At 38.2% G+C, this 72,089-nt stretch overlaps 2 protein-coding genes and 1 long non-coding RNA gene across 10 annotated transcripts; 2 read left to right on the plus strand and 1 right to left on the minus strand.

The window, feature by feature from the left end:
- Window positions 1-17,702: 17,702 nt before the first annotated feature.
- On the plus strand, window positions 17,703-18,600 carry LOC128133672 (uncharacterized). Its single transcript, XM_052771190.1, has 2 exons — window positions 17,703-18,218; window positions 18,469-18,600. Exons 1-2 carry the CDS (start codon window positions 17,703-17,705, stop codon window positions 18,598-18,600), a joined length of 648 nt encoding a protein of 215 aa, XP_052627150.1.
- Window positions 18,601-37,875: 19,275 nt separating this feature from the next.
- LOC111899161 (uncharacterized) lies at window positions 37,876-43,244 on the minus strand. Of its 8 annotated transcripts, none has more exons than XR_002852795.2 (7): window positions 43,108-43,244; window positions 42,690-42,875; window positions 42,249-42,612; window positions 40,201-41,774; window positions 40,028-40,119; window positions 39,605-39,739; window positions 37,876-39,479 (listed from the first exon to the last, which is right to left on the minus strand). It is a non-coding gene; the product is annotated as an uncharacterized LOC111899161 (long non-coding RNA). The 8 variants fall into 8 exon arrangements; XR_002852791.2 differs by lacking the exon at window positions 43,108-43,244 and having other exon boundaries at window positions 42,249-42,369; window positions 42,477-42,612; window positions 42,690-42,829; XR_002852792.2 differs by lacking the exon at window positions 43,108-43,244 and having other exon boundaries at window positions 40,201-41,352; window positions 41,640-41,774; window positions 42,690-42,829.
- Window positions 43,245-43,335: 91 nt separating this feature from the next.
- LOC111899160 (phenylcoumaran benzylic ether reductase Pyrc5) lies at window positions 43,336-44,910 on the plus strand. The gene is made up of 5 exons (XM_023895044.3): window positions 43,336-43,518; window positions 43,605-43,739; window positions 44,007-44,244; window positions 44,328-44,531; window positions 44,644-44,910. The coding sequence occupies exons 1-5, from the start codon at window positions 43,336-43,338 to the stop codon at window positions 44,808-44,810; spliced, it is 927 nt and encodes a 308-aa protein (XP_023750812.1). The 3' UTR covers window positions 44,811-44,910.
- The last annotated feature ends 27,179 nt before the right edge of the window (window positions 44,911-72,089 follow it).

A 72,089-nucleotide genomic window follows, 5' to 3' on the forward strand; every position in this document is an offset into this window, starting at 1 on the left:
AATCCACGCTTAGTCTTCGTGTGGGAGAAGACTTGGTTACTTTTGGAGTTGCTCAAGCCATGAAACATTCAAAGTTTAGTGATGACACGTCTTTTTCGGTGGATATCTTGGAAGAGTTATTAGAAGAATGGAAAGAGGACAAATCAAGTGAACATATTTTAGCTTCAAAACATGAGTTTGATGCTGAGAGAGACCTGAGGGAGCTAGAAAGATTACTTGGAGAATCCGAATACGAAGAACTAATCAAAAGTGCTGAGCAGAAAACTCGACGAGTTGTGACGAAAAATCGCGACCAGATGAAATTTTTGGCCTAAACTCGACGATTTTCTTCGCAGAACTCGACGTGTTTAGTGTACAAAGCACAAAATTAGAGTTGAAAACTTTTCCAGAACACTTGGAATACGCATTCCTCGAAGAAGGTGAACATAAGCCTGTCATCATTGCGTCCGATCTTACCTAACCCGAAAAAGACGCATTAGATAAAGTTTTCAAGAAAAGGAAGAATGCCATCGCATGGAAAATCACCAATATAAATGGAATAAGTCCTTCTTATTGTTCTCACAAAATCAATCTTGAAGAAGGAGCAAAGCCGGTAGTGCAACATCAAACGCGATTGAACCCGAACATGCAAGAAGTGGTCAAAAAGGAGGTAGTCAAGCTATTGGATGTTGGGATCATTTATTCAATTTCCGATAGTCCATGGGTTAGTCATGTTCAAGTAGTGTCAAACAAAGGAGGGATGACATTCGTGACGAACGATAAGAACGAGCTCATACCTACACGAACGGTAACCGGTTGGCAGGTGTGCATCAATTATCGAAAGCTAAACAACGCCACTTGCAAAGACCACTTCCCTCTACCTTTTATTGATCAAATGTTTGATAGATTATCTGGCCATTGTTATTATTGTTTTTTAGATGGATTTTCAAGTTATTTCCAAATCCCAATTGACCCAAATGATCAAGAGAAGACCACTTTCACTTGTCCAAGTGGAACATTTGCATATCGACGCTTGCTTTGTGTGTTATGCAATGCGCTTGCCACCTTTCAACGATGCATGATGGTGATATTCCATGATATGGTGGAGAGGTTTATGGAAATATTCATGGATGACTTCTCTATGTTTGGTTCTTCTTTTAATGATTGTCTTACTAACCTTGATTTGATGTTTGCTACGTGTGAAAAGACCAATTTAGTTTTGAATTGGGAAAAGTGTCACTTCATGTTAAAAGAAGGGATTGTGTTAGGCCATAAAGTGTCCAAAGTGGGGATTGAGGTGGATCGGGCAAAAATTGATACCATTGCTAAATTACCTCCACCAACCAATGTGAAGGGTTTTACGAGTTTTTTAGGTTATGCGGGTTTTTACCGTTGTTTTATAAAAGATTTTTCTAAAATAACACGACCTTTAACTCAACTACTTTTGAAAGATGCACCTTTTAATTTTTTGAAAGAATGTCTTAATGCTTTTGAATTATTGAAATAAAAATTAACGAACGTCCCGATCATTATCGCCCCGAATTGGAATTTACCATTTGAAATAATGTGTGATGCAAGCGACTTTGCCTTAGGTGTTGTGCTTAGTCAAAAGGTTGGTAAACATTTTCAACCAATTTATTATGCAAGCAAGACCTTAAATTCGTCCTAAGAAAACTATACCACAATAGGAAAAAAATTATTGGTGGTGGTCTATGCTTTTTATAAATTTCGTCCTTATCTTATATTATCTAAAACCACTGTTTTTACTGACCATTTTGCAATTAAATATTTGTTTGCTAAGCAGGACGCGAAGCCTAGGTTGATCCGGTGGGTGTTGTTACTTCAAGAATTTGTCATCGAGATCAAGAACAAGAAAGGAATGGAGAATGTACCAGCCGACCATCTTTCAATATTAGAGAATCCAGAAAGGGATGAAGCAGACAACAAGGGTATTGGGGATAGTTTTCCAAGAGAGTACTTAATGGTGATCATGGGGGAAGAACCATGGTATGCAGACAATGCTAACTTTTTGGCTGGAGACTTTCTTCCAAAAGGGCTAACTCACTAGCAGAAAAAGAAACTCTTTTCAGAAATTACATATTATTTCTGGGATGAGCCTTATCTTTTTAAGAGTTTTGCAAATGGGATCATTAGAAGGTGTGTGTTTGGCAAGGAGATCCATGATATTCTATAGCATTGCCACAATGGGCCTGCAGGAGGACATCATGAGGTGCAATACACTACTAAAAAGGTGTTTGATGCAGGATTTTATTGGCCCACAATTTTCAAGGATGCTACCACCTATGTGAGACAGTGTGATGCTTGCCAAAGATCAGGAAATATTTTTGCAAGGAATGAAATGCCTCATAGAAGCATCCAAGTGTGTGAAGTTTTTGATGTGTGGGTTATAGACTTCATATGGACATTTCCATCATATTAGGGGCACAAATACATACTTGTGGCGGTGGACTATGTATCAAAGTGGGCAGAAACACAAGCCTTGCCAACGAATGATGCAAGGATCATGGTAAAGTTTTTGAAGAAATTATTTTCTAGGTTTGGAGTGCCAAAAGCTTTGATAAGTGATAGGGGAACCCACTTTGCTAATGAACAACTAGCAAAGGTATTGCAAATATATGGTGTACGCCATAGATTTTCAACACCTTATCATCCACAAACGAATGGGCAAACTGAGATCACGAATAGAGAACTCAAAAGAATTCTAGAAAGGTCGGTGGGCAGTCATCGGAAAGATTGGGCAGATAAGTTAGATGATGCACTTTGGGCGTTCAGGACTGCATACAAGGCACCCATTGGAACCACACCTTATAGATTAGTTTATGGAAAATATTGTCATTTCCCAATAGAACTTGACCACAAGGCCTATTCGGCTTTGAAAACATGTAATTTCGAACCAAATGCGTTGCATGCCAATCGGATCTTGGTGGAATTAAGAAATGAGTCGTACACTAAATCGTTGATTTATAAGGACAAGACCAAAAAATGGCATGATGCAAGATTGAAGGGTAATAAGGAATTTGAAGAAGGACAAAAAGTTTTTTTATATAATTCAAGACTTGAGCTTTTTTCGGGCAAACTACGCACTCGTTGGACCAGACCCTTCACAATTAAGCATGTTTTTCCATATGGGTTAAGTTTCAAGGTCAATGGTCATAGGGTTAAGAAATATGAATAAGGCATGCCTAAGGAAGCAAAAATTGAAGAAGGACTAGATTTGGAGAAGACCGCTACAATGTAGGGCGGGAAGGAGTCCAGCTAAAGACTCCTCAAAAAGAAGCGCTTGCGGGAGGCAATCCGACACTTGAGTTTGCTTTCTTGTTTCTTTTGCTTTTTAGTCTTTTATTTTATTCCTTTTTGGTGTGTTTTATTAGGTTTTTTAGTCTTTATCTTCCTAATTCACTTAAAATATTGTTGGGAGGCCTAGCAAAGTTGAGTGTGGAGTGGTACTTAATTTTCACAATGAAGACAAAAAAATTTCAATCAGAGGAAAAAACTCGTCGAGTTTTAGGTCACTACTCGACGAATCCATTTCAAAAATCCCGACATTACGGTCAAACCCGTGTCAACTCGACGAGTTGTATTTTATTACCGAAAAAAATATTTTTTGTTGCTGTAAATTAGGGTTTTACTCTAAATAGGTAAACCCACTCACAACCATCACCCTCCCCCCATTCCAGTCAACCAAGAAAATCCTCCGAAGCAAAGTCTTCAAATTTTTGTGATTTCTCCTTCAAATCTCTTCAAAAGGTAAGATTTTTATGACCATTCTTGTTGAAGTTTCGATTTTTAGTAGTTGCATGGCCCCAATTTGTTTAAATAACCTGATTTTGAGTTTTCATATGAGCATTAGGGTTTAGATTTTGACTTAATTAGGATGTTTTTTTAGTTTTATCTATGGATTCTTGCCTATTTTACTCTCCTAGACAAACCCCTGGGTGAAATTTTATGTTAAATGGTTCTATATATCGAAAGCGAAAATTTTCTTTCGCACTTGTTACGGAACTCGCCGAGTTATGCATGAACTCAACGAGTTCATGTCGCTTTGTGGCAGTTTTTTTTTTTTAACATTTTATATGTTTGTTTGATTTGTTATGACTTGGGTTTTGCAGAATCATGTCAAGAAGCAGGAACCAAGGTTATCAAAGAGGCCAAAGGGGCTTTCCTTGGCATGATTTCCCTCAAATTGGCTCAAAGGCAACATTGGTGGCACGGAGGAAAAAGTTGGTAAAGCTAAAAAAGAAAGACTTTTGTTTTCCTAATGACTTGGATTGGTTATGTTTGGAACAATGGGGATTAGTGGGAGAATTTTGGGAGTTTTACTCTACTGTGACATTCCGTGGGGGTCATAATTACTTTGACACTAGCGTGCTTACTTTTATGCTTGGGGGCGAGTTTGGAGAGTGTAGTATAGTAGAATTAGTGTGGCGAATGGGCTTATATGAGCAAAACGTGGCTATGACATAAGATTTTGGGATATTTTTGGAAAATTGGCACAAGGATTTTCAAAATGGTGAAGATGCAGTAAGATGGGGGAAAACGATTGCCAATGGGGTTTATATTCCATCCGCGGCTCAAGAGGCAAGTATCGGTTCACCTATCCATCATATTATCCACCGCTTTATCTCAAGTTCAATAAACATGCGAAAGTATGATGATAAAGTACCAAGCCGAGATGTCTTCTTCCTATGGTGCATTCTTACACCCAACATAATTTGCAATATTCCATATTGCTTAGCAAAGTACTTGGCGGAAAGTGGGGTAAAGGATAGGACAAATTCAAGGATATATGGTGGAATGTTCCTAACTAGATTGGCAAGGTCATATGGAGTCCTTGGTGAGAGAGTTGGGAATCAATTGACAATGGTGCCACAACCCACTTTTAGTCCTCTTCTTTATAGGAGGACTAGAATTGTTGAAGATTATGGCGGGGGCAATTTTGGTATTCCCGGGGTAGATGAAATAGTAACACCCGAACAACTGGGAAGGCGGGTTCGTTCGAGACAAGGACACATGCAAGAAGATCCTCCCGTCATTCTGATAAATGATGAACTTCCCATGGACCCTTATAATGTTGAACTAAAGGCATTACAAGATGAATTGGCGCGAAGCATGAATTATGCTCATAGAAATTCTTTCTATGTGATGAATCATTTGAACATTCCAAGGATGGATGATGAGCCCAACTATCCATATGTGAGGAGCTGGAGCGAGAGATGGAATGCGCGACAAGGTGGAGCCGGAGGAAGTGGGCTAAGAGGAGAATAGAGTGAAAATGAAAATGAAGACTAACTATCCTTTCCTTTATCTTTTATTTTGTTAGGCTTGTTTAAACTATTTTTATTTGTTTGGTGTGTTTTTCATTTTATTTGTGGGGTTGATGTTTAAACTTTAAGTAATTTAGGTTTTTTATTGGTGTGTTTTCCTTTTGTTACTTGGTGTTTGTTTTTTTTGTTCTTTTCAGAATATAGGGTAAGGGATAGAATGAAAGAATAAAGCCTGAGGGATAAAACGTGAGATCGAGTCTAAAACGAGGAGAATGAGAGAATTGAGTCTATTTACAAGTTCGGTGATTAATCAGCTGAAAGGATGTGCTTTTACTGAAGAAAATCGAGGGGGAATATTGCTACAATCAATTCCTCAAAATCCAGAAACGAATCTGAAGTTGGAGTTATTTTTGTTCACTCATTGAAGAAAACTCGTCGAGTTCTCTCTATAAAATTGAGTTCCTGCGGAAAAACCCAACTGTGCCAACTTTACAACTCAACTCGGCGAGTTATCTATGAACTCGACAAGTTACACTTTCTCTTACCTTCAAGTTGGTGATTTGCTTACATTTGACAAAGGCAATTGGCTGTACTATTAAGGATTATTTTCCGAGCATTTCCAAGACCTTTTTCCTCTATATTTTGGAGTATAACCACACGAGATTTGACACCCAAGGCATGGATGAGTTATTCCCATGTCCAAAGTCAGCTGAAGATGGAGCTTAATAAGAAGAATATCAACCTCGCGACTACTATCCCATTGGATTTTGTTCTAATTCTCTCTTTACATTCAGTGAAAAAAAATTAGAATCCTTTGAATCCTTGGTTTGAAAAAAAAAATTGCTAGGGTTAATTTAGAAAATTTTGGTAAGCAATTACGGTTTCATGCTATTATTGTGTTTGATGATTCTATAAGGACCTAAATGTTTAGTTGAGCCAACATACGTTATAGTGCATTTGTGGCCCCCTTTATTCTAATGAAATCATGGGACAAAAACACAACCTTGCTTAGTTTGACGATTGCAACATGTTTAGCATGGTGTACCAGAAATGTATCCAGGAAAGCTCAAGTAGTCATTCCACGTAAGACTAATGCCTTTAACCAATAAATGATGAAGTTAAATTCCCTTGCTTAAGCATATGTTTTTCTAGGTTTTTAGTTTTGAGTGGAAAAAGTGAGTAAAAAAAAGTGATGAAATGTTTGAAAGAATCTACAAAGCTATTAAGACAAAGAAGGAATACATAGAAGAAAAGCTACTAAATATTGAAGATTCAAGGCAAAAAGTTATGAAGTTATTTATTTTTATTGTAATTTTCTTTTCTAGGTTATTTTATCATATGTATGCTTGGGGATTTAACGAAAAATGACTTGAGGTTAAGAAAGTTTTGATGGGGATGGATTCGGAAGGATGCATAAAATGAGCAATGTTCAAAAGAAGTGGGCGAGTGTTTATGAGGATTGTAAGTATTTAGAAATGAGGGGGGTCCTTAGGAAAAATTTTAGACACAAATGCATGAATTGCGGGTCTTGACATAGTGGTTGGGTTCGATTGGGATTGTCTTATATGATATTGGTGTGCTAAAATTCAGTTTTTCTTGGGGGCAAGCAAAAGACAAGTGTGGGATATTTTGATATGTGCTTATTTAGTTATAAAATTCATGCATTATCTTAATACATTTTGTTGTTTTTATATAATTTTATGGACAAAAGGTACTTAATTAGCTTAATATTTCAATTTCAGCAATAAAAGACATGCTCAGGTGAAAAACAAAGAGGATTAAGTGATTGGAATCTTGGAGATTGAAAGAAGGCTGAAATATGAAGAAACTCGATGAGTTGACCCTCAACTCGATGAGTTGGTTAGAATACTCTCGATTCAAGGATGCCTTGCCGTACACGTCGCATACACGGATTATCGAAAAAAGTCGTCGAGTTGGTTGAAAAAACTCAACGAGTTGGGTTGATTTTTTGAAACTATAAATAGATAACATCTCTACCCGAAACCCTAACACTCTTTGGAGGCTAGCAGCAATTATTGAAGATCAGAAGCGTTCTTGGAGCTTCAGTTTTCAATATTGCAACCTAAGAGACAATTTTGAAGAGAAACAAAGGCAAATAATCATTCTTCTTTTCTTAATCTTTGTTTTGAACCATGTTTGAATCATTAGATTTTGATTTTAGGTTATTACTTGCTGTAGATATGAGCTAAAAGCTTTTTACTTCTGTTTGGATGAGATAATCTTATGAACATGGTTTGATTAAGTGGTTGGATTAAAATTAATTTGGTTATTCATCTTGTTAAGCTTGTTAAAGATCCTCATGTATTGATGATAAATATTTTATGTTAATAAATAAGTTATTAAGTTGCATGAACATCTTCTTGATTACTTGAGTCATATAGTTTTGTGAATACAAGATTGTATGCCTAGGAATAATGAAAATGAAACTAGGGTTAACTAGAAAATATGTAAATCAATGTGTGAGCATGTGTGATGAACAACCACATATGAGTTGATCGAATTGAACAAATTTGATTAGCTATTATTACAAGTCTTACTTGATACAAACTGAACACTAGGAATCTTGTTTGTTTAATCACTTGATCACTTTTTGAATTAACTTGTCTACTAAAGGATTGGTAATAATGAACATGAACCCACTCACATTAGGAATCGGTAACCATTGACATATTGATCCATTGCACTTGCCACGAAATCAACCATAGGAATAAGTGGATCAAATCTGAACAAAAGTCTCTTTTATCATTGAATCTAGTTGTCCTTTCTAGTTCTTCTTAGTTGTTAATTGTCTTTGTTTGAGTGCTAATTGATTGCTTAAGTTTCTAGTTTTGCAAAACTAGATAAAACCCCATATTTTATTAATTGTTTTAATTAGATAATATTAGTATTTAATTTAATTGTTACCGTTCCCTGTGTTCGATACCCTACTTACTTGAATTATATTATTAGTTGATAGGTACATTGCCTTTCGTGTGTTTGTTTATGTTAGAAGTAATACGATTAAAACTAGTGCGTTTTACACACATCAACCACCCTCTTCGTTTCATAAAAATCAGCAGTTTTCCAAACCTCCCTTCACCCGAAACTTCAACTCACAAAAAAATCACTCTCGATACCCAGGAGATATACATCAACCTCCGCAACCACAAAACTCTCATCAACCCAAAGAGGCACCGCAGTCTCTTAAGTCAATAGATTCTGGTACTTCTACTAAAGACAAAATTGAAGCTATCATCTGTCACAAATGCAACAAAGAAAATCAATTTGCCAAAGACTGCAAGGAAAATGTAGTAAAGGCAACGTGTGACATCCTCATTTTCACGGCCAGAAAAGACCAGTTTTTTTATGTTTTGTTTAAAAATCATAGTAATATTTTAAATAAAAGTGTTGCGGAATTTGTTCCCAAAATAAAATATGATAAGATTTATCGAAGCATTTTCGTAGAAATGTATTTCATTAAAAACCTCGGGATGTCATGTTCGATACAGATCAAAAGCATAAACAATACAATACAAGCCTTACTACATTTACTTATATCTACAGGCTTATAATCCGTAATCCCTCATCCAAACAACATAACTATGTTTGGGTGCCACTACCTATAATACAAGAAACTAAGTGGGTCAGACTTTGGAGCCTGGTGAGCACATAGGGTTTTTAACCCACAATAAATAAGTTTATTAATTTCATTAACCAATAATAATCCAATTACCCGTTCCCGTTATCCTCACATTACGTCCTTAAAACACCAATCATAAGGGACCTAGCCTAAGGATCATCATCGGGATGGACACTACTGCTAAGGGGGTTCCTCAGCAATAAATGTCCTAAAGGCATCTGTGATGGGGATGGAGTACATCGGTGAACACATCGTTCACAAACACCAACTAGTTGCGAGCCTGCTAGCATTCCACTGGACAGCCTAGAAGAGTCTGTGGTCGTCACCCATACTCCGCTAGATGACATAATCAACAACAACATCATCGAGGTCTCTCATCATTTTATCACACATCATCTATGTCACACCGCCATAACTGAATTGGTAGAAACATTTGGGGGTGGAGGACGTCATGTATATTATCATAACAAGGCATAATAGTAAAACAAGCAACAACATCCATTGCATTAATAGAATAGTTAAATACATGTGTGTTCTTTTGTAAAGTTTAAATGACACCAAAAATGTATAATAAAAAAAATGATGAGCCTTGGATCCACTCCATCTTCTCAAAAGCGGTATGGGTGAAACTGTCTACTGATTCCCTAAGAATACAAGTTATTTTGAAAGAGAGTATCAGCATAAATGCTGGTGAGTTCATAATTATTTAATGTCATTTGTTTGTACCTGTGTTGTAAAGATGATTGTATCTATGTGTTAAAATGTTGTGTTTGTATCATGAAAATGTTTGTTTAGTTTCCCAGAAAATCCTATAGTTCCTGCTTTAATTGAAATGTAGCCTCCTACCCGAGGTCCGACTGTTTGTATGTTTGTCCTTATGTAAGAAAGTTATTGTTTGTACTTGCACTTGTAATAGTATGGAAAGTATAGTAGTACTTTATATATGTATAAAAGTATGTTTTCCATATAGTTACTATTAAATGTACTATACTCTACTAATAGTCATATTGCCTTGAAAACCGAGTTGGTCAATTCAAGTTAGAAATGTGATGTGGTTATAACCATATTTGATCGACCTAGTATAATACACGCCTCTATTCGGACGCCGAAGTGGTATGACATTTGATCACCCGTGGACCTGTAATTCCCATTTTAGCTAGCAGCGAGGTGTGGGATGGTCAATCCCGTTTAGATCTATACTCAAACACACGCTCTCCCTCCAGGAGATTCTTGTTACAAAACGTGGCACAATGATGAAAATCTCACAATCTAGTTATCGTATACATGTTATAGTATGTATGTTCCTTCTGTTCTCTTGTAAGTGAATATGTATATCTTCTTTCATGTTCTTTTATATGTTTATGTATATGCTCTTTCCTGTACTTGTATATGTATATGTTCTCTAAAGTATACGTATTATAGTTTACTAGTATGTTTGTGTTGTATCTGACTGGTACAAAAGACTCAATTGCTCAGCGTAGACAATTGAGTTAAATATAACTTGAAAATACGATTTAATATTCATGTATGTATTTAGTATGTATAATCATAAGTTAATCGACAGTCAGACTAGTGAATCTTACCCTAAGCCTACAAACAAACAAGGAACTGGAGTCAAGGTCATTAACAATAGTCCTAAGTCCATTAAAGTATACTTATACACTAATATATGCTTGAATATAGTTTTGAAAGTAAAAAGTTTGCAAAGAGATTTAGAGTAGTTTGAAAAGGGTTTTGAAATGAAGTTTCACAAGGTTTTGAAAGTAGTTTGACAATGGTTTGAAAATAGTTTGAACAAGGTATTTAACAGTGTTGGAAAGCTATACATTTCAATTGTTTGTAAGTTTTTATTTGTAACATGTAACACAATTCTATTGTGTTAAAATTGTATCCCCCCCCCCTAAAAAGCATTTAATACGGTGAAAAGGTTGATTATAGGGGTATGAACTCACTTGTAGTGAGTGATTCGAACGAAAGATCGATATAAGATGTTTGGTATGCCAAGTGAAGTCTCGAGCACAAACGGATCCTATTAAATATATAATCACACATATGTGTACAATTAGTGTATATAACAGCTAATCATGTAAAGGAACAACCTTAGGGACTAGGAAAATCTTGAAATGAAGTGTTACAATCACATGTGATTGTATGAATGGGTGTTCACGGCCACAATATAAGTGTTTACGGCCATAGGAGATTTTACGACCACACATGAAGTGTTGACGACCCTAGGCTTGATCCTTTGAAGGGTTTACGGTCCTAGCTTGCATCTAAGAAGGCTTTACGACCCTATCATGATCTTATGAAGGGTTCACGGCGGTGAACTCTTGAAGATCATGAAATTTAGTGCTTGTTTCATGTGTAGATTTAAGTGGTTCTAATGGATAACAAGATGATAGAAGAGATACTTACGTTTTGGAAGTCTTTAGGGAGTTTACGGCCCAAGTTCAAGTGTGTGTTCTTGGTGTTCTTGGTGAAAAGATGTTGATTTGAAGATCTAAACCAAAAGCATGGAATTCATGGATGAAATCAAAGAGCTTCTCGTGAATAAGAAGGATATCAAGTATATATGAAAGAATCACTTACGATTTTGAAGAGAAGGGAGAGTGTTATTGATAATACTTGAGAGAGTTTTGAGACTTCTTGACTTGAAGATGTGAGAAATAAAGAAAAATGAAGGAAATTTATACTACTAGAAAGGGGTTTACGGCCAAGCTTGGGTTTACGGCTATAAACCTACCTTGGGTCGTAAACATGCCTTGATGGATGATCTTGGCTCAATTTTAAAATCATAGATTCCTTACTCACAACACATAGCATTAAGTCATAAGTGTACAAGGATTTAAAACTCCTAGAATAACCCTTAGCAAGGATAAAAGGTAACAGATACAAGTCTGACTTTGGATTGCATTGATTGAATTTACAAGATAGAAATTTCGGGTTGTCACATCATCCCCCTATTAAAGGGAATTTTGTCTTGAAATTAAGAATAAATTACACATAGACTAAGGGAAAAGATGAGGATACTTAATTTTCGTTTGATCCTCCGGCTCCCAAGTGAATTTGGGTCCCCACTTCGCATTCCAGTGGACCTTCATTATCGGGATACGACTTTGCTTTGTTTGCTTGACTTCCCAATCCATGATCTCGACCGGTTTTTCCACGAAGTGTAAGTTTTCATTTAGTTCGATTTCGTCGAGAGGTATAACAAGCGTCTCATCGGACATAAACTTCTTTAGGTTTGACACATGAAATGTAGAGTGTACGTTACTAAGTTCTCGAGGTAGTTTGAGTTTGTAAGCTACAGGGCTGATTCTAGGGAGAATCTCAAAAGGAAAAATGTACCTTGGACTAAGTTTACCACGCTTACTGAAGCGTATCATACCCTTCCAGGGCGACTTTCAATAGCAAAAAGTCACCGACCTGGAATTCCAAAGGTTTTCGTCGTTTGTCTGTGTAGAATTTTTGTCGATCTCGCGAAGCTTTCTCTCGCTCGCGAATTTGAACAATCTTCTCTATAGTCTCTCGGATGATTTTCGGACCGGTGAGAGTTCTGTCGGGGACTTGTCCCTTGGCTAGTTGCATGTCGCCCACCTCATCCCAGCACAGAGGGGATCTACACTTTCGGCCATAAAAGGGTTCAAATGGAGCCTCCTTTATACTAGTATGATAACTATTATTGTATGATAATTCGATGAGGGGTAAATGTGTTTCCCATTCCTTTCCGAAGTCGATCACACATGCTCTCAACATATCTTCTAGTGATTGAATCGTCCTCTAACTCTGTCGATCGGTCTACAAATGATAGGCTGTACTCATGTCCAGCCTCGTTCCCAAAGACTTCTATAGGGACTACCAGAACCTCGAGGTGAACCTACTATCTCTATCATAGATAATGGATATAGGTACCCCGTGCAGTCGAACGATCTCTTTGATGTATGTTTTGGTCAACTTCTCCATCTTGTCAATTTCCTTGATCGGTAGGAAGTGTGCGGACTTGGTCAACCTGTCAACGATCACCCAAATGGTATCGTGACCACCCGCTGTCTTGGGTAATTTGGTTGTGAAGTCCATAGTAATCCGCTCCCACTTCCACTTATGTATCTCTGGTTGTTGAAGTAAACCTGAGGGTTTCTGGTATTCGACCTTAACCTTGGCGCAAGTAAGGCACTTGCCCACAAAGGTAGCGATCTCTGCTTTCATGTTAGGCCACCATTATAACTTCTTGAGATCTAGTTACAACTTATCTAAACCTAGATGAAAAGAGTATCGAGTGTTGTGAGCTTTCTTCATGACCACATCTCTGAAACCACCATTTCTCGGTGTCCGGATCTGGTCCATGAGATATAAAGCGCCATTACTCTTGACTTCTAGATTCTTGTCCTTTCCTCTTAGGGTTTCACCTGCCACATTTTCAGGTTTCAAGGCTTCCTGTTGAGTCTCCTTAATTTGTGTGGACATGTGCGAATGGATAGTCATAGTCAATCATTTGACTCTACGACTTAAGTGATCCTTCCAACTTAGGGCATCAACTACTACATTGGCTTTAACGGGATGATAACGAATTTCACATCCGTAGTCATTCAGTAGCTCGACCCACCATCGTTGCCTCATGTTGAGTTCCTTCTGGTTGAATATGTGTTGAAGGCTTTTGTGATCCGTACAGATAGTGCTCTTCGTTCTATACATATAGTGTCTCTAGATCTTCTGTGCAAATACGACTACTCCTAACTCAAGATCATGTGTAGTGTAGTTAACATTGTGTGTCTTCAGCTGTCTTGAGGCATAGGCGATGACCCTTCCCCGTTGCATCAGAACACAACCCAACCCTTGGTTGGATGCGTCACAGTACACTATAAAGTATTCTATCCCTTCTGGGAGAGATAGTATCGGTGCTCTGCAGAGGGCTTGTTTTAGCGTTTGGAAGACTTTCTCTTGTTTTTCTTCCCAGCTAAAAGTCACACCCTTCTGAGTTAGGGTGGTAAGAGGCTTAGCTATTCTCGAGAAGTTTTGAATGAATCTGCGGTAGTAGCCAACGAGGCCTAGAAATTGACGAATATCAGTAGGCTTTCTTGGCACTGACCAGTTCTTGATAGCCTTAATCTTGGAAGGATCAATGTGAATTCCTTCTTCGCTAACCACGTAACCCAGAAATTCGACTCTTCGAATCCAAAAATCGCATTTTGAAAAATGCGCATACAGTTTCTCTGTTCGTAGTGTTTCTAAAACTTGGCGTAGATGTTGACTATGCTCCTCCTTATTGCGCGAATAGACAAGTATATCATTCATGAATACATTTACAAACTTATCTAAGTACGGTCGACACGCTATTAAATCCATGAACACTGCGGGCGCGTTGGTTAATCCAAGGGCGTCACTACGAACTTGTAGTGTCCATAACGAGTTCGGAAGGCTGTTTTGGGCACATCTTCCTTTAACACTCATAAGTGGTGATAGTCGGATCTCAGATTAATCTTTGAGAAGTAGCTTGCTCCTTGGAGTTAGTCGAATAAGTCGTCGATGCGTGGTAGAGGGTATCGCTTCTTGACGGTTACCTTGTTGAGCTTGCGGCAATCGATGCACATACGGAATGATCCATCTTTCTTCTTCACGAAAAAGACCGACGCTCTCCATGGTGAGAAGCTTGGTCTAATAAATTGTTGGAATAGTGTCTAAGGCTGCAACTATATTAGGCAAGTATTTGACCCGGTTGTGCATGGTCCTTTTGGGTTGCCTTCACCATAGCAACTTGACAGGATGATTTATTATGAGAGAATAAATATTATTAATATATTATGAGAATAATATAAGGAATAATAATATTGTTATTTGATTAATATAAGTAGAGGAAGAGATGAGGGAGCACTATCCGGAGTTGTTCCAAGATTTAGCAGTAGTAGACTTCGAGGACGAAGTCTGAGACAAGTGGGAGAGAGTTGTAACGCCCTATTCCCGGTATGTATTTAAATAAGTGTTTCCATTTTTGAGGAGAACTCGGCGAGTCTGTTGCCCAACTCGCCGAGTAGAGGCGGGATGAACACGCATATTTAGTCGGCTACTCGGCGAGTCCATACGCTGGACTCGGCGATTTTGCCTGTCGGGAGGAAATCCTAATTTCAGGGTTTTGGACCTATTTAAACTTCCTTATGCACCTAACTCGTCCCTTTTCACCCCAGAGCATCTGATAGCAAAACCATAGCCGTTCTTAGTGTGTGTGTGTGTGTGTGTGTTCATTGCTTGTAAAGGCACCTTTGGAGTAAGAAGGAGAATGTGGAAGTTGGAGAGCCCAAGAAAGAGGAAGTAGATCCGAATTGTACACTCTATTGGTCATCTCTTCTGCTATTCAATTCTATACCTTGGCTTTTGAGCATATAGATCTATGTTGTCCCTAATTTGTGGGTTCTAAGCTCTAAAACCCCAAATTTTCTATGATTAGGCCTCAAGGCCGGGTTACACTTCAGATCTGGACACTTATGGCATGCTAGAAGTATAAAGTTTTGGTTGTGATTGTGTTTGAAGTCCCTATTGAGCCTAGAACCCCATTAAGAGCTTATTTTGGTCATATGAAGCCTTTAAAGGCATGCATGCACGTAAAGTTAGCAACTTTACGTGAAAAGCATACCCTAGAAGTTCAGATCCGTGATTGGAATCAGCTGCATGGCTCAGATCGGATCTGTATGGAAAAAGGACTGAAAGAACTCGGTGAGTCCCCAGGCCGACTCGGCGAGTTGCATGAAGATAGCCGTTGACTCGGCGAGTTGGAAGAACAACTCAGCGAGTCCGATGAAATTTGCCTTAGAACTCGAAGAGTTGCATGAACAACTCGGCGAGTTGGATGAGTATTCCCAAATAAAGTGTGTCAGAGATCAATGGCTTCATTCCTTCGTAGTTACACGTAAAGTTAGCAACTCTATGTGTTCCAATGAGTCCAAGGATTCAGATCTGCGAGTTGGGAACCATAGAATGGATTCAAAAGCAGTATATGGAGTCTGCATGTTAGAACTCGGCAAGTAGTTCGTCAGACTCGGCGAGTAGTTCGTCAAACTCGACGAGTAGTTCTTTGGACTCAGCGAGTCGAGTCGTGAGTCCTCATCTTTCTTTGAGTCGAGTGTTCGGAGTAAATCAGTGAGTGAAAGAGGGACTCGGTGAGTAGAAATTAGAGTCAGTAAAGGAAGGACTCGGCGAGTCCGGTCAACGGGAAGTTGACTTTGACCAGGAGGTTGACTTTGACCAGGAGGTTGACTTTGACCAGGGGTAAAATAGTCATTTTACCCTCAGTACAGTCATTATAAGTAATTAATTGAGTGTAATTATGGAAATTGTAGCCGGACAGATACCGGAGCTAGGGGTGGGGAAAACCGGATATCCGAACATTTTTACATAAGATTTTAGTATCCGAATCCGGATACGGATTCGGATACCAAAATCATATATCCGAATTTTTTGTCTAATCTATTAAACAGTCAAGAAACTCAGTAAAGTAAAGATTAATTAAAAAAACTAATAAGCTATGCAATGTTAATATTACAAACCACAACAAATATTAGTTTTTACTAGTTCTTACCAATAATTCAAAAGTTCAAACCGGATCAAAAATTTCAAACCACATAACTTAAATATTAAAAGTTCAAAACTATCATATTCTTAATAGAAAACCAACAAATAACGAAATAGCAGCATCAAAAAGTGCATTCTTTTATTCCTGATTAACCAGTAGCATTAGGGGCGCTTAAAAATATCCGTATCCGAAAAAACCGATCCAAAAACCGAAAACCCGATCCGAAAATATCCGGAAAACCGGATACCCGATTTTTCGGATATCCGAAATTCGGATATCCGGTTTTCCGGATACGGATTCGGATGTTGATATTGAGGATTTTCGGGTTTTCGGATAATCCGAAATCCGAAGTATATATACAAATTTAATATTTTAATTGTTTTAAATAGGGTCAATAATAATAAAGATTATCATAAAAAGTAATAATAAAACTCAAAAATTAAAAAGGGGTACTATGGTCAATGGGGTGATCCGGTTATGAAAGAAAGTTATCAACGTTTTAGGGTTTAGTCTCCACTCTCCAGCCTCCACTCTTCTAATATCAAGTTCTTTCACTTCTTAACTTTGAAGCTGCTCAATCGATTCAAGGCTCGAGCAACGGCTGCCGACATTCACCGAACTCCACCCAAGTCTAACAAGTAACAACCACCATTAAGGTCACCATTCACTCGCTCAAGATATCACGTCTTTGTTCCTAAGGATTTCACGTCATCGTTCCTAATTACCGTTGATTCCGAGTGCCGACCGGTAAACCTAAAGGTAATTACTAATAATTAATTAGTAAGTATGTTATTGTCTATTGGTCTCGATTACATCATCAAATGTTGTGATTTCAATTAGGTCCTTGGATTTTTGCCTTGTCGGAAATATAGAATGTGTATTGGAAAGAATCTTTATATAATATTATACTTGAGTGGGATAGAATGCGAATCTGTTTATCAGATTCATATGTATTACTTTCAATTACCACTTTGAATTTATGATTCTAGATGATATTACACTTAAATTTGTGATTCTCCACTTTCAATTCCCACAATATATTATTTATAGATACTTTCTAATAACCTATCAGGCTATCACAACATATTAACAATTTCACATGTATTACTTTCAACTATTAAACAACAGATTCCAAAAAGTCATAACAATTTTCATTTTTCAAAAGTTGCCATTTTAGACCATATTTAGTGTTTATGTTTTCAACTTCAATAACAAGTATTATTTCAGGTTTTTTGCAATGGAAATTGTTGATGAAGTTAGCTCAGAATGTGAATTTGTATCTGAAAACGAGGTGACGACTAATGACAAAGGGAAAAAGAAAAAGACCTCAAACCCGAAAAAGGTTAAAAAACCACCTCGTGCTCCTTCTGCAAGTGATTCCCCTTCTATACATGTGAGGAAAAGAAAATCTATTTGGTGGGGTCACTTTCAAGATACAGGCATTCCAGATCTTGCAGAGTGTATACATTGTCAACGTAGGATCGGTTGTGCAACTGTTTATGGTACTTCCCCTCTGAAAAATCATGTCTTGAGTTGCAAAAAATACCAACAAAATATTGATAAGAAACAAAAGCTTATTGATCTCGAGTCCAAAACACATGCAAGTGATGATGGTTCTGTTGAAACTGTAACAATACTTAAGCTGTGGGAGTTCAACCAAGACATAATTAGGAAAGCCTTAGTTAAAATGCTAATCGTTGATGAATTGCCATTTTCTTTTGTGGAACGTGAGGGTTTTCGTGAATTTATGAAGGTAGTTAATCCCCATTTTCTTATTCCTTCACGTTCGACCTCTACCAATGATTGCTACGCTTGTTTTATTGATGAAAGGAGAAAGTTAACAGATATTTTTAAAAATTTGTCTTCCAGAGTTTGCCTAACCACAGATACTTGGACTTTAGGGCAAAATTTATGTTATATGTGTTTGACCGCACATTTCATTGATCATGATTGGCGTTTACATAAAAGAATTATCAATTTTTGTCCAATCATTGGTCATACAGGTACTAATTGGCAGATCTGTTGAGCAATGCTTGATTAAATGGGGATTGAAAAACATCTTGACTGTAACGGTTGATAATGCTAGCTCAAATGATGTAGCAATTAACCATTTGAAAAAGGTGTTTAACCATTGAGAAAGTGATGTGTTGAAAGGATCTTTTCTACAAATGAGATGTGCTGCTCATGTATTAAATTTAGTTGTTAGGGACGGTTTAAGTGATATTAGTTCATCTATAAAGAAAATCCGTGCACTTGTGAAATATGTGAGGTCTTCTCCTTCAAGGCTGCAAAGATTTAAAAAGTGCATTCAAGAGGAAAAAATAGAAAGCAAGAGTTTGGTTTCCATGGATGTTGAAACACGGTGGAATTCGACTTACCTGATGCTTGAGAGCGCAATTAAATTTAGGAAAGCATTCTCAAACTTGCTTTTGAAAGATTCAAGTTGTGTCAAGGAACTAAGAAAGATTGATGGTGGGTTGATTGGCGACATGGATTGGATGAATGTGCAAAGTTTGTTGCCTTTTTTGAAGATATTTTTTGATGCTACATCAAGGTTCTCTGGTTCAAAGTATGTAACATCAAATGCTTATGTACATGAAATATTTGGTATTGGTAATGTGATTGATGGTTTCACGATGCATCCCGACAAGTCCATCATGGAAATGGCAAAAAAAATGAAATTGAAATACAAGAAGTATTGAGGGGACGTTACAAAGCTTAATCAATTTATGTTTATTGGTGTAGTTCTCGACCCAAGGCGTAAATGGCAATATATCCAGTGGGTTGTTAAAGAAAACTTCGAGACAGATAGTGCCAATCGTTTCATTTTCAACTTAGATTACAACATGCGCACTTTGTTTGATTTTTATTAGTCTTCTATGCCTCAAAAAGAGAAGGATGTCGAGGTGTCATCTACATACTCTACTTCTGATCCTAATTCAGCGTGGGGGGTGATATGGTAATGGATATTGAGGTTATCATGACAAAAAAAATTGAAATGGCAATGGGAAGTTCAGATATTACATCGAAGAAAATAGAATTAGATAAATATTTGGGGGAAGATCGTGAACCAATGGACACCAATTTCGACATCTTATTGTGGTGGAAAATTCAACAGTGTAGATACCCGATTCTTTCTAAGATGGCCCAAGATATTCTTGCTATCCCGGTTTCTACGGTTGCCTAGGAGTCGGCATTTAGCACCGGGGTCGAGTGCTTGATTCTTTCCGTACTTCCTTAACTCCAAGAATGGTGGAAGCCCTCGTTTGTGCACAAGATTGGTTACGTTCTTCGCGTAAGCCGATTGTGATCGATGATATCTTGCTTGAGATAGAGAAGCTGGAAGAGAATGGTTAGTTGTAACTTATGAATATTATTATTTAAATTCTAATTGTACATAGTTTTAATGTCGTAATTTTTGTGTCTAATAGGTTTGAAGGAATTAATTTTGGAGCAACCAATCATTATCATTGATGAAAGTGTGGATGAAAGTGATGTAACAGAGGAGTAAGTAAAGTATTAAAGTTGATTAAGGCTTATGGGTATGTTTCTTTTTTATGACATTTATATAATTATGTATATATTTATGTCGTTGTTTTTGTTTCATATGTGCTATATTTCAAAGCTCCTGGTGTGTTTGATTGTTATAAAGTTGTTATTAATAATTATCATTTCGAAATGCAGCCTACAAGTATTTGAATGGTGATTGATGAAGTGATGCTACTTAGGGGTGGGGAAAACCGGATATCCGAAAATTCGGATATCTGAATTTCGGATATCCGAACATTTTTACATAAGATTTTAGTATCCGGATAAGGATTCGGATACCAAAATCATATATCCGAATTTTTTGTCTAATCTATTAAACAGTCAAGAAACTCAGTAAAGTAAAGATTAATAAAAAAAACTAATAAGCTATGCAACGTTAATATTACAAACCACAACAAATATTAGTTTTTACTAGTTCTTACCAATAATTCAAAAGTTCAAACCGGATCAAAAATTACAAACCACATAACTTAAATATTAAAAGTTCAAAACTATCATATTCTTAATAGAAAACCAACAAATAACGAAATAGCAGCATCCAAAAGTGCATTCTTTTATTCCTGATTAACCAGTAGCATCACTTCATCAATCACCATTCAAATACTTGTAGGCTGCATTTCGAAATGATAATTATTAATAACAACTTTATAACAATCAAACACACCAGGAGCTTTGAAATATAGCACATATGAAACAAAAACAACGACATAAATATATACATAATTATATAAATGTCATAAAAAAGAAACATACCCATAAGCCTTAATCAACTTTAATACTTTACTTACTCCTCTGTTACATCACTTTCATCCACACTTTCATCAATGATAATGATTGGTTGCTCCAAAATTAATTCCTTCAAACCTATTAGACACAAAAATTACGACATTAAAACTATGTACAATTAGAATTTAAATAATAATATTCATAAGTTACAACTAACCATTCTCTTCCAGCTTCTCTATCTCAAGAAAGATATCATCGATCACAATCGGCTTACGCGAAGAACATAACCAATCTTGTGCACAAACGAGGGCTTCCACCATTCTTGGAGTTAAGGAAGTATGGAAAGAATCAAGCACTCGACCCCCGGTGCTAAATGCCGACTCCGAGGCAACCGTAGAAACCGGGATAGCAAGAATATCTCGGGCCATCTTAGAAAGAATCGGGTATCTACACTGTTGAATTTTCCACCACAACAAGATGTTGAAATTGGTGTCCATTGGTTCACGTTCTTCCCCCAAATATTTATCTAATTCTATTTTCTTCGATGTAATATCTGAACTTCCCATTGCCATTTCAAATTTTTTTGTCATGATAACCTCAATATCCATTACCATATCACCCCCCCCCCCCCCACGCTGAATTAGGATCAGAAGTAGAGTATGTAGATGACACCTCGACATCCTTCTCTTTTTGAGGCATAGAAGACTAATAAAAATCAAACAAAGTGCGCATGTTGTAATCTAAGTTGAAAATGAAACGATTGGCACTATCTGTCTCGAAGTTTTCTTTAACAACCCACTGGATATATTGCCATTTACGCCTTGGGTCGAGAACTACACCAATAAACATAAATTGATTAAGCTTTGTAACGTCCCCTCAATACTTCTTGTATTTCAATTTCATTTTTTTTGCCATTTCCATGATGGACTTGTCGGGATGCATCGTGAAACCATCAATCACATTACCAATACCAAATATTTCATGTACATAAGCATTTGATGTTACATACTTTGAACCAGAGAACCTTGATGTAGCATCAAAAAATATCTTCAAAAAAGGCAACAAACTTTGCACATTCATCCAATCCATGTCGCCAATCAACCCACCATCAATCTTTCTTAGTTCCTTGACACAACTTGAATCTTTCAAAAGCAAGTTTGAGAATGCTTTCCTAAATTTAATTGCGCTCTCAAGCATCAGGTAAGTCGAATTCCACCGTGTTTCAACATCCATGGAAACCAAACTCTTGCTTTCTATTTTTTTCCTCTTGAATGCACTTTTTAAATCTTTGCAGCCTTGAAGGAGAAGACCTCACATATTTCACAAGTGCACGGATTTTCTTTATAGATGAACTAATATCACTTAAACCGTCCCTAACAACTAAATTTAATACATGAGCAGCACATCTCATTTGTAGAAAAGATCCTTTCAACACATCACTTTCCCAATGGTTAAACACCTTTTTCAAATGGTTAATTGCTACATCATTTGAGCTAGCATTATCAACCGTTACAGTCAAGATGTTTTTCAATCCCCATTTAATCAAGCATTGCTCAACAGATCTGCCAATTAGTACCTGTATGACCAATGATTGGACAAAAATTGATAATTCTTTTATGTAAACGCCAATCATTATCAATGAAATGTGCGGTCAAACACATATAACATAAATTTTGCCCTGAAGTCCAAGTATCTGTGGTTAGGCAAACTCTGGAAGACAAATTTTTAAAAATATCTGTTAACTTTCTCCTTTCATCAATAAAACAAGCGTAGCAATCATTGGTAGAGGTCGAACGTGAAGGAATAAGAAAATGGGGATTAACTACCTTCATAAATTCACGAAAACCCTCACGTTCCACAAAAGAAAATGGCAATTCATCAACGATTAGCATTTTAACTAAGGCTTTCCTAATTATGTCTTGGTTGAACTCCCACAGCTTAAGTATTGTTACAGTTTCAACAGAACCATCATCACTTGCATGTGTTTTGGACTCGAGATCAATAAGCTTTTGTTTCTTATCAATATTTGGTTGGTATTTTTTGCAACTCAAGACATGATTTTTCAGAGGGGAAGTACCATAAACAGTTGCACAACCGATCCTACGTTGACAATGTATACACTCTGCAAGATCCGGAATGCCTGTATCTTGAAAGTGACCCCACCAAATAGATTTTCTTTTCCTCACATGTATAGAAGGGGAATCACTTGCAGAAGGAGCACGAGGTGGTTTTTTAACCTTTTTCGGGTTTGAGGTCTTTTTCTTTTTCCCTTTGTCATTAGTCGTCACCTCGTTTTCAGATACAAATTCACATTCTGAGCTAACTTCATCAACAATTTCCATTGCAAAAAACCTGAAATAATACTTGTTATTGAAGTTGAAAACATAAACACTAAATATGGTCTAAAATGGCAACTTTTGAAAAATGAAAATTGTTATGACTTTTTGGAATCTGTTGTTTAATAGTTGAAAGTAATACATGTGAAATTGTTAATATGTTGTGATAGCCTGATAGGTTATTAGAAAGTATCTATAAATAATATATTGTGGGAATTGAAAGTGGAGAATCACAAATTTAAGTGTAATATCATCTAGAATCATAAATTCAAAGTGGGAATTGAAAGTAATACATATGAATCTGATAAACAGATTCGCATTCTATCCCACTCAAGTATAATATTATATAAAGATTCTTTCCAATACACATTCTATATTTCCGACAAGGCACAAATCCAAGGACCTAATTGAAATCACAACATTTGATGATGTAATCGAGACCAATAGACAATAACATACTTACTAATTAATTATTAGTAATTACCTTTAGGTTTACCGGTCGGCACTCAGAATCAACGGTAATTAGGAACGATGACGTGAAATCCTTAGGAACAAAGACGTGATATCTTGAGCGAGTGAATGGTGACCTTAATGGTGGTTGTTACTTGTTAGACTTGGGTGGAGTTCGGTGAATGTCGGCAGCCGTTGCTCGAGCCTTGAATCGATTGAGCAGCTTCAAAGTTAAGAAGTGAAAGAACTTGATATTAGAAGAGTGGAGGCTGGAGAGTGGAGACTAAACCCTAAAACGTTGATAACTTTCTTTCATAACCGGATCACCCCATTGACCATAGTACCCCTTTTTAATTTTTGAGTTTTATTATTACTTTTTATGATAATCTTTATTATTATTGACCCTATTTAAAACAATTAAAATATTAAATTTGTATATATACTTCGGATTTCGGATTATCCGAAAACCCGAAAATCCTCAATATCAACATCCGAATCCGTATCCGGAAAACCGGATATCCGAATTTCGGATATCCGAAAAATCGGGTATCCGGTTTTCCGGATATTTTCGGATCGGGTTTTCGGTTTTTGGATCGGTTTTTTCGGATACGGATATTTTTAAGCGCCCCTAATGCTACTGGTTAATCAGGAATAAAAGAATGCACTTTTGGATGCTGCTATTTCGTTATTTGTTGGTTTTCTATTAAGAATATGATAGTTTTGAACTTTTAATATTTAAGTTATGTGGTTTGAAATTTTTGATCCGGTTTGAACTTTTGAATTATTGGTAAGAACTAGTAAAAACTAATATTTGTTGTGGTTTGTAATATTAACATTGCATAGCTTATTAGTTTTTTTAATTAATCTTTACTTTACTGAGTTTCTTGACTGTTTAATAGATTAGACAAAAAATTCGGATATATGATTTTGGTATCCGAATCCGTATCCGGATTCGGATACTAAAATCTTATGTAAAAATGTTCGGATATCCGGTTTTCCCCACCCCTAGCTCCGGTATCTGTCCGGCTACAATTTCCATAATTACACTCAATTAATTACTTATAATGACTGTACTGAGGGTAAAATGACTATTTTACCCCTGGTCAAAGTCAACCTCCTGGTCAAAGTCAACCTCCTGGTCAAAGTCAACTTCCCGTTGACCGGACTCGCCGAGTCCTTCCTTTACTGACTCTAATTTCTACTCACCGAGTCCCTCTTTCACTCACTGATTTACTCCGAACACTCGACTCAAAGAAAGATGAGGACTCACGACTCGACTCGCTGAGTCCAAAGAACTACTCGTCGAGTTTGACGAACTACTCGCCGAGTCTGACGAACTACTTGCCGAGTTCTAACATGCAGACTCCATATACTGCTTTTGAATCCATTCTATGGTTCCCAACTCGCAGATCTGAATCCTTGGACTCATTGGAACACATAGAGTTGCTAACTTTACGTGTAACTACGAAGGAATGAAGCCATTGATCTCTGACACACTTTATTTGGGAATACTCATCCAACTCGCCGAGTTGTTCATGCAACTCTTCGAGTTCTAAGGCAAATTTCATCGGACTCGCTGAGTTGTTCTTCCAACTCGCCGAGTCAACGGCTATCTTCATGCAACTCGTCGAGTCGACCTGGGGACTCACCGAGTTCTTTCAGTCCTTTTTCCATACAGATCCGATCTGAGCCATGCAGCTGATTCCAATCACGGATCTGAACTTCTAGGGTATGCTTTTCACGTAAAGTTGCTAACTTTACGTGCATGCATGCCTTTAAAGGCTTCATATGACCAAAATAAGCTCTTAATGGGGTTCTAGGCTCAATAGGGACTTCAAACACAATCACAACCAAAACTTTATACTTCTAGCATGCCATAAGTGTCCAGATCTGAAGTGTAACCCGGCCTTGAGGCCTAATCATAGAAAATTTGGGGTTTTAGAGCTTAGAACCCACAAATTAGGGACAACATAGATCTATATGCTCAAAAGCCAAGGTATAGAATTGAATAGCAGAAGAGATGACCAATAGAGTGTACAATTCGGATCTACTTCCTCTTTCTTGGGCTCTCCAACTTCCACATTCTCCTTCTTACTCCAAAGGTGCCTTTACAAGCAATGAACACACACACACACACACACTAAGAACGGCTATGGTTTTGCTATCAGATGCTCTGGGGTGAAAAGGGACGAGTTAGGTGCATAAGGAAGTTTAAATAGGTCCAAAACCCTGAAATTAGGATTTCCTCCCGACAGGCAAAATCGCCGAGTCCAGCGTATGGACTCGCCGAGTAGCCGACTAAATATGCGTGTTCATCCCGCCTCTACTCGGCGAGTTGGGCAACAGACTCGCCGAGTTCTCCTCAAAAATGGAAACACTTATTTAAATACATACCGGGAATAGGGCGTTACAACTCTCTCCCACTTGTCTCAGACTTCGTCCTCGAAGTCTACTACTGCTAAATCTTGGAACAACTCCGGATAGTGCTCCCTCATCTCTTCCTCTACTTATATTAATCAAATAACAATATTATTATTCCTTATATTATTCTCATAATATATTAATAATATTTATTCTCTCATAATAAATCATCCTGTCAAGTTGCTATGGTGAAGGCAACCCAAAAGGACCATGCACAACCGGGTCAAATACTTGCCTAATATAGTTGCAGCCTTAGACACTATTCCAACAATTTATTAGACCAAGCTTCTCACCATGGAGAGCGTCGGTCTTTTTCGTGAAGAAGAAAGATGGATCATTCCGTATGTGCATCGATTGCCGCAAGCTCAACAAGGTAACCGTCAAGAAGCGATACCCTCTACCACGCATCGACGACTTATTCGACTAACTCCAAGGAGCAAGCTACTTCTCAAAGATTAATCTAAGATCCGACTATCACCACTTATGAGTGTTAAAGGAAGATGTGCCCAAAACAGCCTTCCGAACTCGTTATGGACACTACAAGTTCGTAGTGACGCCCTTGGATTAACCAACGCGCCCGCAGTGTTCATGGATTTAATAGCGTGTCGACCGTACTTAGATAAGTTTGTAAATGTATTCATGAACGATATACTTGTCTATTCGCGCAATAAGGAGGAGCATAGTCAACATCTACGCCAAGTTTTAGAAACACTACGAACAGAGAAACTGTATGCGCATTTTTCAAAATGCGATTTTTGGATTCGAAGAGTCGAATTTCTGGGTTACGTGGTTAGCGAAGAAGGAATTCACATTGATCCTTCCAAGATTAAGGCTATCGAGAACTGGTCAGTGCCAAGAAAGCCTACTGATATTCGTCAATTTCTAGGCCTCGTTGGCTACTACCGCAGATTCATTCAAAACTTCTCGAGAATAGCTAAGCCTCTTACCACCCTAACTCAGAAGGGTGTGACTTTTAGCTGGGAAGAAAAACAAGAGAAAGTCTTCCAAACGCTAAAACAAGCCCTCTGCAGAGCACCGATACTATCTCTCCCAGAAGGGATAGAATACTTTATAGTGTACTGTGACGCATCCAACCAAGGGTTGGGTTGTGTTCTGATGCAACGGGGAAGGGTCATCGCCTATGCCTCAAGACAGCTGAAGACACACAATGTTAACTACACTACACATGATCTTGAGTTAGGAGTAGTCGTATTTGCACAGAAGATCTGGAGACACTATATGTATAGAACGAAGAGCACTATCTGTACGGATCACAAAAGCCTTCAACACATATTCAACCAGAAGGAACTCAACATGAGGCAACGATGGTGGGTCGAGCTACTGAATGACTACGGATGTGAAATTCGTTATCATCCCGTTAAAGCCAATGTAGTAGTTGATGCCCTAAGTCGGAAGGATCACTTAAGTCGTAGAGTCAAATGATTGACTATGACTATCCATTCGCACATGTCCACACAAATTAAGGAGACTCAACAGGAAGCCTTGAAACCTGAAAATGTGGCAGGTGAAACCCTAAGAGGAAAGGACAAGAATCTAGAAGTCAAGAGTAATGGCGCTTTATATCTCATGGACCAGATCCGGACACCGAGAAATGGTGGTTTCAGAGATGTGGTCATGAAGAAAGCTCACAACACTCGATACTCTGTTCATCTAGGTTTAGATAAGTTGTAACTAGATCTCAAGAAGTTATAATGGTGGCCTAACATGAAAGCAGAGATCGCTACCTTTGTGGGCAAGTGCCTTACTTGCGCCAAGGTTAAGGTCGAATACCAGAAACCCTCAGGTTTACTTCAGCAACCAGAGATACATAAGTGGAAGTGGGAGCGGATTACTATGGACTTCACAACCAAATTACCCAAGACAGCGGGTGGTCACGATACCATTTGGGTGATCGTTGACAGGTTGACCAAGTCCGCACACTTCCTACCGATCAAGGAAATTGACAAGATGGAGAAGTTGACCAAAACATACATCAAAGAGATCGTTCGACTGCACGGGGTACCTATATCCATTATCTATGATAGAGATAGTAGGTTCACCTCGAGGTTCTGGTAGTCCCTATAGAAGTCTTTGGGAACGAGGCTGGACATGAGTACAGCCTATCATTTGTAGACCGATCGACAGAGTTAGAGGACGATTCAATCACTAGAAGATATGTTGAGAGCATGTGTGATCGACTTCGGAAAGGAATGGGAAACACATTTACCCCTCATCGAATTATCATACAATAATAGTTATCATACTAGTATAATTTCAGTTATGGGAAACACATTTATGTCGGAAAGGAATGGGAAACACATTTATGTTGGTTGGTATATTTATTTGGTAGTTGATATGTGTTTATGTTATGTTATGCTCAGTTAGTTCCAGACTTCGGTCCGATGCAGTTAGTTCCGGACTTCGGTCCGATGCAGGGGACGAGGTCCCAGTCAGTTCCAGACTTCGGTCCGATGTAGTGGGCGAGGCCCAGTATGTGAATTATATGTATTGTATGGTATGTGGTAGTTTAGAGGAGCTCACTAAGCTTTGTGCTTACAGTTTCAATTTTGGTTTCAGGTACTTCCGCAATAAAAGGGAAGAGCTCGGGTTGATAGCATCGCACACACCACAGCTTCAGCAGTTTTTCCTGGGAGTATGATTGGACATTTTCACATGTTTGATACAGTTTGATATGACACATTTCATTATGTTTTGAGAATTATGAAATACGTTTATTAGTATGGTCTTCAGTATCATGATTTTAATATTATAAAACAAAAAATTTTAGGTCGCATTTTTGGATGTTACACTAGTGAAATCAATTTTTACAGCCGATCGATTTATGTTGCATGTATGACCAAATTGCCCCTGTTGTTACTTCCTAGTATTACTTAAGATCGTCCTTGTATTGATTTGAGAGGTTCGATGCAATAAATTAAAATAGAATTCTATTTCTTGTATATTACTTTTCACATTGTCAAATGTTTGAAAGTAGAGGTCTGTGGTTTTTGAGATGCCTGTATACAGTTATGAATGGATTAATAAAGTTTAGAGTACAATTATGTCATTTTGTCAATTGTCATTTATTCCATTTATTGAATGGTTTAGTATAAAAAGTTTTATGATGTCCCTTGATAAAAAGTTTTGAGTTCAGAGTATAATTATGCCCTTTTGTCATGCACCTTATTAAGCTCAACATTTAATGTTGCTGCCAACAATTAAAGAAGCCCTAATTCCCTTTAGCTAAGAGGAGTACGCCACCCACCCTTATGTCATGTCACTCACATTTATGCCATGTCACCAAGTATTACGCCACATCAGTATTTATCCTCTAGCAAATGGTTACCGATGGGTGAGATTTGAACAAAAGATATACTTCATTCGTGTTTTTTATACAAAACCTTTAGTTGGATGGTTTTTTTTAACAGACAAAACTTTAATGTTGTTTTTTGAACGTTTTTTAAACATTTTACCCTTATAAGTCATTTTCCCTTAAAATCTATGTATAATTTCAGTTCATTTAGTAGATTCTAAATTCTTTAAAAGATATTTATAAAATGCCCCTAAATATAAAATATAATTTTATAAATAGTTAATATAATCTCAATAAAAAATAAAAAATGAATGTATTAATAAAATTTCTATTAACTCCATAGCACTTAGTTATAACGACTGTGTTCCGCCTCAGATAAGTTATAAAGTTAAAGCTATCTTTTTTTAAAGCAACCAATTTTTATTGGTTCGATTCGACCGTCACAAATATTATTTACTTTTTAGTCTTTACCTATTTCATAAAAAAAATCATATGTTCTTGCTTTAAAGTTTTTTATATTAACTAGAGTGGTAACCCCCGCTTCGCGGGGGGAAATAATAGTTGATATGGTCGTATGACATTGGGTTGAACAGTCAGCCAAAACAATTCATATCCTTTTTTGTTTTTGGGGTAGACAAATGTATCAAGAGATGACGATAAAAAGACATCGATTCATTAATAGATCATTACAGGGCATTCGATTACAAAAGAGTCGGAACAATGTGGTTCCTTATGGTGTTCGGTGGTCTTCAATGATTTTTTTGTAGATGTCTGTTACTACACTCATGTTCTCCTATATTATTTGGAATGTGTCGTGAACGTGCCTGTATGACATTTCCACTGGAGCTTCTTGTATCATATTGTGCTTTGATTGTGCATACCCTTGATTTCACATTACTCCATGAGAGTTTAACACTAAGTTCCAAATTTTCAGTAATAAAAACTTCTTGGATGTAAGGCTGCCTTTAATGTAACAACTTATATCCCTACAAAAAAATGGTCATAAAATTGAATTCTTATATTAATCCACAAATTTGGATACTCCAAAAATTAAACGACAAATATAAAGGAGAGTCATCCATAACTGTTCCATTTAACTGATATGAAACCGAAATGGAATCCATAATTCCGGAGTTTGAAATGTTTTCTTCCAAAAAAAATTATATCAAATTAATCAGGTTAATTTTATTAATATAAAAAGTGTGCAGGGGCAATATCGTCCTAAAAATGTAAAAATTGTTTTTTTTAATATTAAAACACTGTTCAGGGGCAATATAGTTCTAAAACTATAAAAATTGATTTTTATTAATATAAAAAAAGTGTTCAGGGATAATATCGTCCTAACACTATAAAAATTGAAATTTTTTTAAATGTAAAAACGGTGTGTAGGATCAGTATGACCCTAAAACTGTAAGAATTAAATTTTATTAATATAAAAACAACTGGCAGGGGCAATATGGTCCTAAAACTATAAAATCGTTTCTGAACAACTTGATTTTTACTATTTTAAAGAAGAGTACTCTGTGTAAGTTCCAAATTGGATATATGTTTCACCGATATTCTTTTGTTTTCTTCCGGTTCATACAAAACCAAGGGTTTATTTTCGGTGTCTCAAATGAAAATGAAATACAGGTAAGATATCTTGGACATTTGAATCAAAACCTTCATAGAATGACTTCAAACGATGTCCATTAACCTTGAAAACTTGCCCCGTGTCAACATTTTTTAATTTCCAAACCTCCATTGGGACTCTTTTCTTGTATTTGACTTTCTTTTTACGGGAGAACCATACCGGACATAGACCTTTGATAGTAGCAATCATCCAACCATATTCTTCCTTGTACTTGTTCAGTAAGGTGACCAACTCTTCCTTCTTTGACATGGTGGTCGAGTTGGTGACCGGTTTGGTGTCTTCCTTCTCGGGATATGTATCATTTAAAGAGTTCGACAAATTTATCGTTTTTGGCTCTTGTGGTTAGTCTACTACTAGAATTAGTTTCTCAATGGTAGTGGTAGGCTCAAACTCTCTTTCTTTAACCCCCAACACGTCCTCTATAGTTTCATTGACACCTTTCTCAATTTTTTCTTCCTCCTTGATAGCCTCTTCCACATCTGCTCCTTCTTCCTCTTCATCACATAACACTCCTGGGCCATCAAAAAATTTCTCATCTTTCAAAGAAATGGCACATGTGCTATGACATGGGCTCTCTTCAGATGGTAGTTTATCTTGAGCTTCCATTATACTTATTGTTTGAGAAAGTTGTGTTATTTGTTTCTCTAAGCTTTTGAGGCTAGCTTGGGTTGTTTCTTGGAAAGTTTGGGTAGATATGGCAATGCTTTTCATAATCTCCTCTAAGGACATGCTTGGCGTTTCAAGTTGTTGAGGAGGTGGAGGATATGATGCTGGAATTGTGGAGTTGGTTGGTATTGGTCATTTCTCCAAGCTTGGTATGGGCTTTGGTATTTATTGTATCCCCAAGCTTGGTTGTTGTCCCACCATTGATCATTTTGATGTTGATCATAACTCCATTGGTTTAACCAGTAGTAGCTTCCCCTTTCTAGCACTTCTTCCCATTCTCCTTGTAAATATGGACACATATCACAATGATGTCCATTTTGGGCGCAATTATCGCAAAGAAGAGGCGAGGGTTGCACACTTTGGTCATTTTCAATCATCATAACTAACTGAGCTAGCTCAGAAAGTTTATCTCCAATGCAAGGAGTGTTCATTTCTGAACCATAATATATTTTTTTCATTTTTTTTTTTTTTGGTTTTAACCTAGAGTACCTGCACAATGAGATCTAGGCATAGAGAAACAAAATGATTAAATATAAACCAATCCCCGGCAACGGCGCCAAAAATTTGGTGGTTGTCGAGCCCAACAAAAATAATAACCCTAAATATTACACACTAAAATAGTGTATAGTGGTAAAGGGGTCGAATCCACGGAGATTGGTTCAATTTATAACTCTATTAAAAATCTCTTTGTAAAAATACTTGTAAAATAACAATAAAAATAAAATGGGGGGTTTTGGTGTTTTGAAATACTTGAAACAAACTAGAATTAACTATGATTTAAATAGACAATTTAAACAAAAATAAAGGTTTGATGTAAAATCAATAAGGGAGAGATGGTTGACTTAAAGTTTCCTCACTTTGACTTTTGATGAACATATCATTAGAATCCAATGGTGCAATACTTTGATTTAAATACTTACTTTGGCTATAGTAGTCCAAGAAGCTTGAGATTACCTAGACTTTTCTTGATTGTTGAAATGGCTAGAGAAGCTCATAACAATTTCCTTAGTCAAAGTCACTAATTCCAAATAGCATGTAATTAGTGAAAGTCAACTAGCATTAAGAACCAAAAAGTCACCAAATCCAAGAGGAGTCAATTGCTTTCACTACCATGTTGGAGAAAATGTTTTTATGATTGTGTGAAGCAAAAACAACACAAAAATCATTTGTTGCTTGCTAATTTGAGGATCCTTTACTTAATCAAGAAATTAGCCAACTAATCACCACAAACACTTTTAAACTCATGAATAAAAACATACTAGTAGTGATAATATGATAAAACACAAAACATTTCCATAAAGATTTAAGAACAAGTTCATGGATTCTTCAACATCCAACAAAAGTTCAAAGGATTCAAAAAAAAGTCAACGAAAATTAGTTTAGTCAAGCATGACTAAACTCAAAGAAACAAAGTTAGTTAAGATTGTACCAAAATTTTGACAAGATTCAAGAGATGAAAAGAAGATATTCTTGAAGTGTTCTTGGCCTTCAAAAGTACTCCCAAACTCCAGAGAGAAAGTATCAAAATCGGACCTCCAAGATAAGGCTGAAGAGGCACACCAACCTTCCCAATATAGAGCTTTAAGTAAAATCCCAAAATCGCCCTTGTCAGAAATCCATGCGGGCCGCGAAGAATCTTACGCGGGCCGCGTGACTGCGACGGAATTTTTGGGCTTCTTCAATTCTTGGGCCCCCACAGCAAATCCATTGGCCCAGTTCGAATCCAATCAGCTTCTAGCCCATTTTTCTTCAATATTTCTTCAATTAGAGCCCAATTTGTCTCTCCATGTCACTTAAAACTTCCGCAAACTCCTAAACATCGATCTTGCACACTCAAGAATTCTCCCGCATCCTTTCAAATTTAAAGTTCAACACTTCCGCGCCTTCAAGCAGTCGACAAGCCTACTCCCTGAATCACCTCCACGACCATCAAGCACAAAATCCCCATTTCCCTTCAAGCCCAATCACCTCCAAAGAGTCCCGCTCCACTAGTCTCCAAGAAAATCTGCAATAATGCTTAAGAAACTAGAAAGTACCCGAAATTGTCATAAAATAACAAAAAGGAAAATATGCATGGAAATTAACTAAAATAAGAATGAAATGTGCTAAAATAAACAATAAAAAGAAGTAGATAAAATGAAGTTATCAAATCACCCTAAGCTTAAACCTTACTTGTCCTCAAGTAAGACAAGACTAAAATGAACTCGGGATGAACTATCCTAAGGAAAATAAATAGAATGGATAGAACCGCGGAACCTAATCACCGTTAGTCAACATGGTTAGAATTGATCTTTCTATTACCTCACGAATTTTTCATCCGTTGACAATGGGACCATAAACCACAGCCATGAAAACTCCTTTAGATGAGTAAGGAGGGATGAGCAGTCGCAGCCTAATGGAACATGCATACAATGAAGAACGTCTGTAGTAGGGAGAAAGCAGTTGGATGGGCTCGTGTGGAGCTCTTCTTTTAAGTGTACACTTTGATCTCACGTCTGTCGGCTACTCTCATGTGTAATTAGGTTTAATCGCTCGGGCACCGTTGTAGGAATTGGTTCACTAGGTGTTGGCGCAAACCTCCCGTAGTATCCGAATCGACAGTCTCCCTAACATCACCGATTTGCGAAAAACAACTCGATCTATATACAATAAAACAAGCCTATACAAATAAAAATCAAACTTCGGGTGGCCAAAATGTTAGAAAATTTGTTCAATAATTGAACCGGTCACCTATTTAAGATAGTTGCAGCTGGAAATTCGCATGCTATTCTTTTTCTCCCTCTCTCTCTCTTTTTTTAATAAACTTGAAGGTAATGTATCAACAATCAAAATTTTTAACAAGAACCTTTTTACTCATAAATAGGTTCCCAGAAATGTGAAAGTGGAACCGAAAGGGTAGTGATATAATCTAAATGGTCTAGGTGTGAAAATGACCATGTGTGGAGCATAAAGATGTAATGTAAGCTCCTTTTCAAACTTGTGATTTTTCAAAGATGATGAAAATGTCCAAATATGGACTAAAAGACTCTAAAATTCTAAGAAAATCGCAAAAAGATATGGTGATGTAAAGAGAGCAGATATGGATTCTACTCGGGGACAAGCACCAGTGCTTCATCCTAACGGTTCAAACATGATCAAGTGTGATCCTCTCGGCGGTAGTGACCGCAAGACTAAGAACATCCATTGATATATTATATCTTACAGTTGTTATTATTATATGCATAATTCTTCATGAAACTATCTGGCCATGATCACTTACCCCTTTAAGCTTCCAGCATCTGATCCCAAGTATGAAGTCCCAAACTGCAGCTAATGGTCCCGGCTCGATGGGTGAGATAGCAACAAGATCCTGGACCTATAATGATACAATAACTATGAACCTATTCCATGGTATCCAAGAAGGTGAGAATAAACAGACAACAAAAATGCATGAATGTTAATGCCTTAAGCTAAATGTTATGCAAAAATAAAAAGTGGAAAAGAAGAAAATAAAATCTTTTTGAAATTTTATAAAAAAAAAATGAATGCAAATTAACTTAAACTAATATGATATGCAACCTAACAAAAAAATGCATGAAAAATTAAAAGAAAGGGAAATGCCCCACCCCAAGCTTAAGAACAAGCATTGTCCTCAATGCTTAAGGAAAGGGCGGAAATGACCTAAATCAGAGGGTTGGGTAGAGCATAGGGGTTTGTAGAGGAGGAAAGATGGTGAATAATGGTGGTGGTCTGGCGGGATTCCGACCAGTTGATCTCCGGGAAATCGAGTTTTTGTGTGGCGTGCGGGCGGGGCGCGGGCCGCGTAGAGGCCGCGTGTAACATTCTTGGTTTCATCTTGAGTTCACAGAAGGTTCGGAAGAATTTTGGGTCAAAACATGCGGGCCGCGTAAAGGCCGCGTGAACTGAAGCTCAAAAAATACTAAGTGTTGAAACCAACTCCGCGAGCCGCGTGGATTTTCACGCGAGCCGCGTGGATTTTCACGCAAGCCGCGTATGCTGAACAATGCTGGAGGTGATTCTTTTACGCGGGCAAAGAATGGGACGCACATGACCTTACGCGGGCCGCGTGGATTTTCACGTGGGCCGCATGACTTCCTGCACTTCAAAATTTGATTTTTTTCTAAAAACTTGCTTCTTGGCCAAAATGATTCCCACAAAGTCCCGGTTTCAAAAACACAACAAAAGGTTTGGAACAAAGGTGAGAATAAAGCTTGAAATTTTTCAAAATTGAACACTTTCAAAACAAAACAAAAACATTTTCAAAATCATTTTATTCGGTTTATAAAAGACAAAAGCACAATGCTTCCCAAAAATGCCCTTCTTTAACATCTTTGGCGAGACGCCTCCAAACTTCACTTTAACATTTTGGGGCGTCCAAATGGACGACATCTTGGACATTTGAATCAAAACCTTCATAGAATGACTTCAAATGATGTCCATTAACCTTGAAAACTTGCCCCGTGTCAACATTTTTTAATTTCCAAACCTCCATTGGGACTCTTTTCTTGTATTTGACTTTCTTTTTACGGGAGAACCATACCGGACTTAGACCTTTGATAATAGCAATCATCCAACCATATTCTTCCTTGTACTTGTTCAGTAAGGTAACCAACTCTTCCCTCTTTGACTTGGTGGTCGAGTTGGTGACCGGTTGGGTGTCTTCCTTCTCAGGATATGTATCATTTAAAGAGTCCGACAAATTTATCGTTTTTGGCTCTTATGGTTCGTCTACCATTGGAATTAGTTTCTCAATGGTAGTGGTGGGCTCAAACTCTCTTTCTTTAACCCCCAACATGTCCTCTATAGTTTCATTGACATCTTTCTCAATTTCTTCTTCCTCCTTGATAGGCTCTTCCACATCTGCTCCTTCTTCCTCTTCATCACATAACACTCCTGGGCCATCAAAAAATTTCTCATCTTTCAAAGAAATGGCACATGTGCTATGACATGGGCTCTCTTTAGATGATAGTTTGTCTTGAGCTTCCATTATACTTATTGTTTGAGAAAGTTGTGTTATTTGTTTCTCTAAGCTTTTGAGGCTAGCTTGGGTTGTTTCTTGGGAAGTTTGGGTGGATATGGCAATGCTTTTCACAATCTCCTCTAAGGACATGCTTGACGTTTCAAGTTGTTGAGGAGGTGGAGGATATGGATGTTGGAATTGTGGAGTTGGTTAGTATTGGTCATTTCTCCAAGCTTGGTATGGGCTTTGGTATTGATTGTATCCCCAAGCTTGGTTGTTGTCCCACCATTGATCATTTTGATGTTGATCATAACTCCATTGGTTTGACCAGTAGTAGCTTCCCCTTTTTAGCACTTTTTCCCATTCTCCTTGTAAATATGGACACATATCGCAATGATGTCCATTTTGGGCGCAATTATCGCAAAGAAGAGGCGAGGGTTGCACACTTTGGTCATTTTCAATCATCATAACTAACTGAGCTAGCTCAGAAAATTTATCTCCAATGCAAGGAGTGTTCATTTCTGAACCATAATATATTTTTTTTCATTTTTTTTGGTTTTAACCTAGAGTACCTGCACAATGAGATCTAGGCATAGAGAAACAAAATGATTAAATATAAACCAATCCCCGGCAACGGCGCCAAAAATTTGGTGGTTGTCGAGCCCAACAAAAATAATAACCCTAAATATTACACACTAAAATAGTGTATAGTGGTAAAGGGGTCGAATCCACGGAGATTGGTTCAATTTATAACTCTATTAAAAATCTCTTTATAAAAATACTTGTAAAATAACAATAAAAATAAAATGGGGGGTTTTGGTGTTTTGAAATACTTGAAACAAACTAGAATTAACTATGATTTAAATAGACAATTTAAACAAAAATAAAGGTTTGATGTAAAATCAATAAGGGAGAGATGGTTGACTTAAAGTTTCCTCACTTTGACTTTTGATGAATATATCATTAGAATCCAATGGTGCAATACTTTGATATAAAATCCTTACTTTGGCTATAGTAATCCAAGGAGCTTGAGATTACCTAGACTTTTCTTGATTGTTGAAATGGCTAGAGAAGCTCATAACAATTTCCTTAGTCAAAGTCACTAATTCCAAATAGCATGTAATTAGTGAAAGTCAACTAGCATTAAGAACCAAAAAGTCACCAAATCCAAGAAGAGTCAATTGCTTTCACTACCATGTTGGATAAAATATTTTTATGATTGTGTGAAGCAAAAACAACACGAAAATCATTTGTTGCTTGCTAATTTGAGGATCCTTTACTCAATCAAGAAATTAGCCAAATAATCACCACAAACACATTAAACTGATGAATAAAAACATACTAGTAGTGATAATATGATAAAACACAAAACATTTCCATAAAGATTTAAGAACAAGTTCATGGATTCTTCAACATCCAACAAAAGTTCAAATGATTCAACAAAAAATCAACCAAAATTAATTTAGCCAAGCATGACTAAACTCAAAGAAACAAAGTTAGTTAAGATTGTACCAAACATTTGACAAGATTCAAGAGATGAAAAGAAGATATTCTTGAAGTGTTATTGGCCTTCAAAAGTACTCCAAAACTCCAAAGAGAAAGTATCAAAATCGGACCTCCAAGATAAGGCTGAAGAGGCACACCAACCTTCCCAATATAGAGCTTTAAGTAAAATCTCGAAATTGCCCTTGTCAGAAATCCACGTGGGCCATAGGGAATCTTACGCGGGCCGCGTGATTGTGACGGAATTTTTGGGCTTCTTCAAGTCTTGGGCCCCCACAGCTAATCCATTGGCCCAGTTCGAATCCAATCAGCTTCTAGCCCATTTTTCTTCAATATTTCTTCAATTAGAGCCCAATTTGTCTCTCCACATCACTCAAAACTTCCGCAAACTCCTAGACATCGATCTTGCACACTCAAGAATTCTCCCGCGCCCTTTCAAATTTAAAGTTCAACACTTCCGCGCCTTCAAGCAGTCGACAAGCCTACTCCCTGAATCACCTCCACAGCCATCAAGTACGAAATCCCCATTTCCCTTCAAGCCCAATCGCCTCCAAAGAGTCCCGCTCCACTAGTCTCCCAGAAAATCTACAATAATGCTCAAGAAACTAGAAAGTACCCAAAAATGGTCATAAAATAACAAAAAGGAAAATATGCATGGAAATTAACTAAAATGTGAATGAAATGTGCTAAAATAAACTATAAAAAGAATTAAATAAAATGAAGCTATCATACACTCCATGGATACACCCATAACCCAGATTATAACCCGCATACAAACCCGACAATACTTGCACGCTTTATCAAGTGTTTATTGTGCATCCCATGCATCATGTCTACTACTCAACTATCATCACTAAAACCATCCATTTATTGCTTCATCATGATTGTTGAATTTGAAATGTTTTTGGTTTTGTTCTGAAAACAATCGGTTTCTACATTAAAACATAAGCACATTGGAAAAAATTCATTTCAAACTGAATCTTTACCAACTGAAATGATAATCTAGAACCTTTAAGTTATATGAAATTGAAAAATACACAGCCAATTCTTATGGAATGATATCAAGAACTTCACCACATAAAAAAGAAGTTAAATGTAGTAATAAATGACTGACTCTAACAAAGCAATCATGGTAATGAAGCCTTAGAAGCTTCACAACCATCGAAGGATCCGCAAAACTTTCACCCATTCTTATAAAAACAGAATGATGTTTCTTTAGCAACTTTCTCTTCTTCTGTTCAACATTCATCATAATGTCACTAATTATGAACCACTTTTAGTCATTGAGGTTGATAACTGCAATTAAAATGCGATACTTACCTGATGGGAGGTTCGAGCTAGAGGCTTATGAAGCCTTGCTGAATATGTAGATTGAAGTGGAGCTGATGGTATGATAGTTGGTGAAACTATCACAGAAGGCCAGTTCAGGAATATGGAAGAATGTAAAATCATAATCACTGCAATTATGAAGTAAAATAATATGAAAGCATATGATATTAGCCCTGTTTCTATTATTCCTCATTAAGTGTTGATTGAATATAATACTGTCTACTTAAATTTGAGAAAATGGAAACACGTGTACCTCATAAAAGCAAGGGTTCAATTTTGCATATACAATCAGTCTGATAAAGTCCGGCTAGACGTCGCCACTATAGTCTCTGGTACCTTTGCAATAAAGAACGGCTAGGACTGCTACCACCTTTCTAGTAGATGCCCCCTGAATTAAGTATGTCAAAAGATTGAAGTGATATCAACAGAAAACCTAATTTCATACAACATAATGAACATGCTATTCAAACATTATCCTAATTTATATAGAAAGTAATCTATATGAAATTTTGTTAATCAACCCAATCAAGAGCAGTGGTTGGTGTTTTTCTAGCGACTGCATGTACAAAAGTTCATCAAGGGTCCATATAAAAATATATAATGAAGTTCACTGAAGCAAAATGTCAAACACATGGCGTGCTACAAGAAATTTAATGATGCTGGGAAAGGAACCTACCACGAATTAGAAGCAAAACCATAGAGTGCGTTAGTGGGAACTACTAAAACCTTTGTAGCTCTTAAAGGTCAGATTGCTTCATCATTCAAATCCTATAACGGAAAAAAATTGATTTTTAAACGAATCTCGTAAAGTAAGTAAGAAATAAATTGATTGTTGGTGTAACCACCCACCGAATCATCTAGCTATTTGTCCTTAAAGCGGTGAAGACAGCGGAGGGCTAAGCAGAAGCCGATTAACCAAAAAAAAAAAAGTCAGTCGATGAATCGGTAGAATGGGTATCAGTAGTATTTGGGGAAGAGCATGGCACCAGAACCGGATACGGAATCTAAAACTATGGATAGAGATCCTTACACCGATCAAGACGCCATCTAAAACTGTGGAGTTCCCGATGCCTTAAGTTGAAGGTTCTCTAGAACTCACCAAAGAACATCAAGAAACCTATGAATTTGGTCGACATTACTAACCTTTCACTATTGTGGAAAGACGGACATCCATCGACTTATGGGTTAGGGGTGGTCGACTGCAGCCACTGGTGCCTCGTCAGAGTTCCCGATATGAGAGAGAGAGAGTGAGAAACACCCGACTGCAGCCGATGAACAGACATGGGAGAGAAATCGAGGCGGTTAGCATTTGGAGAAGCAGACATAAAAGGAAGATGTAGCTGTGACGGAAGGCGGTGGGGAAGATATGCAATAAGAAAGGCGGTGGAAGAATCAGAACTAAAGATCGATAGCAGAGAGATAGGTGGTGGAAGGATCGGGAAGCGTTAAAGAATATGGATATTGACATAAACTAACCCTAAATAATTAGAGGACCATTTCTACCAAATAAATGGGCAGTTCACTATTCCTTTTCTTCGTAACTTTAATATATACTAGATAGGCATCCCCCGCTACGCGGGGGTCAGAAGCTTTCGATGTCGTTTACGATATATTGGTTAATTGACTTTATTATCCATCGGAATGACGTCTGAAATGATAACGTAAGACCCGAATTCATTTCTTAAGGAGTAGATATGTGAAAATCTCATCTAAAATAAATGATAGAAATCTTCGACTGCAATCCAAAGTATTCAATAACGTTAGCGGTGCATTGCAAGCGAATCTTTCGGGGCCACATTTGAGAAAAATTAAGGTAAATGCAGGGATCATTTTTGTAATTTAATCTACTTATAATTATACATTATGACTTGGGTAAGTCAACTTAGTGAATTTTACACTGAGTGAAATGCAATGGCGTTTTCAGCGAAAACAATGTCAATCACAGCAAATGCTAATAACAGCAAGAAACCTTTTGTTGGAAGATGACTTCACCATCAGGACCTGCATAAAAACACATAAAAACAGAAGAAAGGATAATGAAAAGTACATTCACTAAACCTGGTCTACAAAACGATTTTGCAAACCGATTCCTAATAAGCTGGTTCTAAACTGATAATAATTCTAAAATCTCAACTGGTACAATCCAACAGTTCGGTGCGTGAGTTGGTTAGGCTCCTATTGGTGTGGTTCACAGTGAGCCAAATTTTGGTGAAGGAATGGTTACTATAATTCCATCCAACAAAAAAATGTTTTTTTATTCTAATGGAATCAATGATTCCATTCCATACCTTGAGCTTCTTCTTGGCTTCCTTCTTAGCAACTTCTTTCATGTTACTTCATGTAAGTTTAACACTAAGTTCCAAATTCTCAATAATAAAAAGTTACTGGATGTATGGATGCCTTTGATGTAATAACTCATATCCCTACAAAAACAAAAAGGGTCATAAAATTTAATTCTTATATTAATCCACAAATTTGGATGCTCCAAAAGGTAAACGACAAATATGAAGGAGAGTTGTCCATAACTGTTCCATTTAACTGATATGAAAACAGAATGGAATCCATGATTCTAGAGATTTAAATGTTCTGTTGTGATTCCATTCCATTTCCATAACCATGAATAACCTGATAGAAAACCTCAAATGACCGAAATACCCTTCAAGTCCACCGACTGTAACCCCATTCACATTCTAAGCACCCGCCACCATATTAATAGTTTCCAACTTTTTAATACTTCCATTTTAGATAATATTCACTTTTATTCTTTAACTTTAATTAGTGGTGAACATAATATACCGGCATTTGAACTATCAACCTTTAAAATTGAAACATATATTAGATATAAACATTAATTTACAAAAAAAAAAAAAAAAAAAAAAAAAAATTCCAGTAATTACCTCATATAAGAAGCATAGTGAAGGTATCTTCAGGTCGTATGCAACCAAAAAAACGATTCAATTCACATACTAGGTTCCTTACATTTAACCCTAATCATGGTTATCATACTTTCGTTTCTTCCTGGTTTAGTTTTGGAAAAATTCAAAATTTAAAAAATAAAGCTTACTTAGGATAAATGACAAATTTTAATTTAACAAAAAACTCAAGAATCAAAGTAGAAATCTTACGAATATGTTAGTAAGTGAGGTAAATGAATTCTTGAATCAACTGAATAGGTTGAACTAAACTGAAGGGTGTAGTAATTAATTGGAAGAACGAAATCATGCCTCATTTTGGTTCCATTTGGAAGTGCCTCTTCAAAGCCTAGAAAACCATGCAAAAAATATTGAATTTTTCAGAAGTAAAATGTCAAGTGAGTCGATAAAATATGTAAAAATTACCAATATGTTGACTTTTCTTCGTTCTCATCCAAAATTCTGAATGGGGTCTATGAACGAATAGAAGCAGGGGAATAGGATACTGTTTGATTTCAAAGTATACGTAAAATGTATAAGAAAAACGGGAAATCGAGGGTTCGATTTTGGAAGCCGACAAAGGGTTTCACCCGGTTCCCATCGATTTCAGATCTGGAGCAGAAAACGCAACGCATGAGAAGGTTTAGGAAACCAATAGAACATCACACAACCAAAATACCAAAGACGCACATCGATAGGAACGAAAAGTAGGGAAGTGGTAGAAGGAGATAGAATCGATTACTTTGACTGAATCGGTGGTGTTGAAGATGAAGGGCAATAAAATTGATTTCAGGTAGTAGGAAATCGTTTTCATAGTTGAAGTGTTAGGAAATCGATTTCATACCTGAGAAAGAGAAGGAGAAGGTGGTTTATTCCATGTCGGTGAGGTGAGGTAAAGCAAAACCGGAGGTTTTCCTCAGGAGGCGATGACTTCAACCAGTCACACCCGGTCAACTTTTTCATTCTATATCAACCTTTAAGTCTCAAATAATTTCAATCTTTTCTCTCATCAATCAACCTAAAACTCTCTCTTTTCTCCCTATATTCAACTTATTCAAAAACCGTGATATCAATGGCACAAAAAAGCAAGATCTTGATAATCGGAGCAACAGGCTACATCGGAAAGTTTGTAGCAGAGGCAAGCACCAAAGAAGGTCATCCAACTTTCATTTTGACCAGAGAAAGCACAATCAAACATCCTGAGAAATCCAAGCTCCTCAACAATTTCAAAACTCTTGGTGCCAAACTTGTTATTGTATGTATTTCATAACGATATTATAGAATTTTAAGATGTTGATTCTATTTATTATAAATTCTTATTTTATATTAACTGTTTTTCAGGGTGATCTTTATCATCATGAAAGTTTGGTGAAGGCAATAAAGGAAGTTGATGTTGTCATCTCGACAGTAGGTGGGGAATCCGTGGCTGACCAAGTTAAACTCATTGCAGCCATTAAAGAAGCTGGAAATGTCAAGGTACCTTCCTTTCACTTTTTCCTTTTATATGATACATTAATTAATTATTAAAAAAAAAAAAAAAAAAAAAAAAAAAAAAGGTTCGGGTCTACCAAACACGACCCGTTTTGACTTTTGACTAAGACGACACTAGGACCACACTTTAGTAGTTTTGTTGTCTATCTAGCGTTACCTAACTTTCGAACATGCTCCACTTTATTATTATAGGTGTTTTGTATCTACTATAAAACTAACTTAAATTAAAATTTAATGAAATGTATTTATTAGAGATTTATACCTTCGGAATTTGGAACCGATGTGGACCATGTAAATGCGGTTGAACCTGCTAAGAGCACTTTTAAAGGAAAAGCATATATTCGTAGGGCAGTTGAAGCTGCAGGGATCCCACATACTTTTATAGCATGCAACGGTTTTGCTGGCTATTTTCTACCAACTGTTGGCCAAATGGACACCTACACTGCCCCAAGAGAAAAAATCACCATCCTTGGGGACGGAACTCCGAAAGGTACAAGTATTAATGCATAATGTACAACATAATAATGCAACGGTGAACAACTCGTTTAATATATATTTTTTTTTTCTATCTAGTTGTTTTTGTCAAAGAAGAGGAAATAGCTTTGACTACCATCAAAACAGTCGATGACCCACGTACCTTGGATAAGGCACTGATTTTCAGACCACCGGGTAACACACTGTCATTTAATGAAATTGTTTCGATATGGGAAAGCAAAATTGGAAAGACCCTTGAGAGAACGTACGTTTCCGAGGAGCAACTTCTCAAAAACATCAAAGGTAAGTTAAAGGAAACGACTCTTTAGATTGTTATCACTCGAAAGGACTTTATACAAGGGTTAAGGTTATAAGTAGTCATTTAGTCATCTAACTTTAAAAAATAATCGTGCAGAGGCTCCATTTGGCTTGAGCATTGTATTATCTATAATGCATTCGGTTTTGGTGAATGGAAGTGCTACCAACTTTGAAATTGAACCTTCATTTGGTGTGGAAGCTAGCGAGCTCTATCCAGACATCAAGTATACCACCATTGATGAATATCTTACACAGATTGCTTAATGTCTTTGTTTCGTCTTACATGAAACTCATTTTGTTATATGTGAGTGATTATTATATGTATGCTTTTTATGAAATAAAATAAATTTGTTATCTGGTCACATATTGCATGTTTTTGGTTTTATCTTTTCTTACAAGAGTTAATGAAAAAGCACCCATTCTTAGTTATTGCTTTATTTATCTTTTTCAATTCTTGAACTGTTTGAATAATTTTATTATTGATATGAAATAGTAATACTACTAGTGGCTCATAAGATCAAACATTTTTTAACAACAATTAATACATGGTAAAAAAAATTAACCTCTCCGACTTAAAGTCACTAATAATCCTCCTAATAACAATATATGAAACATTATTACAGTTGGCAATATCGATCAATATATGTGCACATGAGTAGGTTTGAGTTATGTTTTACACAAAACCCACAAGTTTATTTTTGTGATATTTGGGTCAGGTCCCATACGCAAGCGTATTTGGCTCTTTTCTAGGGGGATTCTTGGATGTTGAATTTATGATCACGAGTCTCTGATTTGCTCCAGATTGATGTAGATAAACATTTAGATTCAAAACAACTTCTTAAGATAGTGAATAATATCTTAAGTGATTCTGAACAAAAATCATTTGTGCAACGTCTCTATTAGAAGAAAAAAAAAAACCTTGAAAATTTTGTTGACTTAGATGACATTAGTGTTAGTAGTAAGCTCAAGTGGTCAGCCTATTAAGCTTGCATAAGCTTGAGTCAGCCCAGTAACTTAGCCCAATAACCTAAGTTATTGGCCAACTGTTTTGGCCCAAAGTTTAAAAAAGACCCATGTATCATGGTTTGTTATGTAATATAAGAGAGGTAGGGTTTCGAGTGTGAAAATGACATTAGGTATTTTAGAGGGATAAGTGAGATCAATTGCTTAACCTAATACAAAAGACAGATGTAGGAAATCTTACTGAACCATATTTAATTCTTTCTCTATTTACTTTCATTGCTTAGTTTGTAACGTCTGGTTTCCGGTATTTATTTAACTTATAAGTTATTCATTTTTATAGAGCAACTCGACAACCCAGACTCATCGAGTAGAGACATTTTAGACTGCGGGTTTTGGTGACCCGAGTTTGGAAGTATCAACTCGACGAGTTGGCTGGGTAAAATGAAACCCTAATTCCAAGGTTTTGCACCCTATTTAAACACCTTAAACCTTTCATATTGGCCTCATTTTCCAGCCTCCACTGTCCTAACCCTAAATCTCAAAACCCTAAGCTACTTTGAGTGATTATGAGCCATTTTGGGTGTTTTTGGTGTGTGTTGAAACCTTTGGAAGAAGGAAAAGCTTGAAGACTCAAGAAGGAGCTTATAGATCCTGAATTCTCGCCACATCTACGACACTTTTCTGGTATAAAGCTTGAACCTTGCCTTATAATTGAGTAGATCTTCTTTTTGGGTTATTTTGCTTGGTTTTGGCCCTAATATCATGGTCCTTGGGAGTTGGACGTGCCAAATGAGTTAACACTTCAGATCTAGGGTCTTGAAGGGTTTAATGGCATAAAGGTGTCAACTTTATGGCCATGGAAGTCCCATGCAATCTTTAGACCATCATTTTGGCCTCTTGGAGCATCTGATGGCCTTGCATGTAGAGAAAGTTGGGACTTTACATGATCTTTCAGTCCCTAGAGTCCAAATCTATGACCTCATCATCTATCTTGTGGTTTTGGTGGTCTTTGGATGAAGACTTTGGCCTTTTTGGGTTAGGGTTTGAGCTTAATCTCATCGAGAAGGGTATTGATGGGTAAAGTTGAAAACTTTACCCTCATAGAGGCATTTCCAGCCTAGATCTGGAGTATAGCGTGTAGATCTGAAGAATAATGGCTTAATGCATTAAGAAGGGTTAACGGACTGAAGAACTCGATGAGTTCATAAAGGAACTCGACGAGTTGATTAGAAGTGTCCCGATTTTGTTGTAAAGGACGAACTCGGCGAGTTGGGGGAAAACTCAACGAGTCGACCCGGTATATCGTGATTCTGTGAGTTATGGAAACTTGTCGAGTTGGAAGATAACTCGACGAGTTGGATCGCGATTTCACGATTCTATGATTCATGGGAACTCGACGAGTTGAAGAGAAAACTCGACGAGTTGAGTCAACTTGGAGTGTTGACTTTGACTAAACTTGGACTTTGACTTGGACCAAGGTTAATCTTTAGGGGTGATGAGTATGAAAGGGTAATTGAGGAAATCTTTTATGTGTAGGGGATTGAGTTGGGTTGATATTCGGAGTCAGGGACTGTTCAGCTACTTTCAGTTTTTGAGGTGAGTTACCTTCCCGGTATAAGTGGGTCGAAGGCACCAATGTCGGCCCACTAATAGTTGTTTACAGTAGAGATGATTGTCTTTATGATAATTGTCTGGTTTGCTACTATCTGTTGAGATTTATGTGCTTATATGCTATGTAATTACGTGGTAGTGGTATGGGGGTGAAGTAGACCCCGTAACCGGTCAAAAGAGACTGAATGGGTAGGCCAGCACCCAGATATGCTAGGCAGTATGTGATTTATGTTCTTATATGCTAGGATATTATGTGGTAGTGATAAGGGGGTAAAATAAACCCTGTAACCGGTTGAAAGAGATCGAAGGGGTAGGCCAACACCTAGATATGCTAGGCAGTTACAAGTTGAAAGAGACCGAAGGGGTAGGCCATCACCCTGATATGCTAGGCGGTTACCGGTTGAAAGAGACTGAAGGGGTAGGCCAGCACCCTGATATGCTAGGCAGTACCGGTTGAAAGAGACCGAAGGGGTAGGCCAGCACCCGGATATGCTAGGCAGTATGTTTATTGTATGGTATGTGGTATGATGGGGGAACTCACTAAGCGTCATGCTTACGGTTTTTAGTTTTGGTTTCAGGTACTTCTTCGAAAGGAAAGGAGTCGGCATGATCGCAGCGCATCACACTATGATTTTCCGCACATGAGATCTTTGGGAGTTGTACTATGATGTTGTTTTCTTATGACATGTTTTGGTTATCGAGATATTGGTTTTTGATTATGATATGGGATGACACTATTGATGTTTTCAACTACTGGTTTTTATAATTACATAATTAAAAATGAAATTTTTGGTCATGAATTTTGGGATGTTACAAGTTGGTATCATAGCCTTGGTTTGAGGAATTCAGACACACCTTTAGGGTGTCTGGACTCAAATCGAGGTTTTGAGAGATTTTTACAAAAAAAATAATTTTTCTAAAATTTAAAGAAAGGGTTTTAGATAAAGAGCAAGGAGTGTGATGCGTGCAATCGACCGAGCTCAAGTAAGTTTTCCCTAAGATACCCATACATGTTATATTATGATATGAAGTGTGAATATGTGAATTGCATGCTAGATTAGGGCTAAGGATCTAGGAAGGATGCCTTGTATGCCTAATGTATGTGCTTATTTAACTGCATGCTAGATTAGGGCTAAGGATCTAGGAAGGATGCCTTGTATGCCTATTGTATGTGCTTATTGAATTGCCTGCTAGTACTAATTAGTCAGTGATATGAAGGCCTATTTAGGATATGCCTGGTTTTGGTTACACAATGCTCGAATGATGCTTGCTTTGTGCTTTTAGGAGTTCTAGTTATCTTTAATTAACTAGTAAACGAATACGTTAAGTTACATTTTATGAGGACTAAATAATTTCAGAAGGTTAGGTATAGCCCTATTTCGTAGCTCATGTCTCAGTCCAACCGTTGTAGATTAGGACCTCTCATTCGAAGAATTATCTGGTCTTAGTGATATGTAATGGTATTTGTGAGTTAGTTAGGGAGAGATAGCAGGGATTTCTTATGCAGCTAATGGCGAAGAGTGGGTCGGAGATTACCTTAGGGCAAGCCTAGGATAAGATTAGTGACAGGAGCTATTCGATTGAAAATTGTATTCATGGATAGGAAGCAACTTTGGTAAACTAAGGCAAACCAGGAGGAAAGTACGAATAGATGTGGAAGGTAGTATGGGCCCGTAACACTGAAAGCAAAGGATCTGTACTTGACTCTTGGAAAGTTGCGGGGAACCAAGAGTGGCAGAGTGTGAGACCTCTCGATGTTATGAATGCCCTGACGATTTTGTGTTTTATTTCAGAATGGTGATGACGCGTCATGGAGCAGGGGGCTCAGGATCTGGGTCAAGTTCGGGTACGGGTTCCAAACCAGTTGATGATGGATTATGTGTGTTCATTGCATCCGAGATTATGAGAGGCATCCTTGAGTCGACCTCGGTGATTTTCAGTTCGATCAAGGAGGGTATCATTGAGCTGATGGAGGATCACCTTAGGGCATTCAGGAGTGACATGCAGAGACTTGTACGTTCTCCTTCAACGATTTCAGGGGATGCGGAGCACCAGACTTCTGTGGGGTGAAATACCCCATTGTAGCTAGGCGATGGACCGCAGACATTGAGTCTGCACATGTGACGGGCTTCTGCCATGAGGGGTCGAAGGTCAAATTTGCTACTGGGTTTTTGAGGGAGTGAGCTAGAGACTGGTGGGGGGCATTCGATGATATTTTAGGAGCTCCATCCATTGAGGCCATGACCTGGTCAGATTTTGTGTCTAGGTTTCGGGCAGAGTTTGCGCTAGCTGTGGAGGTTCAGCAGTTGGCCAAGGATTTTTTGGATATGAGACAGAATACTTAAACGGTGGTGGAGATTACTGCCAAATTCAGGGAGAATGCCTTCTTGGTGCCCCAGTACGCGGGTGATGTAGAGGTGAAGGAAACCTGGTACCATGATATGCTGAGAGCTGACATTCGGAAATATGTCAGTTATTCGGCGTTCCCGACTTTGGATGATATGATATCCAGGGCACGAGAGAGGGAGATTGATATTGAGCACATCAGCAAGAGGAAATCGGAGACCGGGCAGACGACTGGGATTTTGGTGAAGAAACCCAAGGGATTCAACTCGAGGTCGAAGGGTCAGCAAGTGTAACGCCCGCATTTCAGGGCTAAGCATTAGTAGATTATGTAATAGTCTAGGTCAACTATTGTAACTCTTTTTGAAGTAATAATGATGAAATATTTGAGTATTGTGTGAATTATGTGCTTATTAGTTATTTATAAAGATATAATTAATAAAGAATAAAAATAAGTGTCAAAAATAAAATTTTAGATAAACCCGATATCTTTACATAAAGTTGTAGTGGTCGAAACAAGGATTCTGGATATATCAAGAACGCCGAAATCCGAGTTATAACGAAGAAGTTATGACTCGTCAAAGTTTCGCGACGGAACTAGCATGACACCGAGAAACGTAAATAGTGAATTTACGATAGAGCAGTTTTTAGCCTTAGCGATCTAAACGAAAGTCGTAGAAGATGTTAAATCGAGAGCGTCCATAAAAAGAACGCCCAAATCTGACTTCGTATGAGGAAGTTATGATTTGTCGAAGTTTCGGGTTAACAGTGTACAACCCGAAGTTCGAATATTAGATCGAGTGGTTTTTAGCCGACACAACCTAAATGAGAATCGAAGATCTCGTTAATAGTAGCGTAACAATAAAAACACAGACGAAAACGGACGTCAGATGAAGAAGTTATGGATTTTTAATAGACCTACCATGTCCCGGCCTGTTAAAAATATAACTTTTAAAATAAAGTCAAAATTAGCCGACGGAGTCTAAAAGAAAGTTGTATAGTACGTTCCCGCCTACGCGTGGATATAAAGAACGTTGAAAACGGAGCTCGTATGCGAAAGATACGAATTTTTTAAGTCGGAATGTGAATTTGCGAAGCCTGTTGCAAGAACAATGATGTGGCCAAATCCTAGCCGTCTGTTGCTGATCAGAGTACCCGCTTCGGATCGTGACACGTCGCCTTCGGTACGCCCCGCGTACGAAGCTCGGAACACGTCGCGTATGCCAACTTTTCCTCGGCCCAGAAGCGACCACGTCGCCCCACTGAAGCCGCGCCATCTGTTGATCTTATCCGAGGCTACGCCCCGCGTAGACTTGCTGAACGCCCAGCGTTCCAATGAGGTGCCCTATAAAAGGGCTGCGAGGGCTGTCGAGTTTCTTGCACCAAAATCACTTCTCTCTCTACTTTATCTCACTACCCCCCCCCCCCCTTAAGCCTAGGTAAACCGCCTAGCACCCGAAGGAAGTCCCGAGGCTCCCGGAGTCCCGAGAAAAAGGGTCTTTCGGTTCGGAAACGCTACTCCAAGCGAAGCCCGATTTTCGAGAAAACCCGCTGTAAGTAAGCTACGCCTACGCTATTTTTAATATATATTTTATTTAATTATAGTAATGTTATTACGAATTTATAATAATTATTTAGACTATTATTATGGGTTATATAAGTGTCGTTATATAAGTAACGCTGCTCCAAGCGAAGCCCGGTTTTCGAGAAAACCCACTGTAAGTAAGCTACGTCTACGCTATTTTTAATATAGCTTTTATTTAATTATAGTAACGTTATTAGGAATTTATAATAATTATTTAGACTATTATTATGGGTTATATAAGTTCCATTATAATATCTTTTTAACCACTCGCGGTACGGGGAATCTAGTTTGGAGGGCCGCTTGGGTTGCTGGATTTCAGAAGTGCTTATATGCCAAAATGATCATGCCCTCCGGTGTTCCATGTCTGGCCCATGTCTGTACATAGTGGGTGAAGAGTATTGTCTAACGCTTATATAATAGTAATAATAGCTAGACTATTAATTAGTCACAGTTAACGGTAGACTAAACCCTAGTGTTAATGATACTAGGTTTTGTCCGGGGGAAATGGTTTTGAGATAACGAAGTGTTGTCCGTTATCGGGTCACCACCTTTTCAGGTGAGTGCATAGTTACTTTCATCTTACACATAGATATGAAGTATTTTATATAAATTACGTGCTATGTGTGCATATTATCTGAATACTTGTTGTTTATGTTGGATGAATGATTTTTATACACGTTTTAAATGATTTAAACTGTATATATATTTTATATCTACAAAAATGTTGGGGTAAAACATGGGTAGATGTAATAAGACGATGTGTGATAAAATGATGAGAGACCTCGATGTTGTTGTTGTTGATTTTGTCATCTAGCAGAGTATGGATGACGACCACTGACTCTTCTAGACAGTCCGGTGGAACACTGGCAGGCTCGCAACCTGTAGGTGTTTGTGAACGATGTGTTCACGGGTGTACTCTACCCCCCTCATGGTTGCCTTAAGGACATTTATTATTGAGGAACTCCCTTGGCAGTAGTGTCCATCCCGATGATGATCCTTAGTCTAGGTCCCTTATGATAAGTATTTAGCGACGTAATGTGAGGATAACGGGAATGGTTAATCGGGTTATTGTTGGTTGATGAAATTAATAAACTTATTTATTGTGGGTTGAAAACCCTATGTGCTCACCAGGTTCCCAAGCCTGACCCACTCAGTTTCATGTATTACAGGTAGTGGCGCTCGAGCATAGATGTGATGTTTTGGATGAGGGATTACGGATATAGGCATGTAGATATGAAATAATGTATTAAGGCTTATATTGTACTGTTTATGCTTTTGATCTGTATCGAACATCACATCCCGGGGTTTTTAATAAAACACATTTCTTCGGAAATGCTTTGATAAATCTTTATGATATTTTATTTTGGGAACAAATTCTGCAACACTTTTATTTAAAATGTTACTCTGATTTTTAAACAAAGCATAAACAAAAAAAATCGGTCTTTTTTGGCCATGAAAATGGGGATGTCACAGCAGGGCCGGAGCCGATGTGGGAAATGCGGCAGAATGCATGAGGGAGTTTGCAGAGTAGGGGGATCGGGCTACTATAAGTGCAGCAAGTTGGGGCAATTTAGCAGGGATTGTACTACCCCTCCCCCCCCCACCATTCAGACATCAGAAATGCTTTGTTTTCACTTCAATCGGAGAGACCATAAAAAGGCCAACTGCCCGAGATTGGTCTCAGGAGCGCCCTGCAGATCACAGATGGCTGCCAGGGCAAGTCAGATGCTCCTGTGGTGAGTAGTCGAGCCTTCCAAATGACCTTCGAGCAGGCGCATGTCGCACCGGATGTGGTGACTGGTATGTTTATTTTTCACACCCCCGAACCAGACGGCGGAAACGTCTGGGGGCTCGTGTGACTAACAATTGAATAATCTTCACAATGAATATACATGAAACATAACACATTCATCACCAACATTATATAATACAACCAGCATTGTTCACATCAAGTACATTGTTAAAATACATAAGTTCGAATTGTTGAAAGTACAATAAGTGATATTACATAAACAAAACCATCCACACTTGCATATCTCCCAGCTTAACGATTACCTGAGAATACAACTTATTTTGAAAACGGTCAACATATATAATGTTGGTGAGTTCATAAGTATATTTGAGTAAAATTCTTTGTTTCTTTCATAAAACCCAGAAAATCCGATATCATCTGAAAAATATTTTGAAAGTGATGTGAAAATCGAGTATAAATGCATGTGTGAATTTAATAGTTAAATTCTTGTATGAGTGTAGTTTAGGTTCATTGCATTTTGAATAAATAAATAAATGTATATTAATAATCTCCCCAGAAAATCCGATATTTATTGTTTTATAACATCATTTAGATTTTTGTATCGTTAGATAAGTCATTTTGTATTGACACAATTAAAGAATTTATCTTCAAAAGGTTATCTTTTGGTATTGAATCCCTATATGAGCCGTTATAACCATACATGACAATGACTAGGTTGCCCGTCTTGGTATTTTTCCAAATGCCGGTCTTGACTGAGGATGTTGTTGCCCTAGACTGGCCTAGTCTAGCTGTAGCGAACAACTAAGGCGTGGGGGGTCACCCTGTATGGATCTATACACAAACTTCCGCTTTCCTACCAGGAAACTCTGATTATAACTACAGGCTACAATTGTACACTCAAAGGTGCCAACCGACATGTCTCAATAGATTCTTAACCCCTTTTTGTTCTATATTTAATGTTTACGTATGTGTTGTATGTTTTTGTCTTTGAAAGGTACATATAAAAGTATTCGACATTTAGTGATTTCGTAAAGGTATAGTTACGGTCATATTAACATGTGAAATTTTCATTCCAAGCCCTATTAGCATGTAGTTGGACCACAAAGGCCCAATAACATGTAAAAGGGTAATTTAGGCCCAATAAGCATGTAAATGGGCCACAAAGCCCAATAACATGTAATCCAATACTTAGGCCCAAATTAACATGTAAATGGGTCGCAAGACCCAATAAACACATCATGGAAAGCATTGGGCTCAATATACACTTAATTGGGCCCTTTGGGTCCAATGGCCAAGTACCATGTATATTAGGCCCAATAAATAGTTATTGTTGTATTTCATTCATTTTGTTTTATTCCGTTGTTTGTTTTGACTTGAAGTTCAATAGATTGTTGATAAAAATCCTCTTTTTGTAAAAACGACGTTTTGGCCAACAATTCACAAATTATTAAATTATGCCCAAAGTTTTGTAAAAATGACACTTTAGTCCATAATTTATAAAAGTTTGCAATTTTGTCCCAAATGTCTATAAATTTACGGTTTTAACCCAAAATGTTATATTTTCACATTTAAAACCCTGTTTTGCAGAAAAATACATTTTCAGCCCCTTATTGGTAAAAATTTACACTTTCGGCCCAATTTTGGAAAACTTTACATTTTTGGTCCAATTTGAAAATAATTGATATTTTCACCTCTAAATTTGGTTTATTTATATTTAGGATTCAAACTTTGGCCAAGTAACATTTTTAAACCTTAAATCTCCATTTTTTCGCAAATTGGGCCCAAAGGCCATTAGGCCCAAAAGTTTAGCCCAATATGCTTAAAGTTTCAGTTTTTGACCCTTTTAAAAGCATGTTTAGCATAAAAATAACTTTTTTTACATGTAGGACCTGTTTGGCCCTTTTAAAAACGAAATTTTCACTTTTCCCTTTATCTTTTGTTTTCTTGACGATTTTGACCTTTAACAAGGTTTTTCTTGAATTCTTTTGCATCTTAAACATGTGTTCACTTTTGGCTTGATAATATGATGTATATAGTGTTGTAGTTTTTAGATATTTGCTACACCATATTTAAAATTTCGAGATTCACTAAGATCTAACACATTTTTACCAAATAAACTAAGAATTCACACAAAACATGCATATAACACATAGGTCTACACATTTTACTTGCATTCTCCCCTAAAAATCATATGAAAACCAAAAATAAAGGGGGTATGAACTCACCTTTGCTTGATGTTTCGGTTTTTTGAAGAAGAAGTGGAAAGATGAAGTGATTTTTGGCCCTAGCAACTCCCTTGAGTAGATTTTGAACTTATGAAGTTTCTAAGGTGATCATGGAGTAAATCTTTGTTAGAAAGAGTTCTTAATGTTGAAATGAAAGAAGATGTTTGTGTTTGATAGCACTTACTAAAGATTGAAAACACTTTATGAAGATCCTTGAACCCAAGCAAAATTTTCGAGATTCATTGAAGGCAAGGGTGATCTTTGAGAGTGTTTGGAAGAGTGTGTGTGTGTGTGTTGTAGCTCTCGGTCGAGAATAGAAGAGGAGAGGGGAGAGAAAGATGGTAGAGTGACTAGTATGGATGTATGGGAGATCTTAACATTGATACATGTTGCGAAAATGGAGGTGGCACTCCAAAGTCAACCCCCCCATTTCACTTCTTTCTTTTTTTATACATGGGCCGAGATTTTTGGGCTAATAAGAAAGGGTGGAGTGGTTTGGGCCCATTACCTTTAGTTAGGACATTTAGATCCTAATCATCAAGTTTTCGGGTCATTGGGCCCTTGGAAGCATTCACGACCCAATTTGAATAAAAGAATGGGCTTATGGCTTACAAATGGTTAATTGGATTAGTTGTGGCCCAAAAAGGCCCATTAGGGTTAGAATGGATCATTCTAGACCCAAATGGTCCAAAATGTTTTAGATTTATGAATTGGGTCCAATAAGGATCCAATTAGGGCTTCTAAGTCCAATGAAGTTGAATTTGGGGGCTTATTGGTCAATTAGGCCCAACAAGGAACTCCTAGTCCAGTATGGACTTAAACCATGGATCTTAGGGTTTCAGACTCTTTGATGAACATGAACGGTGAATCCAAATGTGCATTGAGTCAGATTCACTTAGAATATAAGTTTTACAACACTTGAATGGTTATACAGGAATAGAATTTCCTAGCTAAAATGCCAGTTGTGACACTATTCTCCCTAGTTTTTATTTTATGTCAGTTTTAATATTTATATTTCGTGTATCTTGTTTTAGGATCGTTTCATGTGAACGGTATCCCAGTGCTAGTATTATTTGACTCAGTAGCTACCCGATCCTTTGTATCGCTCGTGCTTAGCAAGAGATTTCTTGGAGCTCCAGGGGAGCTGGACTATCCCCTTGATGTAGAGATTTGCAGATGCTAGGACCGTTCGGGTCGCGAGGGTTCATTGAGGATGTACACTACAGTTGTTCGATGACCAGTACTCCGTGGATTTGGTCCCTATTCCCCTGCGAGGGAATAAGGTTATCGTGGGTATGGACTGGTTGAGCCCCAATGGGGCAGTGATCGACTGCGAACGACAACTAGTGCGAGTTAGGACCCCAAGTGGGGGAGGGTTGGTGATTCAGGGCGAGAGGTCGCACGGTGGAATGACTTTGTGTTCGGCAACGAGGGCGAGACACTACCTTCAACACGGTTGCGCAGGTTATGTCGCTTATGTCATGGATACCCGAGAGAAAGGTAAGGTGATCATACACGATGTACCAATCGTACGGGAGTACCCAGATGTGTTCTCAGAGGATTTGTCTGGGGTACCTCCGGAGAGTCAGGTAGAGTTCAAGATTGACTTAGTTCCTGGTGTGGCTCCGATAACCAAGGCACCATATCGGTTGGTCCTCCCAAGATGTAGGAGTTGTCTACATAGCTGTAGGAGCTGTTAGACAAGGGATTTATCAGGCCGGGCAGTTCGCCATGGGGAGCCCTGATCCTGTTTGTGAAGAAGAAGGACGGGTCACATCGGATGTGTATAGACTACCAGGAGTTGAATAAGGTAACGATGAAGAACCGTTATCCCCTCCCGAGGATTGATGACTTATTTGACCAGCTTCATGGTGCATCTTGGTTCTCCAAGATTGATCTGCGATCAGGCTACCACCAGATGCAAGTCAGGGATGACGATGTCACAACTAGAAATTTTGTGCCTTGTAACTACAACACATAAGTAAAATTTTGAATCAAAAACTTAAGAGCATGTATGATGCTTACTTTATGACATCAAAATTTGCAATCAAATACACCATACAAGCATTACAAATAGTCAACAAGCAAATGGGAAACCCTAGAAGTTCTTGTTTAGGTTCATTTTGGACTAGGACTTCCTTATTGGGCCCAATGGACCAATAAGCTTCCAATTTGACTATCTTGGGCTTAGAATCCTTAAATGGGCTCTAGTTGGATCCACTTTCATTTATTTCAACATTTTGGGTTATATTGGGCCTAGAATGAAATAAATTAAATATTATGAACCATTATGGACCATAATTAACCTAAACTAGCCTAACAAAGTATAAAAATCACACTTATATTTTATAGGGCCAAAAATAACTCAACCTAACTCTAATATGGGCTTAGGGGCAATAAAGCCCAAAAATCTTTTTATTCCTCTCCAAATCTCGACCCAAGCCCAAACTCAAGGGATGAAGAGTTGACTTGTGAGATTGCCACCTCATTAATACATCCCATACCTCCATGCATGGACCAACATGCATCTTGGTTAGTCATCTCAACTCTCTCTCTTCTTCTTCTTGATTCTCGGCCGAGAGCTCCCAAACACACACACTTCATCCACTTTTTGTGTAGCAAACTCTCTCAAGGAACACCCTCACCTTTCTTCATCTAATTTTCGATACTCAAGAGCTTTTCAAAGAGATTTTCCACAAGAATCATCATCTAAGGTAAGTTTATACTTAAATCTATGATCTAGGTTCCTTGTTATATCAAACATCTCATCTTAACTCATGTAAATTTATGGTCTAACTCCCTATAACCATCTAAGTTCGAAAACCTCCTCAAGAAGTTGCTAGAGCCGAAAACAACATCAAACTTCTTCCAAACTCCTCCAAAACCGAAATCCAACTCAAGGTGAGCTTCATACCCCCTATTTTTCGGTTTTTTATAAGTTTTTTTTTTTTTGGGGGGGGGGGGGGGGGGGGGAATACAAGCAAATGTGTAGATCTATGAGTATATGTATGTTTTGTGTGATTTCTATGTTTATATATATGTTCTTATGTGATTGTGGTGTTGGATCTAGTCAAAAAGTCCTTAAAACCGAGATTTACATTAGGTTGTATGAAACAAGTATAAATCATATTATTACACACAAATCATTTCTAGAAAAATAACCAAGTTGGTTAATATGAACATTTTTGGGCTAAAAACCCTTTTTTTTGGGCTCAAAATGTTGAAAATATAAATTCAAAGGGTCCAAAATGACAAAATGCAAATTCTGATGGTTGAGCTGAGTCAAAATAGTTTCAAAAATGTATTTTCTGGAAATTTACTCTTTTGAAGGATTAAAATGTGAATTTTTAAGCATAATGGGCCAAAAATGAACTTTTCGGCCCAATAAAGCCCAAATTGCGAGATTTTCAAATCAGAGGGGCTGAAACTGTATTTTTCTATAAAACAGGGGACTACTAGTGCTCCAAGTCCATTTCAAGGGTTAAAAATACTTTTCATATTTAAAAGGGACCAAAGATGCAAAAAATTTCTATTTTGGGCCAAAAGTGTAAAAATTGCGAAAATAGAGGTTTCAGCCGAGAATACTTTATTCTGAGGGACTAAAACTGTTTTTCAAATAAATTTGAGCTGAAAAATACCTTTTCAACAAGTTTTGACACTAAAGTGTCAAGAAAAATGGTTTAAGGACTCAAATGGAAATTCTTTTATACAAAGGGTCAAAAGTGTAAATTTATCCAAAAGAAAGGGGCTGCAAAAAGTAAAAATTCTAATGTTTTAAACAATAAATCCGTTATGATGAAATACTAGTACCACGACTACCGACGAAACATAATACGCCTTCAACACCAAAAATCGTTACCAAACGAATTGATTCGGTCTCGAATCAATAATGAATCAAAAATCTATACACGACGATACTACAATACACACGCTGAAATTACGGTAAGTCAATACACACGTGGGAATTCACCATACGTCGATACACCATCTTTGGGCCCGAAAGTTTCAAATCGTGCTTGTTGGGCCTAGCTAGCCCAATGACATGATCTTTAGGCCCGAAGGAAACTCGCTTACATGTTGTTGGGTCTTATATGACCTAATTCCATGTAAAAGGACTTTCAATGGCTTTTGTGCTGTTGGGCCCCAAGGGTCTTTTGGTACTGCTAGCAAAGTCAAGAATTCACCAATGCGAGTCGGGCCAAGGGCCTTTCGCATTCACGATAGCCTTGAACGACTTATGGAAATAGCGGGGGCTTCGCACCCTCTTTTCTCCTCGGTTGTGGGGCTATGAGAAATTAGGGTGGTTGGATTAAGTGAATAGTACGGACGACGCCTAAGGGATCGTTTGTATAGTTGTAAACTAGTCGTTTTCATTAATGCGTGTTTATAACAATTCACAATCCATAACTAATCCAATGTCACATGGAATTATCGAATACACACGTCACAACGGTATAACAAAATATAAAACGCGTAATTCAAAGTATTAGGAAAACATTGGGTTTTCCTAGGTTTTTCAATTCATACACCTACAAGATGCATACCAAGTTTAACAATTTCTTTTACATTTATAGAAACAAACGAGCATACTTCCGGATATTCACACTTTTTACACGATACTCTTTCAGAAAATATCGGATTTTCTGGTGATTTTCAAAACAATACAAAACATTATATTTCAAACATTATTTATGAACTCACCAACATTTCATATGTTGACGTTTTTCAAAATACTTGTATTCTCAGGTAACAGGTAAATCGAAGGGAAAAATGTACTCAGTGATGTCTTGTTGTTTGTTTAACTAGTATCGAACAATCTACTTTTTGGGAATGTAATGTTGTGAAACAATGTACTAAATGTAAACACTACCAGTTGTACTATTTCAATGCATGGTGATGATTGATGTTATGTTTCATGTATATTCACTGTGATGGTATTCAATTGAGTCACAACAGCCCTCGGACATTTCCGCAGTCTGGTTCGGGGGTGTGACAGGTTGGTATCAGAGCTCTGTTTATAGTGAACTAGCATATCTAGCCGCACATTGATATGCAACTATAAACCAAAAGAGGGACTAACACAACTCTGAACAAAACAAGTAAAACACAACAATAAAACACCCTTGCTTGTATTAGGAATGAGAACCTAACACCGAATCAAACAAGATAATGCTAGTATCTCGGTTAATCCAGGATTGTTCTTAGTTATATCAAGGAACGAATGTAGCCTGATCAACTACATTCCTACCAAGGTATCACTACCACACATCCTAAGGAGATCGTCATAGCTAGGGAACCTAAAAACATACCCCTTTATCACCAAAAAGAGAACATATGTTTAGTCTATACCATAGTTGTAGAGTCATAGGAGTAACGATATTTTATACCTTTCCCTAGTCTTCATGGAGGGAGAGCAGCAGGGTATCCAGTTTCATCAAGTCCTAGTGGCTCACGGAATGCTTAAAGATGAACCAGAAGGGAATCAAGAGGAAGCACACGACGTTGGACCTGACAAATACACAGACACCGACTACGAGTTCGAGGAGACCGATGATGACATCGAGGAAGGACAAGACCCGGACAAAGATCACGCCACGTCGTTTGTAGACGAGGCGGAACCGGACCACCCCGCCCCACCAGTGAACCCCCCAAGGGAGAACCGCTCTCCCGAAGCTGAGATCGCCGCCCTGCGGCAACAGCTGTACGCCATGGAAGCACGTGCAGTGCAAGCTGAGCATGAGAGGGATGAGGTTATTGGAGACATGAATGAGATGGCTCAGTTGCTGGCTCAACACTTCGGCATATGACCCCGCCACTATATAAGACGCACCACGAAGTGTTAGGGATAGGTTTATCTGGCCCGACCATTAGGATCAATGCTATGTACCCCGACTCTATGTTTAAGTGACTACACTACTCATAGAGCCGTTATGCTGCCGAACTAATATCACTTATGTATGCTCTTTCGAGCAAAATTTTCATGTATCAAATGCGGATAATATTAGTGAACTTTTACGTGTTTTATTATGACATTAAAAATTGTTATGTGTTGCGAATCCATGATTGTATGCTAATTTGTAGAAGTACTTAAGTTCGTACCATGCACCTAGTCAATAGGATCACAACCTCACAGAACCCACAAACACTCAACATGTTTCCGTTTCATGATAGAAAGATGCCTCGCTGACCTACTCGCGGAAACCCTGGACCAACCCCACCCGAAGTTGACTCCACCGCATTCCAGGCAGCCGTATCTGCTGCGGTCACCGCAGCTATGGCACAAATTCACCAAGGGAACAACGGAGGAGGCAACTGGAAAGGGTCCGGGAGTTCGAACAATGGAATGAATCAAGGACCCACCAAAACCTGTACCTGCAAGGACTTAACAAACGCCAAACCATGAACCTTTAACGGCACTGGAGGGGTGATCACTCTGAAGCGATGGATCGAGAAGGTGGAATCGGTATTCGAGATATGCGATTGTCCTAAGGAGATGAAGGTGAAGTTCGCAGCCTGCACTTTTGTTGATCAAGCGCTCACTTGGTGGAACGGACACGTGGAAGCCATGACACTCCCTATAGCCAACTCCATGCCGTGGTCAGAAATGAAAGAAATGCTGATGGCTGAATACTGCCCACGAGGTGAGATTCAGAAAATGGAGCAAGAGCTGTGGAACCTCACTGTGTGGAATGCGGATATCGATGCCTACATATCGAGATTTAGTGAATTATCTTTGTTATGCCCGGGTATGATCACCTCGGAAGGAAAGAAGATTGAGCGATTCATCTGGGGACTAACCTCACCGATCCAAGGAAACGTGATAGCCGCAAACCCCGAAACTTTTGACAGTGATAAAAGATTGGCGAAGAAGCTGTATGACCACAACAACAAGAAGCGTGAGAAGCCAGCGGAGACTGAGGCCAAGAGGGAAAGTGATGGCAAGAAAGGGAAGAACAACAAGAGGAAGGGGCGTCAGGGCCCCGAAACTTCTAAGAAACAGCAGACAGTGGCAGTTAATGCTACCACCGCACCAGTTCCAGCCACACCACATGCTCCAGCCTCAGCTGCTTCGAATGCTCCCAGACCTTATTCCGGTAATCTTCTCAAGTGCAACAAGTGCGGTTTCCATCACAATGGAGAGTGCAAGGAGCTGCAGTGCACTAGCTGCAATCGGAAGGGACATACGGCAAGGTATTGCAGGACTTACCCTCCTTAGAACCAACAACAGGGAAACGGCAACAACAACAACAACAACAATAACACCCGCAACAACAACAACATCAACACCGGCGGCAACAATGCAGGGCCTAGCCACACTTGCTATGGGTGTGGGAGGACTGGGCATTTCCGTTGAGATTGCCCTAACAACAACAATCCCGGAAATGGAGGAACGAGAAGGGTGCTGGCCATGGGTCAGGGGGAAGCAATTCAGGATCCCACAGTCGTTACCGGTACGTTTCCCCTAAACCACACTTATACATGCATCCTATTTGACACCGGAGCGAAGCGAAGTTTCGTAAGCAATAAGTTCAAGCATTTATTAAAACAACAACCCCAGAAGCTCAATGAAACCTTTACGGTGGAAATGGCCAATGGGAAAACCGAATCCATGGGGGAAATCTACATCGGATGTACCCTAACCCTGAACCAACACGTCTTTCGAATAGACTTAATGCCTGTGTCCGTCAGGAGTTTCGATGTGATTATTGGCATGGACAGGTTAAGCCTCTACCATGCTGAGATTATGTGTCATGAGAAGGCCGTTTGTCTTCGCCTTCCTAATCACGAAACCTTAGTTATTTACGGAGACAAACCCAACACGAACCTTCGCCTCATCTCGTGCATCCAGGCACAAAAGCATCTATGAAATAAAGATTTGACATTCCTGGATCACATAGTGGATAAAACCAAGGAAGAGACTAACATTCAAGATATTCCAGTAGCACGTGAATTTCCAGACGTATTTCCTGAAGATCTTCCTAGAGTACCCCCTGAAAGGCAAGTTGAATTCCGAATTGACCTCGTTCCAGGAGCAACCCCTCTCGCTAAATCGCCCTATCGGCTAGCTCCTGCTGAAATGCAGGAATTGTCCGGTCAACTCAGCGAACTCCTGGACAAGGGATTCATCCGACCTAGTTACTCGCCATGGGAAGCTCCGGTCCTGTTTGTCAAAAAGAAGGACGGATCTTTTAGGATGTGCATCGATTACAGAGAGTTAAACAAACTCACTATCAAAAATCGCTATCCACTCCCACGAATCGACGATCTATTTGACCAGCTCCAAGGAGCTAGTTACTTTTCTAAGATAGATCTACGGTCCGAATACCATCAACTCAAAGTCCGGGAAGAGGATATTCCTAAAACCGCTTTCCGAACTCATTACGGACATTATGAATTTGTCGTAATGCCCTTCAGTCTAACGAATGCTCCTACCGCATTTATGGATCTGATGAACCGAATCTGTCGACCATTCCTCGACAACTTTGTCATTGTCTTCATTGATGACATTTTCGTCTATTCTCGAAGCGAGGAAGAGCATGGTCAACATCTCCGAAAAATTCTAGAAACTCTGCGATCGGAAAAGCTATACGCAAAACTCTCCAAGTGTGAGTTCTGGCTCCGTAGTGTGAACTTCCTAGGTCATGTTGTTAGTCAAGAAGGAATTCATGTGGATTCTTCCAAGGTCAAAGCCGTCGAAGGATGGGCCGTCCCGACAACACCCACGGAAATTCGTCAATTCTTAGGTCTAGCAAGCTACTATAGGAGGTTTATTCAAAACTTCTCGAAGATCGTCAAGCCACTTACCTCCCTTACGCAAAAGGGCGTACCATTCAAATGGACGGACAAACAAGAGGTTGCATTCCGAACCCTGAAGCAAGCCCTCTGTAGTGCCCCGGTACTATCTCTACCGGAGGGAACGGAAGATTTCGTGGTCTACTGTGACGCGTCAAATCAGGGTTTAGGTTGCGTTCTCATGCAGCGAGGAAGAGTGATAGCTTACGCATCTTGCCAACTAAAGACGCACGAAGTAAATTATACAACCCATGATCTGGAATTAGGAGCCGTGGTCTTTGCTCTGAAGATTTGGAGGCATTACCTTTATGGCACGAAGTGCACCATCTTCACAGACCACAAAAGTCTCCAGCATATCTTGAATAAAAAAGAGCTAAATATGAGGCAACGAAGATGGGTCGAATTATTAAACGATTACGAGTTTGAAATCAAGTACCACCCGGGCAAGGCCAACGTTGTAGCTGACGCATTGAGTCGGAAGGAGTACTCTACTCGTCGTGCGAAAACTCTCTCAATAACCATCCAATCCCACTTAACCACTCAGATTGGGGTGCCCCAGTCAGAGGCCATGAAGACGGAAAACAGAGCAAGCGAAGCACTACGCGGAATGGAGAAGAATCTAGAGGTAAAAGAGGACGGAGTATACTATTTCATGAACCGTATTTGGGTCCCTAAATTCGGAGGATTTAGGGAAGTAGTCATGAAGGAAGCTCACAAGACGCGATACTCCATCCATCCCGGTTCAGACAAGATGTACTTAAACCTTAAACAATACTATTGGTGGCCTAACATGAAGGCAGAGATTGCCACCTATGTCGGTAAGTGCTTTACTTGAGCTAAGGTAAAGGTGGAGTACCAGAAGCCCTCAGGGTTATTACAGCAACCGGTAATCCCTGAGTGGAAATGGGAAGGGATTTCTATGGATTTCATGACCAAGCTACCCAAGACGTCAGATGGACTAGACACCATATGGGTAATAGTCGACCGACTGACGAAATCTGCCCATTTTCTGCCAATAAAAGAATCCTACAAGATGGAGAGATTGACACGTTTATACATTCGAGAAATCGTGAGACTCCACGGAGTACCAGTGTCTATTACCTCGGATAGAGACAGTAGGTTCACTTCACGTTTTTGGCAGTCACTCGAGAAAGCATTGGGAACTCATCTCGACATGAGCACCGCTTATCATCCACAAACGGATGGTCAAAGCGAACGAACCATTCAAACGCTCGAAGACATGCTTCACGCATGTGTGATAGACTTTGGGAAGTCTTGGGATACCCACTTACCTTTAGTCGAATTCTCGTATAACAACAGTTACCATTCGAGCATCAAGGTCGCTCCTTTCGAAGCACTGTATGGGCGTAAGTCTAGATCACCGTTATGTTGGGCTGAGGTGGGCGACACCCAGCTAGCAAAGGCACTCACATCGGACAAGGCACTAACGGGACCGGAGATCATTCGTGAAACCACATAAAAGATAGTTCAAATCAGAGCTCGATTACAAGCATCGCGTGACCGACAAAAGAGCTACGCCAATAAACGGCGAAAGCCCTTAGAGTTTCAGGTCGGGGATCGAGTACTGTTAAAAGTCTCACCTTGGAAGGGAGTCGTTCGTTTCAGAAAACGGGGAAAACTGAACCCACGATACATTGGACCTTTCGAGATCGTCGCCCGAATAGGTCCGGTGGCGTATAAACTGCAACTACCCGCAGAGCTAAACAGTGTGCACCCCGTGTTCCATGTCTCTAATCTAAAGAAGTGCCTATCGGATGAAACCCTCGTCATTCCCCTTGACGAGGTTGAAATCAACGAGAATCTCTTGTTCGTTGAAGAACCGGTTGAAATCATGGACAGGGAGGTGAAGCGTACTAAGCAAAGTCGCATCCCGATCGTGAAAGTACGGTGGAACGCGAAGCGTGGGCCAGAATTCACGTGGGAACGCGAAGATCAAATGAAGCAAAAGTACCCTCACCTATTCTAGCATTCTCAAATCTAGCTTTCAAACAGAATTTCGGGACGAAATTCCCTCTAACGGGGGGATGATGTCACAACTAGAAATTTTGTGCCTTGTAACTACAACACATAAGTAAAATTTTGAATCAAAAACTTAAGAGCATGTATGATGCTTACTTTATGACATCAAAATTTGCAATCAAATACACCATACAAGCATTACAAATAGTCAACAAGCAAATGGGAAACCCTAGAAGTTCTTGTTTAGGTCCATTTTGGACTATGACTTCCTTATTGGGCCCAATGGACCAATAAGCTTCCAATTTGACTATCTTGGGCTTAGAATCCTTAAATGGGCTTTAATTGGACCCACTTTCATTTATTTCAACATTTTGGGCTATATTGGGCCTAGAATGAAATAAATTAAATATTATGAACCATTATGTACCATAATTAACCTAAACTAGCCTAACAAAGTATAAAAATCACACTTATATTTTATAGGGCCAACAATCACTCAACCTAACTCTAATATGGGCTTAGGGGCAATAAAGCCCAAAAATCTTTTTTTCCTCTCCAAATCTCGGCCCAAGCCCAAACTCAAGGGATGAAGAGTTGACTTGTGAGATTGCCACCTCATTAATACATCCCATACCTCCATGCATGGACCAACATGCATCTAGGTTATCCATCTCAACTCTCTCTCTCTCTTCTTCTTCTTGATTCTCGGCCGAGAGCTCCCAAACACACACACTTCATCCACTTTTTGTGTAGCAAACTCTCTCAAGGAACACCCTCACCTTTCTTCATCTAATTTTCGAGACTATAGAGCTTTTCAAAGAGATTTTCCACAAGAATCATCATCTAAGGTAAGTTTATACTTAAATCTATGATCTAGGTTCCTTGTTATATCAAACATCTCATCTTAACTCATGTAAATTTATGGTCTAACTCCCTATAACCATCTAAGTTCGAAAACCTCCTCAAGAAGTTGCTAGAGCCGAAAACAACATCAAACTTCTTCCAAACTCCTCCAAAACCGAAATCCAACTCAAGGTGAGCTTCATACCCCCTATTTTTCGGTTTTTTATAAGTTTTTTTTTTTTTTTGGGGGGGAGGGGGGGAATACAAGCAAATGTGTAGATCTATGAGTATATGTATGCTTTGTGTGATTTCTATGTTTATATATATGTTCTTATGTGATTGTGGTGTTGGATCTAGTCAAAAAGTCCTTAAAACCGAGATTTACATTAGGTTGTATGAAACAAGTATAAATCATATTATTACACACAAATCATTTCTAGAAAAATAACCAAGTTGGTTAATATGAACATTTTTGGGCTAAAAACCCTTTTTTTTGGGCTCAAAATGTTGAAAATATAAATTCAAAGGGTCCAAAATGACAAAATGCAAATTCTGATGGTTGAGATGAGTCAGAATAGTTTCAAAAATGTATTTTCTGGAAATTTACTCTTTTGAAGGATTAAAATGTGAATTTTTAAGCATAATGGGCCAAAAATGAACTTTTCGGCCCAATAAAGCCCAAATTGCGAGATTTTCAAATCAGAGGGGCTGAAACTGTATTTTTCTATAAAACAGGGGACTACTAGTGCTCCAAGTCCATTTCAAGGGTTAAAAATACTTTTCATATTTAAAAGGGACCAAAGATGCAAAAAATTTCTATTTTGGGCCAAAAGTGTAAAAATTGCGAAAATAGAGGTTTCAGCCGAGAATACTTTATTCTGAGGGACTAAAACTGTTTTTCAAATAAATTTGAGCTGAAAAATACCTTTTCAACAAGTTTTGACACTAAAGTGTCAAGAAAAATGGTTTAAGGACTCAAATGGAAATTCTTTTATACAAAGGGTCAAAAGTGTAAATTTATCCAAAAGAAAGGGGCTGCAAAAAGTAAAAATTCTAATGTTTTAAACAATAAATCCGTTATGATGAAATACTAGTACCACGACTACCGACGAAACATAATACGCCTTCAACACCAAAAATCGTTACCAAACGAATTGATTCGGTCTCGAATCAATAATGAATCAAAAATCTATACACGACGATACTACAATACACACGCTGAAATTACGGTAAGTCAATACACACGTGGGAATTCACCATACGTCGATACACCATCTTTGGGCCCGAAAGTTTCAAATCGTGCTTGTTGGGCCTAGCTAGCCCAATGACATGATCTTTAGGCCCGAAGGAAACTCGCTTACATGTTGTTGGGTCTTATATGACCTAATTCCATGTAAAAGGACTTTCAATGGCTTTTGTGCTGTTGGGCCCCAAGGGTCTTTTGGTACTGCTAGCAAAGTCAAGAATTCACCAATGCGAGTCGGGCCAAGGGCCTTTCGCATTCACGATAGCCTTGAACGACTTATGGAAATAGCGGGGGCTTCGCACCCTCTTTTCTCCTCGGTTGTGGGGCTATGAGAAGTTAGGGTGGTTGGATTAAGTGAATAGTACAGACGATGCCTAAGGGATCGTTTGTATAGTTGTAAACTAGTCGTTTTCATTAATGCGTGTTTATAACAATTCACAATCCATAATTAATCCAATGTCACATGGAATTATCGAATACACACGTCATAACGGTATAACAAAATATAAAACTCGTAATTCAAAGTATTAGGAAAACATCGGGTTTTCCTAGGTTTTTCAATTCATACACCTACAAGATGCATACCAAGTTTAACAATTTCTTTTACATTTATAGAAACAAACAAGCATACTTCCGGATCTTCACACTTTTTACACGATACTCTTTTCAGAAAATATTGGATTTTCTGGTGATTTTCAAAACAATACAAAACATTATATTTCAAACATTATTTATGAACTCACCAACATTTCATATGTTGACGTTTTTCAAAATACTTGTATTCTCAGGTAACAGGTAAATCGAAGGGAAAAATGTACTCAATGATGTCTTGTTGTTTGTTTAACTAGTATCGAACAATCTACTTTTTGGGAATGTAATGTTGTGAAACAATGTACTAAATGTAAACACTACCAGTTGTACTATTTCAATGCATGGTGATGATTGATGTTATGTTTCATGTATATTCACTGTGATGGTATTCAGTTGAGTCACAACAGCCCTCGGACGTTTCCGCCGTCTGGTTCGGGGGTGTGACAGACGATGTGCAGAAGACAGCCTTTCAGACTTGCTATGGTCACTATGAGTTCGTGGTGATTCCGTTTGGGCTCACCAATACGCCTGTTGTGTTCATGGATCTCATGAACCGCATGTGTAGACCAATGTTTGATTAGTATGTGATAGTTTTTATCGATGACATCTTGGCATATTCCAAGACTCGGGAGCAGCACGAGGAGCACCTGAGGGAGGTGCTGGAGACATTGAAGAGGGAGATACTTTTCGCAAAGTTCTCCAAGTGCGGGTTTTTGTTGCGTGAGGTGCAGTTTCTAGGGCACCTTGTCAACCAGAACGGTATAATAGTCGATCCGACCAAGGTATAGGCCGTGATGAGATGGGAGGTTCCGTGGTCTCCATCCGAGATTCAGAGTTTTCTTGGTATGGTGGGTTATTATCGAAGATTCATCCAGGATTTCTCCAAGATTGTTGTTCCACTGACCCGACTGACCAAGAATTCGGTGACATTCCGCTGGGGCCTGAGCAGCCGGCATCTTTCGAGACTTTGAGACAGAAGTTATGCGAGGCACCGATATTGACTCTGCCAGAGGGCATTGAGGATTTGGTAGTGTATTTTGACGCATCTATCACGAGCTTAGGTGCAATATTTATACAGAGAGGGTGCGTCATCGCTTACGCCTCGAGGCAGCTGAAGCCTCACGAGGCGAATTACCTGACACGCGACCTGGAGTTGGGGGCAATTGTTTTTGCCCTCAAGATTTTGAGACACTGCCTCTATGGGGTCCGTAGTACTATCTACACGGACCACAAGAGCCTGAGGTACTTGATGGATCAGCCAAATATGAACATGGGGCAGTGACGTTGGTTGGATGTAGTGAAGGATTACGACTATGAGATCCTTTATCACCCGGGGAGATCCTTTATCACCTGGGGACGAAGCTTCAACGATCTAGTTAGTATGAGGGTTTTTTGGAGAATACAAAAATTAGGGTTTTAGATGCAAGGAAGCAATCCTTTCCTATGAAGGAGAAGGATTCCTTTTATACTTGTCCTCCTTGTTAGCATGATCCCAACACTTTACTTTATTTTGTCTAGGTCGAAAGGACGTGGAGAAGATCCATTGGTGGATCGTACATCACTAGTAGTTCCTTATGCTATTGGTGCAGAGGGAATAAAGTATAATGCTCTAAGAAGTACACTTGTATCCCTAGGGAGCAGTCAATTGTATTTTGGTTTATTATAGTCCAGAGATTGTTGTTTGGAATTGGACCTGGGCGCGAGAGCACCAAGCACCAAAGTCCTAACACGAGGCCATGAGAGCGAGGGCTTGGGTCTGGCACTTGGTTGGTTAGCTAGGTCATTCTAAACATAACAATTCTATTATTTTTAACGTATTCCTAGAGGGATACATTAACAATCATGGAGTTGATCATCTTCTTTTTCTGTAGTCGGGTGATAGCATTGGTCCATCTGGGACACAACAGTGTCATGGTGACGAGGATTGACATTGTTATACTTTTATGCTTATTTCATTTTATTAGACATAGTATTTTAGTATTTTTTATTTTGGTTTGTTTAAAACTTATTTTAGGATTATGGTTTGTTTAAAACTTAGTTTAGTGTTAAGGATTGTATTTTTGTGTGGTTTGTTTTTATTTTTTGTTTTGTTTTCCAGGATGATGCTCTTTGATTTTTAGATCTTTTCCGAATTAAATTTCCTTTAGAAAGTTGGTCGTAAATTCAGTATGTAGGAGCGACTGTGTCAATATACTTCACGAGAGGCGTAGTATCACATAAGTATGAGTTTATTTACCACACGAGAGAGGAATCGGAGTATCAGATCTGTCACGAATAAAGAGGGACGAGTTATTACAAGGCACTGGAATTCGTGAAGTTGACGACGTTCTAGATCGACTTTTACGTGGAGAAGAAATTTAATGTTCGAATATCGCAAGCAAGCCTAGCTAAACTAAGTCGTGACATACTATTTGATCGCAAAGAAGTTTCATACTTTCGATAATCACGACGCGACATTTACATACTAGCGTCACGGCGATTCTAGAGTTCTTCAATTGTACTATTATATGATGTTTTCTCCAATCAGTTCGCACGAGTCCGATAAAGAGCATAAACGAGATGAGCATTCAGTTTTCAATTTCCGACAATTACACAAGTAGTGATTTAGCACCATCAGCCCATAACAATCATATTGGCTCTTGCCACTACTATCCCAAGACATTCTGACCCTTTTCTCCCTTATGTCTTTTAATTGATTTTATGCATACAATGGTGACATTGTATGTAATAAGTGTAGGGTAGGAGGTCATACTAGATAAATTTTGGTCAACTTCAAAGTTTGAAAAAGGTATAAAAAAGTTGTTGGAAAGTTTAAAAAAAAAAAGTCAATAATGAAATTTTTTTAGTAGTTAGTAAAAGTTCAAATGTTGGATCAATAAGAGCCTACAAAGTATGAAAATTTAAAAAAAAAGTCTCACAAAGTGAAGTCAAATGAGCAACTACAAAAGGAGAGGTCAAAGTTTGCCAAAACTTTCGAAGTCAAAGTCTTTTATTTCTTTGTTCTTTTTTTTAACTTATTCTAAAAGCTTGGAAACTATAACAAGGCCTAAATTTATTCTATGTTTGCTTGAGGGCAAGCACAACTCAAGTGTGAGGTATTTTGATAAAGTCTATTTTATGTATATATCTCTGACAATATACTAGTATTTTTTTGTTATGTTTTGATAATTTTTAGAACAAAATGTGCTTCAAATGCTTTAAATTATGTTAGTGTAGGATTTATACGTTTTTGGAGCGAAAGGATGCAAGAAGATTGGAAAAGGAGCAAAATTAGGAAAACTCCATAAGAATGTTGAACTAATGAGACATGCCACACCTTTTAAAGCCGACATACCTCTCCCTCGCATATCACATGTGAGGATAGTAATGGATTTGAATTATCATGATGCGGATCTTATTTATCGTGACACTAATTTCACAGAAGTCTATAAATAGATGTGAAATTCACCCTAAAAATACATCTGATAACCCAAGACAACTTGGTTGACAAGAAACCTCAAACCTGTGGTTTTGAGAGTGTAGAATGCGGCCTGAGGGATGTTAAGCTGATATGGAGTGAAGATAAGAAGGATTATAGAGCCGATTATGCTATTTATTGACTTTCATGACC

The sequence above is a fragment of the Lactuca sativa genome, chromosome 4 (genome assembly GCF_002870075.4).
Source record: "Lactuca sativa cultivar Salinas chromosome 4, Lsat_Salinas_v11, whole genome shotgun sequence".
Lineage (NCBI taxonomy): Eukaryota > Viridiplantae > Streptophyta > Magnoliopsida > Asterales > Asteraceae > Lactuca > Lactuca sativa.

What these genes read in the sequence shown, in the direction of transcription:
- LOC128133672 (XM_052771190.1), top strand. Translation starts at nt 17,703, where the DNA reads ATGGAAATTGTTGATGAAGTTAGCTCAGAATGTGAATTTGTATCTGAA. An exon ending in GTTTTCGTGAATTTATGAAG is followed by an intron (nt 18,219 to 18,468) that starts GTAGTTAATCCC and finishes TTGGTCATACAG; the next exon opens with GTACTAATTGGCAGATCTGT.
- LOC111899160 (XM_023895044.3), top strand. Translation starts at nt 43,336, where the DNA reads ATGGCACAAAAAAGCAAGATCTTGATAATCGGAGCAACAGGCTACATC. An exon ending in TTGGTGCCAAACTTGTTATT is followed by an intron (nt 43,519 to 43,604) that starts GTATGTATTTCA and finishes ACTGTTTTTCAG; the next exon opens with GGTGATCTTTATCATCATGA. An exon ending in TGGGGACGGAACTCCGAAAG is followed by an intron (nt 44,245 to 44,327) that starts GTACAAGTATTA and finishes TTTTCTATCTAG; the next exon opens with TTGTTTTTGTCAAAGAAGAG.